Source organism: Salarias fasciatus, chromosome 7 (genome assembly GCF_902148845.1).
Source record: "Salarias fasciatus chromosome 7, fSalaFa1.1, whole genome shotgun sequence".
NCBI lineage: Eukaryota > Metazoa > Chordata > Actinopteri > Blenniiformes > Blenniidae > Salarias > Salarias fasciatus.
In genome coordinates, this window is record NC_043751.1 from 13,954,865 (window position 1) to 14,026,526 (window position 71,662).

Here is a 71,662-nt window from a genome sequence, read left to right on the forward strand (position 1 = left end):
TCCAGGTCAGCATCACTCTGGACGGACTGTTAAATGAGGAATATTGTTAGTTCAAAGCATCATGCATTGATTTCATTCCTCCTCAGTGCTGGCACACTGCCTGTCACTTTCCGCTGCCTGGAGGAGAATCTGGGGATTGACAAGAGAGTCACTCGCTTTGTGCTGCCGGTCGGCGCCACAATCAACATGGACGGAACCGCTCTGTATGAGGCTGTCGCCGCTATTTTCATTGCCCAGATGAATGGCGTCCACCTTGACCCCGGCCAGATCGTCACCGTCAGGTCAGCACAGTTTTAATGTCCATGATGTGACTGTAATCTGTTAAATTCACTGAATGTTACCAGACAGACTCTTTTCTTTTTATACTATCTTTAGTTTGAGTGCAGATAGTGACAACAAAACTTATGCTAGTTGTAAAAGATGTTAATCAATAGCCAATGTTTGCTGGTTGCTCCCCTCAAAAACAGATTTGAGGATGGATGACCTTCACTCTGACATTTTTATGTCTTGTAAAGTCCTGACTCCTCAAATTAAAATATCTAACCTCTTGAACTTCAGCCTGTCCTCACAGCCGATGGAGGACCCTCTCTTAGATCCCTGCTCTTTACACGAGCACCATAAAGGCTGAATGTCCTCATCGGTTTGCTGTGAAGAGCATTAGGTCGTGCTCATGGCTGTCTGAGGAGTCGGTGCTGAAGTGTTGAGAAGTGTTTTGGTGCAACAACGTGAGAAGTGTTGTTTTCCTGTGTCTTCGTCCAGTCTGACTGCCACTCTGGCCAGTGTTGGTGCTGCCAGTATTCCCAGCGCCGGCTTGGTGACGATGCTTTTGATCCTGACTGCTGTCGGCCTGCCAACCCAAGACATCAGTTTGCTGGTTGCTGTCGACTGGCTGCTGTGAGTTTGACAAACGGGGAAGACATAAAAATGTGTATTGAGGTAACATATCGACGCTGACGCTGTCTTCCTCCTCAGGGATCGATTCAGAACCTCAGTGAACGTGGTGGGTGACTCCTACGGTGCAGGCATCGTGTACCACATGTCGAAGGCTGAGCTGGAAGAGCTGGACGCGCACGCGGCCAAATCCGACGACATCGAGATGATGACAAAGACCCAGTCCTACTACGACGACATGAAGAACCACCACGAAAACAATTCCAACCAGTGCGTCCTAACCGCTACCGCAACCACAACTGCTAGCGCCACTGCTAACAATTCTGTCGTAGTAGATGAATGCAAGGTACAATTAATGCTTCCGGACATAGAGACTTGTATATAACCCACCTCGCTGTTGCATGCTCACCTCCGCACCGCCGCTTGACTGCTTGTTGACTGCCGCATCACGCCGCCGGTGCACGGCCATGCTCATAGAGCCAGCTGTCAGTCAGTGGGACTACAGATGCATGTTGTGCACATGTGTATTTATTTGTTTGTAATAGCAGCTTTTGTGTTGGATGAACATTTAGAATATTGTGCAAGGCGAGTGCTGATGAAGGGGGACTCCGCTCTGAGTCTGGTGAATGTAACCTGTTGAGATTTGGCTCTCACTCCAAAGGTAGCAGCAGATCATCCCCATAATGACCCTGAGAAATTATTTAGTAGCGCTTCATCGATCAAAAGTTCACAATATGCTGAAGTAATAATATCATATTATTTACTATATTTTTAAAGATTATTGTTCGTATTTTACTTTTCTTTAACTTTATGTCAAGTGTTATTCAAGATGATGATTTCAGTTGTTTAACAGCAAAGGGTCAACATCTGCAGTGCAGTTTAAGGTACCAATTTAAGACGCAGAGAGAAGTGTTATAACTAATTAACAGTTCATAAACACGCAACACGCAGCCATCCACCACGCTGTCAATGAGTCATTCGTTGCTAGAGATTTTGCATTTTGACACCATCTATTTCTGCCCATCTTCAACACACACATACATACACACACACACACACACACACACACACACATTCACCCACGGGGAAAGGTCTACTGATGAGCCTATTCATTTATTAAAGGATGAAGGGTGTTGCCTAGCAACGTCGGTAACCTGTCACACACTCCATCCATGGTAAAAACTTATATTCTTCCCTTCCAATAATAGCTATTTACATATTAATGTGACACAAAGAGCTGCTATTTCCAGTATCTGCAATAACTTTTTTTTAATATATTTTAGTTTCCTTATTTTTTTCTGTTTTGTCCTGTTTGAAATTCTGTGGCACACTTTTCTAACCCCATTCCAAAGATGCAAACCACAGTAGACTGCTTGCAAAGTAGCGCTAACCTGTCAATGCATTCATTCTTTAGTGTGTGTACCTCTTTATTTGTTGTTGTTGTGGATTTTTTTTTTTAAAGTTGTTGTTATTGCATGTTGAGTCTGACTCAAGTCATCATAAATGTGTGGTCTGTTCCCCGGTCAGTAAAAGAGACTGCCCCGTTCGGACACAGGCCATAAGCATGATCATCAGTGGTTTGTCTAGAAGTTAAACTCTTCCTCCAAAGTTTCTGCATGTTGCAAAATATCAGTAAATATCAGTGCCACCCGAGAGGCTAAAAAAAAAAGAAAGAAGACGTAATTGAATCACGTGTAAACACAGTGTGCGATTTGCTTTTATTTAGTTTTAATGCAATGAATTGGCAGAATGAAATCTAATCCTTCTAATATTGATTAGTGATACCAAAAAAATACCAAAAAAATTGATTGGACATAACACCTAAGATTAAAGTTTTTTGAATTCTAAGTAATTTTTCACATATATTAGGTAAATTGTGGCTGTAATTTCTCTCAAACATGTTTTTTTCTCCCAGCAAGCACTACATGTTTCATTGACTGCAGACCTTTTATACCTTTTCTAATTTTTCGCTCATATTACGTTTACAATTTATTTTTTTTTTTTACTGAATCGTTTATTTTTCTGCATTATAGATTCCTAGCATTGCTTAGACTATAATTTATTGCTGAAACCCCTGCTGCTTTTATCACAAATCGCACCCTGTGGGTATTTATGTGCCAGCATATGGCCTGCAGAAACACATTTTCACAGCATGGATCGCTAAACTTGCCTCTCATCGTGGCAGAGGATGAAACTATGATACATTTGGCAGATGAATGGCTTTGCTTGGCTGAAACCTCATGACATTTCATATTTGGGAGCACTCAGTCATTAATCCATTGTCTTGTACATTTGAAGTGATTTGAGTGTTTGTTTTGATGTGTGCCTTTTGGTCCGCTGTTTAGATCTCCCCGCTAACTGCTTGCAGGTAACCTCAGCCACAAACGGCTCTGCTGCGGAGTGCACGCTTGTTGAGGAGGAACCATGGAAACATGAATAATGGCAGCACAGAGATCCCCTGCTCCTGGGCTCCACAAGCTTTCTTATCTGGTGATAAAAAAAAAAAGAGTGAATGAAAAGTCACATGAACAGAACTACTAATTGTATTTTTATGTAGTTTGGTTTTTCCTTTGTTTTTTTTTTTTTTTTTTTTTATTAGTCCCTTTAAAGGTTTTTGTAACTGTCTATCTGACTGATTTATATTACTAATTCACTTAACCGTGAAATAATAACATAGGTATACCTCATCTGCTAGAGCACGGTTGTGTCCTGTATAGCAGATACTTGCACAATATACTTCAAGGCTTGGAGAGGGAAGGAAGTGAGAAAACAAGTCAGATAAGCCATTCTGAGCAATACATCCTGGTTCTACCACATTTTATGAAGAGAGAAGATGAACGGCGTGAGGGCGCACTGAGGCCATCTTCCACGGTTCATAAAGGTGATTCGCTATTCTAATGTCAGGGGAGGAGAGGGAGTCGGAGCATTAGTCGTGACGACCAGTGTAATGTACTGGATTTCTTTGCATTCCTGTCAGTCGGCGCCGTCACGGCACGTGTGCACGAGGCCGCTGCTTTTTCTAAACAAAGCTGAACACGACAAGAGTCCTTAAAGTGCATTTGACTAAAGTTACATTTGGCCTTTACACTCACTGCCCCTGGAAGAAGAGCATTCGACAGGTAAAAACCATGCTGAGATCTTAACAAATGAGTATTATCGAAGTAAACGCTGAATTGAAAAAGCACAAATTTCACCATGGAGCACTTTGTTTTCAAAAATCCACCTTTTGATTTTCTTTTTGGGTCTGTGAAGAAAAGGGACTTTTTTTTTCTTTTTCCTTATTCTTTTTCTAATGTTTGTGTGTGATTGATAGAGAGAAAAAGAGCGTTTGTGTGTGTGTGTGTGTGTGTGTGTGTGTGTGTGTGTGTGTGTGTGCGTGTGTGTGAGCTAGGGTTAAAAACATGACCAAGTCAGTTTTCGGGACCAAACAGGCAGAAAATCAATCAGCTGGCAGAGGCCTTTGAACTGCCTCCTCGACGTCGCTCCCGCCACATTCACTAGGCTTTTCTTAAGTTGCCTATTTACAACCGGGCTGGCACAGCAGTTGATGTTATGTCTTTTCTGATGAGGCCTAAAACTGAATGCAATTGAAATCCCTAACCCAAATCTTTAACAGCACTTTCCTTTTCGCCCTAATATGAATTTGACTCAAGCCAATGAAATTTAAATCAATTAGCTTCTAAATCAAACTGCCATGCAGGAGTGAGTGAACCACAGCACAAACGAGAAATTATATAAAGCACAGATTAAATGAAACGGCACAAATAAATACCCACTTTCTTTCATTTTTAGTCATTGACGCGATCAGATTCACAGATATTATTGATCAATGTCAATGATGATTACATTCTAATTTAAAGAAAAAAAAGATTTTTAAAATTTAAAAAGCATGAGAGAAAGACACTCAGGCTGGTTTGTTTACACCTTTGCAGGGAAATCTAAAAATGTTTACGTTCTCAGCAAAGATTTTCACTCAATAAAACGACTTGTAAAACAGCACGACGAAAGTATTCACAGTTTTTTAAAAGAATCAACCGTTTACAGAGAAGGTCTCTTTTGAGAGATCGTTATATTTATAATACAGGAAGCAAAGCTTCCCAGCACATGCAGTAGGCCCTCGTATTTGAGAAGACATTCCAGTGGTTGAACCATCTGAAAGCACAGACAGATATAACTGAGCACTGACAGAGCACAAGAGGTGAACCTCCAGAAATCACTTGGAAAGGAGATGCGGAGAGAAGCGAGCAGCTCTCAGCTGTCAGATGGACTCTTGGCTCGCGCAAACAAAGACAGATCATCGGGAAGGCTTGCCAGCGTCTTGTTTAGCCAGACCTTAAAAAAGGTAAACAATAATATACTTTTTTTGTTTTGCCACCAGTGCTCACGACTGTTTCTACAAACCCTAGATGCTGCAGCTGTGCGTCCGCGTTAGCCAGGAGACGTTTACAAGGAAACTCAGAACACAACAATGGACGTTCACAGCAATACGCATTATGCCAGAATGTTGACAGCTATCAGGTAATAAAAAAAAAAAAAAAAAAAAAAAAAACTGAAAAAAATGATCCTCTCATAGAACCAAATGGTGATGGCAAACACATAAACAAAGCAGGACTACTGGTTGCTAGTCTTTTTCTAGTCTGTGTGAGCGAGACGTGACACTCCTGTGATGTGGATGTGAATCTGATTTCTCCGAAAGCATCGTGTTATTTTTCTCTTCTTTTGTTTCTCTCTTTGCCTGCGCTGAATGACAACCTCGCCTTGAAGGTGTTCGCTTCAAACATCTGCCGAATAAAGTTAACAGTAGGAAGCTTAACACGACACTTAGTGCAGCACTCTTTCCTTTAGATCCCGAAACACCGTCGCAGAAGACATCTTTCGCTTTGCTTTTTAAAAAAAGAATTTAAAAAAAAAGATCAGCTGACGTGAGTGTGCTTTGATACATCGTAGTGCACACTCAGCTGACACACACATATGCACACACACTTACATGCACACAAAGCAAACATGCATGCGCAACCTGCACACACAGAGGCTTTGATTTCTATTCTTATTTTTCATTTTACTTATGCACAAAGGAATAAAGGAAAAAATAAATAAATGCAAACACTCTAAAACCTCGAAGGTCACCACATTTATAATTGTAATCAGTGAGCTGCAGGGCATAGCACTGACACCCTAACTGGCTCCTGGAGCCTTATTGACCTTTTGACCTTGTGACCTTCACGCGGGAAAAGTCCCTCCTGCACGGTGACCGCAGCGTCATCGGTGGGGATTGAGTGTTGGACCACTATCATGTTCAAACTCACTGTTTTAGAAGCATGAATAAAATGAAATTATAATTATTTTTTTGCACCACTATCTTAAAAGCATGATATTTTGAAGTGCCTCCTTGCACTTTGTGTATATATTGTAGGTAACATGTTTTTTTTTTTTCTCCCTTTTTTGCTTTTTTTTTGGGAGGGGGGCATTGAAAATGGTTTGTAGTAATATAGTTTCATTGCTGTGACCTTTTTAATGTAATCCTCTAGAAAAAAATATATATATATCATCTATGTCCTGAATAAAATTAGATTAGAAAAAAATGTATAGAGAGGAAATCGTGTCATAAATTGCTTGTTTTTTTTATTCGCTAATAGCTGTTAACTAGTTGTTTTACTTACCTGTCACACACAAATATATAAATATCTCTTTTTTTTTTGTATCTAATGTAAGCGTTTTGAATGTTTGTTCCATGAAGATATAAGCAGTGTGAATTCATTTTCATTGTACATACATAAATATATAATTGTTCTGTTCAGTGGCAATGCGGAAGTCTCCAGAATTTGCAGTGATCCTGAAACAAACACTGTTTGCATGAAAATGAGAAAGACAGAGATTGAGAAAGAACGGAAATTAAAAGCGAGGAGATGTTTATGGTTTAATATGAGGGGGGGGGGGGGGGGGGGGAATAAAGGGAGGGGCGCCAACATGAGCTGTTATTTGAGAAACGACTGTGATAAAGGGTCTTGGAAAGATAGACGCAAAAAGGTTAAAGGTCATATTTGCCCTGTATGTAGGATAGAGCGAGGAATCAAACTCGGTCCGGTAGTTGATTTGAGCGGAGTAATAAAACTACGTCAGCCGTCTCCACACGCCCGCAGCAGCATAAATCAACATTCCTCAGGTTGACTCATCTGAAACATTTTTGTCTGTTCCAAGGAGAAAACTGGCTTTAGTCTCAGGCGCCTCTGTTTACCTGCCGCACGCGCATTCAGAGCCGCAGGGGCGCGGACGTCCACATCCCACAGCTTCTGTGTTCGCGTAACGCCATCCGCTCACGTTCGACCTCGGTTGTGTGACCAACATCAAGGAGGTGTAGAGAAATCCAACTCGGTGAACTGCCTTTACTCGTCTTGCCTTTTCGCTTCTACAGAGAAACTACATCCAAGAGCTCGGAAGAGCAAAATAGTGCTTAAAACGAAGCCAGAATATCTTCAAACTTGTCCTTTTCTACTGAAAACGTGTCGTTTGAAGAAGCTCCTGAACCTGTCTCACTCCTGCCTACAATGTGCTTTCCTGATCTTACTTTTCGAGGCCTTCCCTCCTTGTAAAGCTGTCGTAATCTTGATGTAAAGGCAGAGAGTCCATGTGCGGGAAATACTCTATCAAGAAAAACAAACAAAAACAAAAAAAGGACAAAAGTAGTGCGAAAAAAAAATAAATGAATTCTATCCTCGGTCTATGGTATACATAAAAATCTGTTTCTACATATCAATGAGTGTTGTACCTTTGGTGTACATATACAAATATAACTAATAAATGTTGATTCATAACTACATCAGAGTTTTTGTGCTTGATTTCTCATAGAAACCAGATCATACATCCTCTAGTTCAGTCAATCAGTAGGAAAAGACACCAGAAAATCCACACTAACACAACTTTTTCAAGATGATATATTCAGATGTAATGGGAGTAATTTAGAGGGGAAAAATATTTTGGTTAAATATATATGAAGTAATATGTGGGGATTGACAACTTCTGATTGGAATAAATGTCTTCTGCAGTACCCATAAAACAAACCCATTCATTTCAGTCATATATGCCAGAGCAGACAGACACCTGCGACATAAGAAAAGTGGAATGACAGAAATAGAAATCGAGACATATTCCATCCATCCACCCATCAATCTTATTTCCAGAAATCCCCGCAGCTTCCTCCAGTTCCTCTGGGGGGACCCTAAGCTGCTGTTACACTTTCACCAACAGCTTCAAGGCTGAAAATTCAAACTACAAAAGCCACAGAGAGTCCAGCAGTGCAATATTTCCTCAGATCTTAATGTCTTCACTACAGAGCCGTATTTATCACAATAAAACTTCAGAAAAGTTTGAAACTTTTGGGATTTATAAGTAAAGCCATGTTTGTTCTCTCTTTGCTCAGCGTTCAGTCACTCCCAGATAAACATATTTTACAACTTTTTAAAACTTTCTATACGTCCAAACCAAATTCATCAGTTCTGTATGTGTTCAACTGGCAGACTGTCGTGCTGTTGTGTTTAGCATACAAATTCTCAAAAAGTGAGTGAAGCATGTAGAACTTGTCAAAGTCACTATTTTACACCTAGAATGCACTCTAAGTAGACTATTATGTGAAATACATGGCCAAAGGTGTAGTTTTGTGGCATCATAATTAGACAAAACACTGCAAGGAATGGAGAATGATTAACAAAATAGGATCAAAACTGCAGCAAGCACATAGAAATTAAAAGTGAAGGGAGAACATTACCGTCATATGTGAGTCCTAATAGTATATGAATTACAGAAGTTGCATTGATGAGCTTAAAAATAAATGGTGTTGAATCATTAACTTCCATTCACATTGTTAGTTTATGAATGGATGGTAAAACCAATGACTTCAATTTTCTTCTCATGTTATATATACTGAATGCACATAATGAAGCAAAGATGCTTTCTCTCTCATTCAGTCTGACAGAATCATTCTTGATTTCCACATGTTCTGCCCTGGCGCCATGGAAACCTCACTTCCTCTCATGCTGGAGAAATGGTTTCACTTGTGTTTCCTGTCATGGTGTGGAAATGCTCACTTCTGTGTGTTCAGGGGTGATCAGCGAGAACACAAGAGTCAATGCGGACTCCTATTTCTATACACATTTATTTCATTCATGACTTTACAAATCTTTCAGCAACATACTTTGTTAATTTGACCAAAGGGAAAAAAAAACCCTGCCTACTCTAACCACGTTTTCTACCTTTCCTCAAAACAAATTGGAACATTGAAATGAATGAATAAAGAGTCTGTTTGCAGGTGATTCAGCTTCATACTGAACAGCAGGCAGAAAGAAAACGAGCTGTCACACAGAATATATTATTAATATGACAAAGTGTGTGTTTTTTTTTTGTTTTTTTTTTACCAAGAGAAGGTCAGTAGAAAAAAAAAGCATTTTGTTTACATGTCTGAACGCACACAAGGCTTGAGCGAGCACACGAGCTGAATTCATCGCAGGCCCCTCCCTCAGGAGAACATCAACAATGTTGTCACAGTCTCGTTCCTATGCAGAAACCTCCTACACTGCATGTGTTTACGACCCCCCCCCCCCCCACCCCCATTATCATATGCACGGTTTGTTCTAGGATCCACAGTCAAGCCAAAACTGAGCGTAAACCTGCTCTAAAAAAGTGATTCATGTGCTTCAGATCGAGTCCAATTCTCAGTTCTGTTTTTCCTCCTCATGATTGATATACACACTGTGTATGAAGTATGTATGCTTAATAATAATTATTAATATTCTTATCCTCAGGATAACATCCAAATATGATTTTCAAGCACTCAATATAAATTTATATTAAATGAACTGACGTCAGCGTTGCATAAAATGCACAGTTTTGGCTGCGGTACAGTGGGTTGGTTCTGACAGTACCCACTTCCCCCTCCCCCCCGCACACTGTAAAATCCATCCACAATCGTGTACCTCTGAGGTACAGACTCTAATTAAATAACTCTTGGACACATTCCTTTAATGAAAGATGGTTACACATTCCTCCTCCTACCAAAGCACTGGAAGCTATGCTAAGTCACAGATAGTTTTTATATACACAGACCAAGAAATTAGTCCAGGATGCATAAATTAAGGAAGCGACATCCCCACTTTTCTTGATAACGGGAAGAAGAAGAAGAAGGAAAAAAAAAAGGGTTCGATCCATCGGGCAATGTCAGAAATATACACATGGCAAACACATTAAGCCAATTAAACAAAAATTAAATATATTGAAAACATCAACAACTGTTTGCTTATCTTTTTTGTCTATTATGTTAAACAAAATCAGATATCAAGATTAATTTATTATTCCCCATTTCGGCCCCGTCTATAATAAAGCAATGTCACAAACACAACGGCTGACAGAGGAAACATTCCCACACACAGCTTCACGCCGTCCGCCAGACCGCCGACCGGCCGGCTTCAAACCCGCGGTCTGACTGAGAGGCAGCAGATCCAGATCCAGATCCAGTAACGGAGAGGCCACGCCCCTCTCAATAGCACACACACACACACACACACACACACACATACATACAACACACAGAGTCCGTTCAGTGCTGGCAGAAGCGCTTCATAACACCAGTGTTTGGAGCATCTGGTCTGAACATCCCTCTCCTCCTCCTCCTCCTCCTCCTCCTCCCCCCCGTCACCCACTCCTCCCCCCTCTCGGCGCTCCTCCCTTAAGCCAGCTGCTCCTTATCTGGCGACTCCTCTAACGTGATGACGGTGAACTCCTCCGTGTTGCCGTTCTCCTGGATCTTCTCCTTGTTCATGAGGGTCACCATCTCCTGCTCCCGGTCCGGGTTGCGGGAGCCGGAGGCGGACGCCGCCGCGCCGTTGCCCTCGCCGCCGTCTTTAGACGTGATCATGAGGGTCTGTTGCCTGCCGCACCAGCTGCAGAAAACACAGCGACACACTTACATGAAACTCGGCCCGCTGTGTGACGGAGAGAAAAGAATTTGCTGAAATGAACCTTGACCTTTTTCGTTTGGCGACGGCAGCGCAGACGAGGAGAATGGCGGCGACGGCCACAATCACTCCAATAACCACCAGCCAGTCTGGAGAGAGGACACGGCACGCAGGGGTTTAATTGTCTTATAACTGAGTCTGATAGAAGAATTAGCAATCAGGAAGCTGCTCCACTCCTGGGTCACCGCAGGCAAACATGTCATCTCAGTGTTTTAATCAGTTCATTTTGAAACAGATCAACTTCCTGGGCAGTTGTGGCCGAAACACTAGAGAAGCAGATTGAGCCTCACACAGCTGGAGGTCAGACAGAAATTCCCTGGCTGTCAAGCTGCCACTCCATCAAAAATGAGAAATACCAACATTGATTTGGAAAGATTCAATAGGAAGGGGCCTTTTGTGACCTTGTTTGACTTTAAACAGCTGTAGTTCCAGAGGGGAGGAGATACGGTAAGATCAATATGCTCACTTGACGAGTCGGAAGCCTCCTTCTGACCAGTCTGAGGCCCATCAGGACTCACGATTCGTTCTTTGTCGTTCGGGTTTTGTTGTGGAGCTGCGTGACAAAGAAAACCAGTTAAGTTAGGTGGGGTGATGTATTGCCTTGGAGGTGCAGTTTTTACCCAGGCCGCCCTTTTTTAAGCTGTACTCTCCACAGACTGCGTGCTCTGTACACCTACAAACATCCAGCACTGTGACAAAACACTTCACCCTTTCCCTCCGTCTGAAGCACTTGTTCATCCTTCAAGTACTTTCATGCCAGGTTCACTTGTAAATGCATTTGATGCATAGATATACTTCATTTCCTTTGACTTTATTAAATATTTGCTGTGCTTGTTGTGAAATAAACAGGCAGCTCCAGCTCAACCATAGCTCAAGCGGACACAAGGGGGCGTCCTGTGTTCTGAAAGTTATTTCAGTTCTAAAACCTGTTGCCTCTGCTTTCAGGATGAGGATCCTCTCATACAAATCACATACAAATGAGTCTGGCTGTTTCTTCTACGCAGAGATAGCGCAATCCAACCTAAATATAGCTGAAAGGCTTTTTCAGGCTTTTTTTTTTTTTGCACAGTTTATAAAAAACATTAAGTGGATGTGTAAAATACCATTATATTGTCAAGTTATAGATACTCTAGCAAGTTTTTACACAACTCTTCAAGAAATTTGATTTGTATTTTAACTATCCTTCACTCTCACCCTCTGCTTTGGGAGCGTCGCCTCCCTCAGGCTCTCCTTTCTCATGGTGAGGTTCAGTTACAGGAGGAGCCTGTGTTTCCTCTGGAGCTCCGCCGGAGGCCGTGGGAGAGGCCTCCTCCTCCTCAGACTGCGGCGGCAGCATCCCGGACCCAGCGGTCTGATCGAACTCCGCTGCAGTGAAGGTCGGCCCCACAGTGAACGGGTTTCCTCTCGTGGTGGGGCCCTCAGACGGGGCCTCGGGCTCCCCCGGACGCTGCGTCATGGCGGCGGTGGTGGGAGCCGGGGTCAGATCCAGCTCCGCCATGTGGCCGTCTTCCCCCGGGACAGCAGTGGGGTGTCGACCCTCATCGGCAGCGCCGCCCTCCGGTTGAGGGTTTGGAGTTGTTGGCTCAGTGTTATTGTCATCTGAATAAGTTGAACAAAGAATGAAAAAAAACCCATCATGCATGCATCCTTATAAAGTATTACCATGTTATATAATACAGTTGCAAACGCTGTGGTTTGGGTTGTGGAAGTCAACATTTTACTCGCACTTGCGGCTCGAAAAATTAACCTCAGCCAAACATTTGCACTAGAGATGGTTTGGGTTAACCACACGTTGGGTAACGTAGGCGGGAGCTGCGTGCTGAAGTGCAGAGATGAATGAGATCATTTGGTAACCAGGCCGGATGCTCAAGGTGGTTTCATGTTCTGCTCTTTCGTCGCTGTTGCTTGGATATATAACTGTGAGATCTGATCTTCGTGATTTATTCTCAAAACGTACATAACAGTCCAACTTGCACTACTTGTTTTATTTCTTTGTAATCTTGCCTGATCCGAGACAGTAAGAGGATTTGAATGTATAAACTTACCGGACTCGTCAGATGGGAAGAGTCCATTCAATGAAAATAAGTTGTCACAGTTTCTTCCCGGCCCCTCTGACACGAGGAGGAACAGGAAGGAGGAAGGAGTCATTACCAAAACAGAGAAACATATACAAAAAAAATATCTAATAAAAGAAGCAATGCAGACTGTTTATGCATCAATAACTGACAGAACAACACAGGTAAAATGCAGTTGATTATGTCCTCCTAATAAATGTACCTTTTTCGTCGTAGCAGTAAGCATCAAATTGATCTGCTGCATCGACATGAGAGTTGAAGATCAGCCCGGTCATGTTCCTCGAACAGTTCTCATGCGGACTGTGTCTGAGGATGGCGACTCTCATGTCGCTGATCCAGCCATTTCTGTAAGGAACATCACAGCAGCGCTCGTATGAAACACAAATCTTTCTGTGAGACGCAACGCAGTCTGTCTCCAGGCTGCAGGAGCTGATCGAGTCAAAACACGGCCGCTCGGAGCCGTCAGGTGAAAACAGGCGAGAGGCGGACGCTGCGTCGCTGTGTTGAAGGTGGCATGGTGTTGTCTCACATGTTAACTTGGTTTAAGTCATTTTCAGTGACATTTCCAGACTGAAGGTAAAAGTTAAGCACTCCTGATGCCAATGAAATCAATTTGGAGTTTATATTTTCAGGAGAGCCAATTAAAAACTGTGGATTAATGAACATACATTATACAAATGTCTGAGTGAGTAATGTAAGATTTTTTTATTTAGTTTTTTCTTATTTCGAGGGTTGTTTTCGTGGCCATAGAGAGCAAAATAAGTAGAAAGCTGTTGTATTTATGTGGTATTGTGGAGGTCAAAGCAGCATAAAGATAATCATGTCTTTTCACTGTAGAGTCGTCTTTCGACAGTTTTAACTTTTCATTTTGACGGATGTGAGTTCTGTGCATGATTTTGTACTGTATCATTTGTAAATTGACATTGCCGATCATGCAGAAGTTCTTGTCTTGATTTGGATCTGTTCCCAGAGATCGAGGCAGGGCAACAAGTCACTTTCTCACTTTACCTCGGTACTGTCATGGATGTTTGTGTGTCTAAGCTGTAAAAGAAAACCTATGTTTTTTTTTGTTTGTTTGTTGTATGAGATGAAGTTCAGAAGCTTTACCTGCATGTTTCCATTGTCTCGTTGTAGGCGGCCTGCAGTTGTTCTGGGGTTGCCAGAGCGCTGTTCAGCCACTCACACGCCTTCTGAGCGAGGCTGAAGCTCAAGGAGTGACGGCTCACTCCTTCCACATGAAATACACCGGCGAAGCTGCAGCCACGGAAATTTACTGCAGGGAAACAAGGAAAAGGAATGCAATACATTAAGCAATGTCCATTATATTTTAGACAAAAGTACATCAGCATAATGAACTATGGTATGGTTGCGTGTGTGGTGCTTCTTGATGCGGCGTTCAAGAGGGAGCCTTGGGATATATGTGTTCCGATGAAATTTCAGAGAAAGAAACGTCAACAGACCAGCAGCATTCACATCAACAGTATTCCACCCTCAGGCATTTCAAATAAAGAGCCCATTTCAGTATATTTTGCTCCAAACAAAGAGGGAAGAGAGTGTCTCAGACGGCTAAACAAGGGCATCCCTTCATACACAAATACAATCATATTCACACAAACACACATTCTGCCTGATTAGCTCATCCAATTTCAGTCGGGACACGATGAAAGCAGCAGGATGTCAGCATCCCAACACACAGAGAGTGTGAAAATGGAAATGGAAGAAACACAATTAGTGAAAAGAAATCAAGATTACAGCAGTCAATAAATCAGATTTCATATCAGTCTTTTCTATATCTATTACTGTATATTTTCCATCAAAACTACAATTATGCATCACAAAAGGTGGGTGGGGATTTTTTATTTTTTATTATGGAACCCTGAATGATTGCATAAAATCTCCTTGTTAGGCCATGAGATCAATAAAAACTTTTTTTTTTTTCCACAATATGTGACAAGTAGTTGCGGGTTGTGGGTGCCGTTTCCCAGCATGCCTCATCACACAAAATGAGTTAAGTTGGAAACTAATGTTATCTTTTTAAAAATCCAGTTTCGTAACTGAATCAAATGTAGATGTTATTGCAAGCACAAGAGAAATGCATTAACCCTAATAAAATAAAATAAAGGATTAAACCATACAATAAAATCATGCAAAGCATCACAGTTGCTACAGTTGGACGTCATAAAGAATGACTTCCCAGGCTTTTCCAGCAAACGCTCACTGCTTTTCATAGTGAATACTTTACTTTTCTGCCTCTGGATCTAAACATTCCTCACCAATAACAGTTTTTATTAATAAACTGAATGTCTGTCACTCAGCCAAACTTTAATACTTTCAGTAAAAAACAAGTCCTCAGCAGTGCCATAATTAAGAGTTGTTGTCCTGCCTTTCACGTCCGACGCTTGATCGAAGGTAGTCTTGGTTGATAAAAGAAGCCCAGAATAAGGAGGACGAGAGAGCAAGAGAACATTATCTGGAAAAACATTCTGAAATCGTCTAACAGCCAGTTTCAGACTGTTCTCAGTGAAAGACGCCACAAACAGCTGATTTTATGTCGAGCTATCTCATGACGGTAATATTAGACCACATTGCGATGGGCTGTTGTTGAAATAAGACACAAAAACAAGTGTCCCACTGACTATCAGTAAGGTGTCAAAAGCCAATAAAGCAAACTTTACTTTCTGAAGGAAGTATAACACAATAAACACAAAAACAAAACGAAAAACTTATTACTTTGAAACAGTTTTAAATTGTTCCCAAGTTGTCAGTAATAAATGTATCACCTGGATCATGACTTCATTGTCATTGTTCTTATCGGAACATTAGACATGTTTAAGTTGAACCTAATAAAAAAAAAGGATGAAACTTTTTGAGTCAAATAAATCCAACTTTTCCCAGAATCATCAATTTGTGAAGTTTGAATACGAACTGAAGCACAGCAACACGCCGGTGTGTTTAATGAACCTGCTCTCAGGAATCAGTTTCTGACACTGAAATGTAAACAAAAAAAAACGCGAAGTAGGTCGAGCAAACAAGAGCAAGAGTTTGTGTACACATGGTGACCACACCTTTAGAGAGCCACACAGAAAGCCCTCACAAAAGGCTGCTGACAACGGCCAGGAGATCATTTATAAGAAGCAGACACCTCGGGGGGTTTCCTGGTCATCGACAGGTCAACATTAGTATCAAGGAAAACCTTTGGAAACGTCCTGCAGTCGACCCGGGAACATAGAGCTCTTATTATGAATATGAAAGCTTGAATTCATCCTGATACCGAGCGTGATCTTGTTTTTTGTGAAAGTCTATAAAAAGTTAATTGGAAAAACATCTAATTTCCCATTTCTGATGGTTGCAAGTTTCATGGGAAATCATAGAGTGAAACCTAAAATTTCTTATTAACACTGCTGAAATTGGACAAGAGAATAAATGTGTTTTTCTCTGAAGAGAAAGACTGGATTAATGTGCCGTTTGTCAACAGTGTGTTTGTGCAGCATGACTAATACAAATCCACAATCTTGAACAACAAACATCACAGATGTCATGTGGATTTTTGTTTTTTGGTTTTGCAAAGACAAGAAAAGAAAAAAAAAAAAAATCAGCTTAATGTTTGTTAGATAGTGTTGCCATAGCGCACGGCTTGTGTGAGCCGTGAACACACAGCAACAGGAAAAGAACAAACATGTAGTGCAGTCATCTGTGGCCGAGCAGCACTGTCTGGTGTGAAGTGTGGAGAATTAAATCAAACGTGCAGCTCGAATCTTATCCATAAATTAATAATCACTGATCAGCTTTCTGCTGAAAGGCTCCCGGGCATACGTTACAGCAGATGTGGATTAAGAGGAGACATCAGTAAACTTACAGGAAAAACACTGTCTTTCAGTTTGTGTATGACTGAATAACTTTTTTTTTCTGGAGAGTCAAACATGAAATTATTGACAAATAAATAGTTATCCTATAATAAAGTTAACGTAGTGTCGATATGAATTTACATAAAGTTCATCTAAGTCAAAACAGGAACTGCAATCTTGAGTAACTGATTGCATAGACTTCTGTGGTTGCATCCTCAGTTGTACCACTTCAGGAAATGATCAAATAAACATGTAGTCAAAAAAGAACCTTTTGATTAAATAAAGAAAATGTTAAAAAAGGAGATCCTTTAATAAAAATTCCCCAGTTTCACCTAAGCTTTGTATGCCTCAGGTATTATAGAGTCATAAACACCCAAATTGTCTTTTGTTGTTATTATTATGCCGAGTTAATCTCCTTGTTTTAGAGAAAGCAGACTGATAAAATGCAAGATACGATAAGAAAACAGCCCACCCACTTTTCCACTGGCTGTTATGGGTAAACAGAGCAGCGGCAGCAGCAGGAAGCCGAGCTCTGCTCCATGTGGCAACCGGGCAAGAAGAGCCAGTTTCAACACTTTTATTGTGAAGAAGTCGCAGTTCGCCTCCCCCTCCGGCTTTAGACCCACATCTTGACCCCTTGAAAATAGCATTCGGCCGACCACATGGGGACTAGAAGGTATAGATCACATCACCAAACACTCTGAAGGTTCCTGACACCACCGAGTGAAACACAGAAACACACACATTTAGGAGAACCTCCAGTCTTTTCAGCTCACCCCATTGGGGGGAAAGACAGACCGCGGTCTTGGCCGTGCAAAACCTGCCCCGAGAGATCAAAGGGAGCGCAGCGTACCGTCAGCGAGCTGAAAGGCGGGCTGACATCAATCTGAGAAGTAATCATTAGTATGCAGAGGGACTGATCATGCGTGTCTTTATAAAGTCCAGAAGCCTGTTATGCCGAGGCGCTGACTCTCCCAAAGGCTCCATTGTCACCTAATGGAGTTGAAACCAAGGAGACAGCAAAGTCTGGGTGTGCAGAGCCAGAGAGAAAGGGGGCTTTAACTCAATGTCTTGCCAAAACCTCCAGCTGCTCTACAAGTAATTGACAAACCCAACTTTCTCCCTCTCTTCACTTTCTTTTTAGCCCTTCTCTCATTTTGTCTTGTTGTTTCTCATTACTCTCTGTTTGTCTTTTCTGTGCCAGCAATAAAGTACAATTTACCCCCTGCACACAGGTGCGCAAACAAAGAGGCAGACCGCGGATACACAACAACACACCTAAGAGTCGGCTGATTATTTCTGCGCGGCTTTTGCAGGAGTATGACGAGGCACGAAGGCACTCTGGGAGAACATGTGGATATTTATGATGGCCAGATCACGTCGATGAGAATGTTCCCAAGTTTTTCTGAACATTTCATGAGTAAATGAAGGACATGCTCGAACAGAGAGTGTACTGTACACGTCTCGGTGCTACTGTAAAATCCTCTTAGCTATAGGTCATCAGCTGGTTTGGAGGGAGACCTTGTTGCCACCGTCTCCCACAATGCTCCAGTGTCCTGCATTATCACACTTGAGTGAAGTTCCTCTGTCAGCAGACTTAGAGTTTCTCTCCAGTCCACACAACAAAACTCCACCAGGCCAGTGGGACAGGAGAAATACAGTCTAGTTAAAAAAAAAGAAAAAAAAAAAAAAAGAAAAAGAAAAAGTCTGACCATGCACACATACCCACACATTACCTGAAGGTCACAGGAAGGACTCTCACTATCTGATTTTCTCTGTAAAGTATGATTATGTCTCACAGTCCGACTCCTACAGCTCCAACCATGTTTAAGGACGGGTAAGTGTTTTTAAAGAGTGCCAGGCAATCCGATTCCCTCTCATTTGTGCTAACCGTAAAACCTAAAGAAGGCAACTTTGATCACTGCGAGGTGCAAAAAAAAAAAAAAAAAAAAAAAAAAAAATGCTAAAAATATTCCTGAGACTAATCAAAAATGAGAAATTTTATCTGTAACTTTAATCAAAATACAAATATTTAATATGTTTACGTCACCTTGAAAAGAAAACGCATACGTAACATGTTTTGTTGAGTCATTTCAGTTCCTTCAAAGGAGTTTAACCTTAACTGTGAAACAAAAGCGTCATTATTTTTGTAAATCGACTGGTGGGCGGAATGTGTTCAGCTTTAGACTCATCTAAATTGCCAACAAGGTTGTAATAATAAAATATGATATGCTATCACACAACAGTTAGTTAGGTCCATGTGTCCTCCAAAAATGAACAAACAGGACAATGATCTTGTGTATAGAAAGCCATTTGTCTATTTCAGCACTGAAAATCCTTCATTTTGTTTTAAAAAGGTGTGTTATAGACAAATTGGCATCCTTGTTCTCTTAATTTCAGCTTGTTATCTGTTGATAATTTGATGAAGAAAAGTTTTTTCACCCTTTTCTGTGACTTTCAGTGTTTGTTTTGTTTAATAGTCTGTTGCTCTGAGACTTTTCTAATGAAGTTTATCTTTTTCTGGAGCTAAGCTGACCGCATCCTCTGTTCACGTGTAAGAAAGACAGACACATATGTTGCATTATTTATGGCAGGGGCGCCTTGATCAGCTCACAGTGCATCACACAGGGAAGAAGCGAGACTTCATAAGAAACCTGAATTGAAGCGATGGATTTAGTAAAGTCCAATCTTCTGTGTGGAGAGAGTAAATTTGAAAATGAGCTCCTCAAACAAGAAAGTAATCTTCATCGTGGATTGTCCTGAGAAATAAACAAGGTCTTTGGTTGATGATTGTGAGGACGAATGAGGATGCTGAGGCTCAAAAAAGAGGAATTTACCGAGGAAATATGTTCATTTGGTATAAAATGAAGAGATTAAGGAGTACAGGAACTCTTGAACCATTTATGATCAAGATGAGTCAGTATTAAAGGGAAGCTCATGGTAGAGGTCAGATGGAAAAGAGCAGGGGAGTGTTTTGTATAAGACGTTGGTGCTGGGTCGTTCAGCTGGATTGTAGCAGAGGGCAGACGGGTAAAAGAGGCAAACACGTGTCTGGAAGAAGCCCGAGCCCATGCAGGCACAAGCCCTCTTTGTACAGACCCGGTCCACGGGGCCTCTGACCACCCCTCACCTTGAAACATGATACAGGCACAAGCAGGAGGCTCCACGAAACCAAGGAGGCAAACACGGCCATGTTTGCAAAAGCAGGTGGGCCTGAGTGTCCATGAGACGGTAACCAAGTTTTACTGCAGATGGGAAAGGAGCACTAAAATGATAATCCGCTTTCACACTAAGTGAACCACTCTGAACCGGTTCTCTGTCCAGGAAATGTTGTGATTACAGTGTGTGCATGTTAACGCCTTGCATATTGCTTCATTATCAGCAGTAGTTGCAACTTTTACAGAGACATGATGAAATTGAGAAAAAAAATGAAGTATTTCCAAATGGGTCTTTTACTGTAAATCTTTACAAACAGGTCAAATGAATTCAATCACGAGTGAAAGACAATACTGATTACCTTTGGGACTCTACCATATGATTTAAGACACTAGATAAAGCTTGATCTTTTGCTCCTAAACAGAACCTGGACTTCTGGTCAGGCCATATGTCGTCCTGTAAATGGTCTGCCTTGAGAGGCTCAATGCTTGAAGCTCCAAAACACCTGAACTAGAGAGACCAGTGACCACAGCGGGACAATTTAGATTAATCTCAACACTCAGAACATGGAGATAAATATAAAAAGACACAAACAGTTCTCAACTCTTCCACACACAAGGAGCCTCCAGGGGCAAGCACATGTCGAAGCACAAGGTAAGACGGTGGACCCACCCCCCTCCTTCCTTCATCCCCCAAACACTCCTCATGTGAGCGGTAGTCCCTTATTTGCCTTTAAATCCTGGTCAGTTTTATAGCTTGATGCTGATTGTTCTTTGGCGCGGAGCCAGAGGGAGTCTGTGAACAACCAGTTCCTCGGGGAACGAGCCAGACAATCCCAAGACCTGTTTGATTCAGCTCGAACTTCACCTCCAGAGATATACTGCCCCCCAAAGCAACAATCCAACCCAACCGTCACACACAGATCAAATGTGAGAGAGAGAAGAGAGAGCGAGAGCGGCAAAAAAAAAAAAAAAAAAAAAAAAAAGTGAAAAAAGGGGACATTAAAGGGGGAAATCTAAAGCGATACATAACATCCTTTGTGTCTGACAGTAAAGCATGAAGCGTAGACAAAAAAGCTTGAAAAGAAACCCCGGTTTCTACCTTAACCTTAAAAGAAGAGCCGTTTCGCAAAGTACCCTTTGAGATCCCAAAACCCTGATTAAAAAAATCAACTTGCAAGCATGCGTATGTGAAGGAGACAGAGAGGGAACCGGAGCGCCCGTCTCCTTTGTGTCTATCAGGAGTCTCAGACTGCCAGACGTAAGCCTGTCTGTGCTGGTGTACCACACGCTCTCTTGCCGGCATCCACTCATCCATTCAACAAGCAGCAGCAGCAGCAGCAGCAGCAGCAGCAGAGCACAGCCTCTTTCTTTCATAGGCTTCTCTTTGCATGAGCTCTTACATGCAAGGCTAAAAAAAATAAAAATAAAAATTACTGTCTGGTACCAAAAAAAAATCTGGTAACAAAGGAACACTGCCAGTGAGAAACACAAGAGAGAAAGGAAAGAATAATAATCCCCAAACAAAGAAGCATCCAGTGGGCAGAGGTACGGTGTCCTTACCTTGAAGTTGTTCCGACCTGGAGGAGGCCAGTAATCCAAAGATGACCCCTAAGAGAAGAGTCCACATCCTGGGCAAAGTGTCTGCTGGTGGCTGGGTGAGCTGCTTTGGAATAAAAGGTGTGTAACAGTTCTCCTGTGGTCCTGTCTTCCTTTTTTGCCAGGAGGGATGGCTGATATGTGTGTGCAAGTGTGTGTGTGTGTGTGTGTGTGAGAGAGAGAGAGTGAAAGAGAGTAAATGAGTGAGAGCAGTTGGAAAAAAAAAAGGAAAAAAGAGGGGGAGAGAAGAAACCCAGCACTGTGGAGAGAGTTGCTCTAAGTGTCTGCTAGCTGCTGTCGCTGACTCAGATTTTGCCCCCCAACTTTTCTATTCTCCGTCTGAGACACACACAAACACACACCGGGCGAGTGGCTCATACGTAGAAGGGGAAGAGCGGTTCATGTGAGCACACACCCTTCTGCCTCTCCCACACTTGCCCCACCTCCCCCTCCCGCCCCACCTCACAGAGACTCTCCTTCCCCTCTCTTGCTCATTCTCTCTCCATTTCCTGCCTCTGCAGTTTGTAATTTATATAAAGAAGGTGATCTCTCTCCCTCCGCCTGGCTGCTTGTCCTTGTCTCCTGCCACCCCCTCTTACTTCCTCTTTTCATGCTCCTGACAGCCACAGTTTCTGAGCCCATCTGGTCTTTTGTTCGGTCCTCACTCCATTGTCAATTCATCTGATTTTCTTGTCTCTGCTCCTTCGCGCTGTCGGTCATTCTCTTTATGCGTCTTCATGATCCTGTACCACCGGCTGAAAGGGATCACAGGATTTCACACAGACATGAGTATATTTAACTGTCGCACACACTCAACAGCGCTTTGCTTTTATTGGACCTTTACAGATTTTTCAAAATAAACACATTCTCAGGATTTCCAATAAAAACCGCCAGTAGTTAAAAATAAAGAATTGAAGTGGATAAAAAGTTAAGTTCAGTAACTTAACCTTAAAATGCGTATTAGAAGATTCTCCACGTCGAGAATTCCCACTCACACCACGTGGCAACCTCCAGTCTTAGTCTGGGTTTAACATTTCACTACATCAGGTGATGGAGGAAGTCATCTCAGGTTTCTGGAATCTCCCCACCGACAACAAATCTGGTGCTGTTTCCATCTGATTGTGTAACATAAAAATATACACGACGGAAACAGAAAGATAAGAAACATGCTGTAATGCAACATGACATGCTGTAATTCTGTGACTTCCCCACCGGCCAGCCTTAAAGAGTGTCTAATGGCTCAGCATGACCAGTAAGTTTGTCGTCATGGGAACAGCACTCAAACAATGAGTGACCTGGCTCTTCAGCTCCGAGCACTCTTTATTTCACTCAAGCATATGGCATTTTCATCAGTCGCCTGTTGGAGGTTTGTTTGCGTGAGGATCTGACATACAGGGATGTCTGAGGTAACGGGTTCGGAGTTCAATAAAGGATAAGACACAAAGCGGATCAATTTGCCCGGTGATTATTACTCGACTGCTCATTTACATTTTGGAGAGGAAAAGCTGCTCCCACTCACTCATGCTCATTTTCTGGCAGCGTTTAATTCAGCTACCTTCCACAGTTAGTTTATCACACTGATAAAAAGATTAGAGGTTTGGTATTGACTGCTATTTTCAGCTGCTTTGAAGGCCACATTATGAGTAATTGTGTGAGGAAAATTGTCAGTCATATGAAAGAGGAAAAACAGTTCTTGCATCTGTTAACTGACACGTCACATGGATAGATGGGATGACAATCCATGAAGTACGTCATTAATGACATTATCCAACACGCTCGTATTTGCACTTTTTTATGTTGCTCTCTGGCACGACACATTTTCCACGGGACTTTTCTACATTGCAGTACGACTACGTACATGTGGGGCCATTTCTGATCAACTGCTCACTTTGGATGTAGTTGGTGAGACAGTGATGTTGCAGACAGAAAACGATGTGTAGCAAATTATTTGGAATTTTAAATCTCAATTGGTTAGCTTTGCGATATGCCACACAAAGGTCAGTCCTCGGTCCCGTTCTCACCGGACAGGGAAGTCTGGGTCTCCCTGTTTAGACTGCTGCCCCCGTGATCCGGTCCTGGTTGCAGAAAATGAATGGATGAATGGATGGATGGACAAATTTTGGCCTTATTGCTCTATGAAGCCAAGACATCACACATGTCATCAAGCCCTAAGCTCTTTACCTTTTTATCGCAGTTCATAAAAAAGTTGTTGACAAGTTCTGATTTGAAACACTGGATTTTTGGATGGACTGGACTACACAGCTGCTAGAAAACAGAATACACGGACATCAAAAATATGTCAAAACATGCATCCATAGGCAAGAACATTGCTGGATTCTACTGCTTGGTGTGTTATTGCCTGTTTTCTTGGATAGCGTCTTCCTTTAGCTCTTGAACATGTTCTGTGAGTTTTGTGTTTCAGCACAGGCTGGTACCGTGGTCAGGTCTTCCTCCCAAAAAAACATCTGCATCTCTCAGCAACTTACAAGAAAAGCAAGATGAGGAACTGAACAAACAGCTTTCTTACTGGACTGGCATTCATGATTTGTTTATGAAAAAGCAAATTACGTATTCTAGCAGATGCATGCATCGTGATTTTACACACAACTTCCATGTGAGTTCACTTGAGAAACAAAGGTTAAGAACATGTGCATTCAAGTAATTCACACTTCCTGCTCAACGGATAGCAGTAGCTTCCTGTTTTAGCTGTTGCTATGGCGACACTTTTTCATCTGTAAAAATAACGGTAAACAACAGTTTGTGGTTGACTCACTTTTCCCCTTTGGTTGCCATGTCAACGCCCTTGACCTGTTCGCCTGTGTTACAAAAGTGTGACAGAAACACATTCTAACCCACCTTCACTGATGTGTTTGATAAAGTTTTTGAGAAGGGACACAATGATTCACTCATTTACTGAGCAGTCGGGTCAATGTGTAACGCCCTCCATGAGTGATGCTAGACCTATGCCTGTCGGGATCAGAAAAGAGCTGACTTGGTCAACACACTCCGGAGAACACAATGGAGAACTATCAGTCACTGTCAGTCCAGCAAAGTGAAGCAAACCCATTCACCCTCGTTAGATCTAATAACTTTTTGTGTGAGGTGGAGTGGGTTAGGAATATCATGGTCATAAAACAGCTTATGTTAGTCTGAATGATAAACTGAAAACTGTCAGTTGACTGGGTTCTTTTCTGTTATTACAACACTGAAGCAGTATGAAAAAGAAAAAAAAAAAGAAAAAATACTGGCGGTGAACACTCTACATGACTAAACCCTAAATTAAACAGCAGACTGCTGAGTCAGTCAATGCTCATCCAGCAAAGAAAAGAATATTCCATGATGGTTTTTCCGGGTTCCCACTGGATGGGAAGTCCTTGTGGGTGGGAGTACTTGTGGTAATGGTTGACTAATGGCGGCATTCCTGCAGGGGAACGTATCTTTTTCCCCCTCAGCCAGCATCGTCACTGGAATGTCAATAGAAGAAATGCAAGATGTCCATATACGCACACAGCAGCGAGATCAAATCTGTCACTAATGCTCCAAACATGCAGTGAGAGTGAGCGGTTGCACGGCTGTGGTGCAAAGCTGGTGACCACCTGGTGTACCGTGTGATGACCCCGGGGCCTGTTCTCGAGCACACCCACTGCCTGCAGTACTTCAGGCCTTGAGACTGACTTCCTTAAAGAAATAAGCTCTAATTGACCATTGTGACCAGGTTATATAAGGTCCACCTTATCTATGCAGTTTTAAAACTTCCTCTGACCCTTTGAGCATTGTCTGGAGCTCTCTTCATCCCAGAACCACAGCAGAGAGTCTATAATAAGGGTATAATCTTTGGAAACATAAGCATTCATTTCCTGCTTCAACATGGTCCACCTACATAAAAATAAGGAACAAGAACTCCCTACCAATGTTGATTCTCAAGACTTTCCATTATTCTGTACTTAATAAATTTGAATCCTAATTTGACCAATATGCTTCCAATTGGCTGAACTTACACTACTCTGAGGTGAGTATATCTGCTCTGGGCTGGAGGTCTTTGAGGAAGTGAGCAGGGTTGTTAGGTATTGTGTCTTTGTTGTGTTCCTACGAGCCAGGCTATGCCTCACGAGTTGAATGAGTTATCCCACCGTCATGGGAGCGTGACTGGACTGCTTCAAAAGGCCAGGCTTTACAACAACAACAAGGCAAGAGCCTCATTTCTGCCGGGTGCTGCGACGGCACAGACGGCATGTTTGGACAGCGGCACAGCATCACTGTATAGTCGACTGGAATGTCCAGCGTCATCCGCACCCGCGCTTCGAATGGGCCCGTGAGCTGAGGAGGTCCTACAGGTGCAGTGCTTTGCGGATGCCGCTTGGTTTCGTGCTCATTTACATGTTGCCACTTTTCAGAAGTGTCAAACAGGATGCATGACGTCGAGCAGGAAAGAAAACGCAAACTAAGCTGGAAGAACTGACAACTGGCTCTGAGAGTGGCGTGACTGAGACAGAAGAAGGAAATGGAAGTTTAAGGTAGCAATTTGCGGCAGGCGTGGGGAGCAGGAGTGAAGTTCGCATTCCAGCTAAAAGACGACTGAATGGGGATGTGCTGGTGGTAAGGGGAAAAGGGGCAGAGCAGAGGAAATCCTGTCAACAATGGTTGAACAAACTTGAGCGTGAGATAATGTGGATGAGAACAAGCCTCGCACCAACCCCGGCGATTATTCACAAAGCCTGTTCACACAGGGAAACGCTGTACAGTTGGTGTCTCTGTGTATGTGGGAAAAGTAGGGACTTCTGGGAGGCAAAACAGACAAATAGTTAATCACATAATTATATCACCACCAGGTTGTTTTTGAAAGTTGGCAGATGATTGGGGATTGGTCTTCATTTTGACTTTCAGTCTGCTGCCTTTCTTGAGAACGAGATGCAGAATGCCACATAGAATCTATTTCAATCTTTTTTTTTCTTGGTAGGAAGTTTAAAGACACATTTTAACCAGTTACCAAACGATAAACTTTATTTAGTGACTTTCATTCCTTCCCACAAGTCAGTGCAGAAATGGGCATCTGATTAATGTATTTGCTTGAAAAAAAAAAAAAAAAAAAAAAAAAAAAGCTTTAATCCAGATGGGGTTTGATGGGGCAAGTCTCTGACAATGGGATTATTATTTTACTTTTAGCTCTAGAAATTGTGATATTTTTGTTTTTCTGGGTTTAGATATTTTTCAGAATCCTGACATGGGTCAGTTCAACACATTTAAACATGTTTTGAATGATAGCAAAATCACATCTAATAGCTTTTATTCGTTGTTGTGATTTAGAAAAGTCTCCAAAAGGCCTTGAAACACCCTTCAGTAATTGAACTGAGTTGAATTTTTGATGTTCTTTTTTCCCCAATTCTGGTAGGATGTAGGTAACATACTGAAAAGAAGGCGGGGTGCAGACTGAGGTGGACGGCGCACGCCAAAACCCCTCGGATGTGAATTTCAGTCACCGGTGTCACTTTTGGTATTTACACCAACACATTCATCAGAATTTCAAGCGTCAGCACAACAGAGGTACCCACTCGTCCTCTTCGGTCTCCATGGCAACTGCCTCCACCGCTCCGCGCCACGCTGCGTGTCCCTGAGCCTGACCTACACAGCAGCGGGAGCCCCCACATTATCTTCAAGACCCCGCACACAGTCCATCAGAAGCTCGGTGAGAACACACCTCACACTTTCTGTCTGGCGGCCCTGTTGTCCAGCTGATGCATATAACAAGACTGGCGGGTGGAGACTGGCGGGTGGCCATCACAGAGGTAAATGTCAGGCTGTGACGGGAAAGCCGAGAAAATGTCAAAATCTGTTTTGCTGCATTGGCGGAGGAGCCGATTTTTTTTTTTTTTTTGGGTGGAGGGGGGGAGGCGGCATTGTTCAACAGCTCGATTTAACAGCTCCGGCAGTCGTACAGCTGATGGCAAAATGTGATAAAAGATAAAAAAGCCTCGGAGAGGAAAGTGATTTCACCAATTTGGCATGGGGCCAACAGAGTGCTCCTATTTACAGGCAACGGACAACACCGCTCCAAGAAAACCTTTTTCACATTCACAACGCTTTACAAACACTGGCCTTTATGGCGGGGGAAGAGCACAGGAGAAAAACAAACATTTCAAAGAACACAAACTGTTGCTGACGTAGCTGTCACTTTTTCACTGCATATCTGCAATCTATGGTTTAGTGGGGAAAGAAACATCCACATCTACACATGCACATTTCCTGTAAGTTTAGCAAGTGTTTTTTTTTTTCTTTTTTCTTTTTTGTGCTTTGCAGTCAGCTCCTACATTGGTTTCAACTTGTCATGCAGCGGTGTCATTTTCTGCATTCGAGCTGATCTCCGGCTGATCCGTAAAGGCACTCTATCTCATCTCAGCAGACGGTGGAGTTGTGCTCAGAGATAAATGCTCACGGTGGCAAGCGTTTGGATTATGAGCACGTCTCATAAGGCAATGACAAATTTATATTCAATGAGAAGGCGATAGCTGAAGATGAAGAAAGGGATCAGGTTGGATCTGGTGTCAGATACTTACCGCTTCTAATTCAACAGTGCAGAAAAATATGAATGAATAACTTATGCGGCATGGAAAAAGTTAAGTAGGTTTGCACATTGACTTTTTCCCTCTTTTTTTTTTTTTTAAACTGTGATTCTTGCTGAGAAGCTGGAAGGCACAGTTCCCGTCCTCTACTTCTCATTTGAGTGAGCCTGCGATTACCTTGGTAACTAGAACCGGGTCTGTTTGCAAATGCCTTGCCGGACAGTGGAGATACTGTAGAAAACAGCTGGGCCATGCCAATTCGCCCGCACCACCTCCACCACAACCCCCTGGCCCTATGTACACTTCCCCGTGCCTGCCTCGCCTCGTCAATCCTGTACCTAAATGTGCATCCGCAGCAACCACAGAACAAGATGTCCTTGCCTTACCGTTGCTGCAAAGTGGTTAAGTGCGTGAACAGCTGCAGAAAACACAAGTCAGTGGGGAAAAGATGGCTGTTACAGTTAATATCGGTATTTTTTTCCCCTCTACCAGCCCGGGCGAAACCACATTAAAAATGAATGCTGCTCTTGTACCTCTGCTCCAGTGCTACCTGCATAATCCACAACTCACCTCAGGTCATTTATATTCTGAATTTCAATGGAGAAAACCCATCTCGCAAATTGGGTGCAGCACACGGGAAAAATAGCCATGAATTTCACGATAAAGTGCTTCAAAGCAGGTTTTTTTTTTTTTTTATACTCCGTCAAAACGCATTACTGTATCCCACACCCATACGTTTGTCTAAGAAGCGGCCCTTTAGAGATAAGTAGTGTGAAAATCTGAAATCGCAACCTTTCACATGCGTGTGGATCCATCCACAGTCTGTTTAAGGCACAGCATCAGTCAGACGGCACTTTCTCATATCTGGGTTAAGCTCCGCCTGACCGGTGCTGATACATTTGTAAACAGCTGTTCTGCAAATGCTTACAGCAAAGATAACATCTGCAAGCTCTGTCTGACCTGTCCACCCAGCCCAGCAAATTACACTAATTAGCTTGTATGAAGTAATTCTTATGTAATCCCTTTAGATTCTAATTAAACACACAAATAAACACACAGAGGTTGCACCTAATGCCGTGATTTCCCTGCGAGCTGTAGATCGAGACACGTTTTTAATGAGGCACGCACACACACATCTGAAGGTCGAACAGTGTGTTTTATTGCCATTTGACAAAGACCAAAAGTTAAATGAATCCCGTGTACACATGGACTTGGAGGATTTGTTTTCCGTGACATGTTGTCTACATGTTATACAGCATAAATGCTTTAACAAATAATTATTACTGATCTAGATTCCGAACATTTGAACAACTGGGAAATGGTTTATTTGGGTTTACCCTGGTTGGAAATCGCACCGGTCAGTAATAAATATCTTTGACAAATGTACAGTAGGGGAGGGGTTGACAGCCCTATTTGCATGTGTATTATTAGTCACAGAGTCGATACAATGCAAATGGAGCTGGAGCCAGAACAGTCTTAAATATATATACACAATGCTAGCACGGTACACAAACCACCGATTTTGAAATATGTGGGGCACAGTTTGCTGCAGGAGTTCTGTGTTGGTGACATTTGGCACCACAGTCAGAACCCTTTTATTATTCTGGAAGAAGCTCTCCTCAGCTCCTTCATGACAAAGCCTGACGTCTATCAGCCTGAATCTCAGTTTTACACTATATACACAACACTACTTTGTGCGTTTTAGGCGTCTATTTAGTAGCTCTTCCCTTATAAAAGCACAATCCAAGCTTTGTCATGTAGGCGTTGGCTGCCTTATTATTTCCTCTTCAATCACTATCATCAATCTGTGCATGTCCTCTAGGCTAGGGCCATGCGTTGGGGCTGTTCTAGGTTGGCACGGAATTTATCGAGGAACTGCGAGGCCAGTTGGTCGTCCACGAGCCGCCCGTCGCTGGACAGCGTGACCGTCATCAGCTGCTGGGTGCGCAGGGTCTGCTGGTCCTCGCACAGCTGCAGCTCGGACCGGGAGGTGCCGACGGCCAGGATGCACGCCTGAGGAGGGTTGATGACGGCGCTGAAGCCGCTGATTCCAAACATGCCCAGGTTCGATATGCTGTCGTCGGGGGGAGGGGAGGTGCAGACGGGAGGAAGGGTTGATACGAGGAGAGTGAGAAGACGGGACGCACAATGCATTATTAATCTGTCTCAAATGAGGATAATGCATGAAGCGGAAATAACACTGGTTCTATAAGCGATTCCATTTAGCCAAAAAAGGACATTATCAATTACAACGAGAGGGAAAAAAAAAAAAAAAAAAAAAAAAAAAAAAAAAAAAACCCTTTCTGTGAATGTTAGATTTTATCAAACAGACACTGAACATGGAGGAAACACAGCAGCAACAGCCTCGGTTTAAATGTTGTATATGGTAAGTAAGACTGACCTGAGGGCGGTTTGATGCTTGCCTTAATGAGACTCTTTGCTCAGGGGGATGAAAGAAAAAAAACGAACAGGGGAAGGATGCACACATATATCCTCAGGAGGACAAAAGAGCTGCGTCTCCCTAGAAATTCATCGCTCCTGCCTGACACAGAAACCCCATTTATGTCTAAATGACACCATTAATTCTAATGAGTTAAAAAAGCCTCACTTCCACTTTTCCGCAATTGATGGCAGTGGAGCTGATGGGCTTCGTCTCCCAGAGACCACGGATAGTTCAGGCTCGCATCAAATGGAGGACATACATTATATATTTCCTGTCTGTGAAACTGAATTGAAATCTAATAGTGAAAATTCATGCCAACTATTACGTTAACAGATGAGATGAAATCATGACACATAATTAGAGTTACAAAACAACCGACTCTGGTGGGTCAGTGTTCAAACAATAAAGAGATCACTGCACACATTTCAAATGCTCCCACTGACGTAAGTCTTCATTTTACCTGAAAGAGCCTCCCTGGTACTCTTCTGGCAGAAGCTTCCCATCGCGAGCCTTTTGGGCCAGAGCCTGGAACGACATTAAAGCAGACTCTTAACTGTGAACTCTGTAAATACTACTTTCTTTCAAGTGTGTGCTGGGTCCTTTATGCGTGAAATGTGCATGTTCTTTCTGTGTGTTTATTTGAGAAGCAGTTCTAATTTATAATGGCCGAGAGGCAGCGGGGACACACAAAGAAAATTCCTAAACAACAATCAAATATATGCATACATTTAGTACTACAGTGTCATTGACTAAGATAAACAAAAACAATCCTATCTGAGACGCTCTTCATTCACTTTTATACCATTTCAACCTTATGGTGAAAAACTACAGGGAATAATTTTCAAGCATAATATTCCAGAAAAAAGATGAATGCCCAATAACAAGCAGTGATATAAATGGAAGCCATCAGACTGTGCACTGCTCCAAATGAAGAAAGGGAATTGACAACACCCAGAAGGGAAGGTCAGACATCTGGCAGGCAAAGTGAACGTATCGCTGCAGCCTCCTTGTCCTTCTACAGAATGAGTGAGACTGACAGGCTTGAGGAAACCACAATGAAACCGTCAGGGTGGAACTGAGAAAATATGATCAACGTATTATTTCTGGTGTCTGTCCTTTGTCCACTCAGCTTTTGATGAGAATGACTCTTGAGAGCCAATACAAGTCGAGTTTTAAAAGAAATCTCTTGTGAATGCAGATGTTCCTACAGCTCCTACAGAACCTTTTCCTGACCTATCACTGTGGGAAAACCTGAAAGAGCGATATGTCCATCCCCGCTTCATGCAAAAGGAATTGTACTTTTATGGAAATGCAGTTCCAGGTTAATACAGGGCCACCACTGGAGACCAAGTGGGCACATTTGAGATGAGAGCACTCAGAACTCCACTCCAACACACCAGCAGCCAGCAGGCAGCAGCAAGATCCCCGTTATTTTAATTTGAGACCAATAAATTCCAGCTAAATGTAGTTTACTTGAAGTAGAAGTGTCACTAATGTGAATGGAGGTAGGACTTAAGTGGAGTGAAATGTGGACTGAGTTTTTACTTCTCATGCATTAGAGACATTTTTACACCTGCAGGTTCATGTGAGTGATATAATACTGACTTGGATTCAAGAAGACAATCAGTTATTATGTTGTCTTGATGCTATTAAAATGTACAAAAAGCAATGTGGCACAATGAAAGGCCCTTTTTTGGGGCATAAAAAGGATCTACTGAAAGTATATACACTGCAGGTAAAGAGCCAGAGGAACTTCGGTTTTCTGAACAACCACAAGCTTTCTTTTTCTTTTAAATGAGAAGAGGAAATAGCAGGCAAAAAAAAGAAAAACTCCCAACGGTTGGTTTTGTCATTACAATTTCTTCATCAAGCAGGATGGAAGTTTTTTTTTTTTTTTTTTTTTTCTTAATAAGCTGAGTAAAACTAACTGTCAAAGAAACCGCACACTTGCTGATGAGGGTATAAGTGAACAGGGGCATCCTGTGTGCCACAATTCGTCCACTACTATGAGATCTCACTGGATGGCATTTTAATATTCTGCAGGACGGCAACCGCAAATCGGTTCCAAAAAGCCAGTGAAAAGCTTTTCAGGGTGAGGAGGTGGAACGTTCTCAAGTGGGGTTGAGTCCAGCCACCTGAGCTCTCCTCCAACTGAGCTGTATTCCTGCCCCTAAAGACCAAACTAACGGCTGAGGGATGATGCAGCAGACACAGAATTGAAAAGGCTAAAATCACTTATCAGTATTACTAATTATGAAAATTATAATTAATTATCAAAATTACATCAAAATCATGCCAGAAAAACCACAACCAGATACTTTCCACTGTCTGTGCCAGACCTGGGAAACTTCCAGGTGCTCTTATTCTGAAGGCTCCTGCTTTAATAGGTTGGCGTGATTTCTTCAATTTAGTTGTATTTTTTCATAAAATCAAACAATAAATGACTATATTCTCAACATAAAGCCAATTTTTACGATACCTTCTGGTGCAAAACACAGTTAACTGTCAAAAACACTTCCCCCATAGCTGTTGCGTCATGCATGTTTCTGCTAACTGACAGCACAGCTTTAGGATTTGGTGTTGTGTCATGTCCACCACTCTGCTGGTGGTTTAGTGCGCTGGATTGGAGCCTCTTGTGAACCGGTTTTCTCTCATGGGCCTTATGTTTGACACCCCTGCCTGAGATGGTTCCACCAAGGCCTGGGTGATATTGGCTTAGTGAATGCTGTGGGAATCAAGAGGAATTTCAAAATAGAAGCGTTGGGTCAGGTGGAATAACACTGTCCTTTAAAGCCACCACCTGTGGTTCAATATTCAGCTCCGCCTCTTGAAGTGTCCTTGAGAAGACTTTGAACCTCAGATGAGCGAGTTCGGGCATGAATGACAGAAGAGGTGAAAACAAGGTCGGCAATTCAAGCCAATTGATCATGTGCTATCTTATTATGCGTGATTGAATGCACACTGAATGTCTTCAAATTTTCTATACATGTTGCACTTAAATCTGTGAAAGTGTTCATTTCATGAAGCAGCCAGACATATTATTTGCCTATTTGGTGTTCATGATATGGGAAATTATAGAGATTGGATGCAATGATTTAACACATGGAACCCTGTATGGCGAGCAGATGCATGAAGTGAAATAAATACTTTGCATCGACTCCACTGTGGGTTTTAAAGGCAGCCAAATGATGTGTTCAACTGTATGAAAACGCGGCGACGCCATTAACCTTTACAGTGTTGGAGGAGCTGGTTGCTTCCCTTCGCAGTGAAGCACTTAATGTTGTTACCATCTGCAGCGTTCAGTACCGAAGCGTTTTGTCCCGACACGTCTGTCCAGACAGTCAACACTGGCTCAATTACATATGCGGCGGCCGCTGATGACACGAATTTAAACCATTGCAGATTAGTCATAAACGCTAGAATCTGAGTAAATACCATGTCGAAAACCTCATTATACACCCATTCACTTCCTCCCATCTCAACCATGGATGGCTCTCACTGACGCTCGCAGACGGACTGGGCGTTTTCCGCACAGCCTCTCAGCCCTGCACACTTTCAATTGGTACTGTCACCGGTGTTTGTTTATTCTGACTTCAGCCACTGTCACTGACTGCAAATACGACGACGGCTGCTCCTGCGACAGTCACTGCGACTATTACTGATAATGAAATACGATGCACAGGCTGGGTGTATTAAGACTTTTCTGCAAATTTGACACTCCTGCTTTATGTTAAACAGGCATTTCCTTTTGTAAAAGATTACGTTGTTCATCACCCTAACTTAAAAACATGTCTACTGAATTTTTGTCTCTTATGGATGCGGTTTAATGAGAATATGTTTGTTTGTGAATCGACCTCAGCTGCTGACTATCAGCAGGAGAAAGAATCCAACATTGTTGCCTGAGACTCCACCTGTGGCCCGTGAAAGAGCAAAGCGGCAACCCAACCAGCAAATTATCCTAAACCTACAGCCGTCCACAACCGCAAAGTCATACTCAAGGTACCTTGAAGCGTAATCAGAGACAGAACATTAAATGAAATAATATTCATCTAAATGGCATGCACACCTCTACAGATGCAGTGTTTGTTTTCCTTATGCTGCGTGACTGCAGTCAGGTTTCGATTGCTATGTTTACTCCCATGTGCAAATTACCAGAAAACTCCATGTCTCCACCTGTAATGATACGCTGAACACCCTCACAGATTAAAGCTACAACCTACCAACCGGCAAGGAAATCCAAACAAAAACTGTCCTTGAAGAAGGCTTAAGGAGATTCTCACTTCAGGGTTTATTTAATGCACATAGTGGTTTATCACTTTCTTTTTTTTTTAGGGCTTTATCTCATCTTTGTCTTGTGATCTTTACCTTGGCATTAGAGGAAATCTCCTGCACTCCCTTGTTTGCTGCATCTTTGATGATGGGTGTAATGAGTCCTTTGTCAGTCGCCACTGCGATGGATATGTGGATTGAATCCAGCGCCTGGGGCCCTTCGCCAGACCAGGTGACATTCACTTCTGGCATTTCCTTGATTAATAAAAGATAACAAGAAAAAAGAGGGAAAAAATACAATAAAATAATTATAAGGATTAAAGATACATGAAGAATGTTAAATTAAAGTGTGGTGCAATGAAGAACATTTCACTATGATTGCAGCAATGTGACAACCAATCATAAATAACAGCTTAAAATGTTAAAGAATACGGCGCCATGATCAGGAAAACAGACACAACATTAAAGACAAGATCTTTGCTGAATTTCTGGGATTTTAAAACATTAAATTAACCTCTTCCTGATGTTTATGTGCCAACCTGAGGAAAGTACAGCGACCACTGAGGTCACAGTGCAACTGATCTTTCTTTTAAAGGTATTTTTGCAACACATCATGTCTGGGTTCTATGTGAGAGCACTTCAGTGGCTCGGTAGTTTGTGCTCGCATTAAGTGGGAAATGCACATGTATGTTCCGCATTCCTTCCATTTACAGAACCACGTGTGCCAAACAGCCAGGTTCCGTGGCTCAGCCTCCATTTATCTGTGTTTCATAGATGCTGTCCATGTGCACAGCGTCAATCACATGCAAATTCTCAGGGCAGAGAAACATTCAATTTAGCAAACAATAGTTTTAGAGTAGTGTGAAAAGTATTATGCAATAGGAAATAGTGTTTCTATCAGACACAGCTGTGACAAATTCTTATCCTGAATAACTAAATTAGCAGAAGATATCATGCATTTTTTCAACCCTAAACACCTTCCACACATTCCTCTTCATGAACAACAGTACAGTATCAATGTTGTAAATGCACATACAGCAGTTTGGCTTTTGCTTCCTTTACATTTCAAGGACATCACTGTCAGTATGAAATCTATGACAGTGTGGTTTGCCGGACGTCTGTTCAGATCAGGGGTCTGCAGCCACATGTGGCTCTTTAGTCCTTCTACTGTGACTCCGTGAAGCTTTCACATCATGAAACCTCAATAAATATTTAAACAATTTAACCACAGTTACATATCACATTCGCATTCAAAATGATTTAGCACTCTTGGTTAAAAAGAGATTTAAAAAAAAAGTACAAGTAAAATTGGGAAAAATAGCTAAAACCTCAAAAAATGAGAGAAAAGATGATAGAATGGATTAAAAAACTGAAATGTCTGGATTTTCTAAATTAAGACAATTAAACAGGGTTGGGGAAAAGGCTTGCAAAAGTAGTAAAATGGTTAAAACAGCAAAAAAATTAAAATTGTCTACAAAACAGCTTGAAAAAAGCTTGAGCGAAACTGTTAAAATTAGCTTAAAAAATAGGTTAAATGTAATAAAATATTCACTATTATGAACTGTAGTTAAAACCTTATGAATGCATCGTAAGATATAGTTATTGTTTGTGCATCAAAACTATTTAATATGAAACTTCATAAGCTGCATTAGCCTCATTTTAATTTAAAGGTTAAATGTGATTTGTGGCTCCAGTTCAACTTCATTTGGCAGAAAGTCACAAAAATGACTGCAGACCTCTGGTCTAGATAATTCCATAAAAAACACATTGAATCTGACACCTGCAGGCAAATCACAAATTATATATATATATATATATATATATATATATATATATATATATATATATATATATATATATATATATATATATATATATATATGTATATATACATATATATATATATATATATATATAAATAAAAAAAAGCACTACAGATGATTTGGGAGAAAAATAATCTTAAAAAAAACTGCACAAACAAGTTCCACATGCACGACGACTGTGAAACAATACTTACTTTCAGTGTAACAGCAGCTGCTTTGATGATGAAGTCATTAACAGACACTTTGATTTGTTCTGAAAAGGTGAAAAAACAGCAATCAGCATGAGCATACTGCGGCTCTTTTCAAGATTATGCAAAGACACATTTAGAAAACCACAAAAAAGGAAATAAAAATATTCTTAATTCTATGACAGTTAAAAAACATATTGGGTAAAAAAAAATAACGCTCACTTCTCATAATGAGTGCTACTAATGGAATAATGATGAAATAACATAAGCAGTGACAGGTGGAGTGAATTGCATAAGTCTCCTTTTAACAGGTCAGTATGTACACACAATACAAAAAAAAATCAGGAATGGGTTGAGAAACAAAACCATGAATTTAAGATGCTGACTTGACTTCCTAATTCCGGGATATTCATTCAAACAAGCATCTGTGTAATGTAAAGGGCAAAAAAAAAAAAAAAAAAAAAAAAAGTTGCACATATTTTGCAGTTCAATGCATCATTCTGGGGTAAACTGGTGTGGAAGCGATTAAGCAAAAAGAACAGGACTACATCCACCCATCTTCTTTACCGTTTATACAGCTGAGGGTGGCAGGGAGCTGGAGCCAATCCCAGCTGGTTATGGGGTGAAGGCAGGACACACGCTTGACATGTGGACAGCCAATCACACACGCTCAGTGTCACAAATCAGCATCACACGCATAAAGCCCAGACAAAAACTGGAGTGATATTGCTATATAGATGTATTTGAGGTTGATAAGGAAAATCTGACAAATTAAAACATGATGAGCTCGGAGTTAGCTTGGCTGATATTCTGGAATTAAAGAGAATTGCAATTACACTGATACAAAAAGAAGTTGATAACATTTTGTTGACGTTCAGCTCTTGATCATCTCTCTGTATTTAGTTTAGTCTGCTTTGGTTCAGAGAGGGGAGCCTGTATGGCACTGAGCAGGTGGATCATGCAGTTTAACTGTACGTGCATACTGTGTACTGGAGACGAGCAGATTCAGCCGCGCTCGGTGAGCCACTGGCATTTATTCCAGTGACAGGAGTGAGCTGATGCAGGCTTTGACCATCATCGGTGCCAACTTTAACTAAAGTCCAATAGTGCCGTACCAGACGGTTATGAATGCTGTGAGCGGGGTGGTTAATGAGCTAACCGTGAAATCGCGTTGCTCCTGAACAATGAGAGTCCGCAAAAACAACCGGGCAGAGAATCCCTCAGAACACACACAACCTCGCTAATAGGTCTGGAATGGCCGGCCCATTTCCTCCGACACGGAGTCCGGACTGGGACAGATTTACCGTTTGTTACAGGAGGAGGCTAAATACGGATAATTTTTGCAATACTATGTTGAAGTAAATGTTTAAAAGTAGAAAAAAGTACAAGGAGTGTTGAATGTAATCATTACTGACATTTTGCCAAAAATGTGGAGGATATATTTGTATGTCCTGCTCATATTCTATTAGTTTCACTCTGTCTCCTGTGTTATTACACTGTGAACAGTTTGATCCACTTTCATTTGACATACAGTAGCCTCACACAAGGCACAACAACAGACTGAATACACCAAAAATCCTTTTTCTCCTCCAACATTCTGAACCACAGAAATGTTTTCTCAATATAAAAACCTCCAGTCTTGACAAACTCCATAAACAAACTTCTTAATTCTTTGTGTTTAGATTGGACTGGGCAATTTCAAGCCAAGACAGGCAGCTATGAGAGCAGAAGGACAAACTTGACATGAGGCTGATATGTGCACAAGACTGGCTGAGATGATCATATACAGTATAATCAAACCAGGGTGTGTCTCAGCCTTCTAGAGCCTATAGATCTGACTTCAGCCATGTGCATGTCATTTAAACTCCATTTCTGCCTTGTAAGAAATGGGAGTAGTTATGAAAACAGTACTACTGAAATATGTTGAGTACTATTGGTACAGCATAAGATCCCTCATATGAGCCAGTGTCTTCTTGCAGGCATAACATGGAACTTGTCACAGCTCTTATGTCTCAGCTGATTCTGCTTTTTTATGTAATACAGAGACTGACCCTGTGATGTTGAGAAGAGGGATCAGTTGGGGGGGGGGGGGGGGGGGGGGGGCTGCACTGTCCCAAGCATCCCTAACTGGAAAATCTAATGTAATGGACAACATCAATCACCCAAAACATTTGCAATGTGCTATCCATAAAGTCTCACTGCAGTGAAAGACAAGAGCCATAGGACGGAGAAGAGTGTGTTGATTCTAATCAGATGAACATGACTATCCTCATGGAGCACATGCGTTCTTCTTCACTGAATGCATGAATGAGCAGTCATGTGAAAACCCTGAAATCTGCATCTTCATGGAAAATTCGTCCTCGAACCTTCCTGTCAAACATTCACTGAAGGGCATGATGCTCACGTGTGTACGGAGAGAATTGTGCTCATGTTTGGACGCTCACTCCAACCCTTGTATTTTCTTTCTTCTTTGTTTACCTTTGGCCAGGTTCTTCCGGAGCTGCATGACAGCAGCCATGTCGCAGTCGATGGAGGCGTACGCGTGTGGGATGGTGGTCTTTGACTGGGTTAGTCTCTGAGCGATCACACGGCGTACATTCGAGGCGGGCAGCTCTGTGAAAGTTCCCTGAAGGGGGCGAACGGAGATAAATGAGTGAATTGAGAGCGGGGAGAGGCGTACTGAAAGAGGCAATGGTCTCATCTGCTAATAGACACTCATAACAGGAGGAGTCACGTTATATAAACTGGTTAATAACAGGAAAAAAAGAGCATTGATGAATAAACACAAAACTGATCAAAAACATACTGTTTGAGGTGTTTCACCGTTTAGGCAAAAACAAAATTGACGTGACTGACAGTCTATCAATCCCAAGAGGTGAAAATAATAAGAATAAGAAGCTGAAAGTTGATTTCTCTGATTAAATCTGTGACTAAACACACAACTCCAAACAGTAAACATTGTGTGAGAGAGAAGGTTACGTAGAGAAGCATGAGCGCTCACCGGTGCTCCTGGTTTCCCTGGAACAGAGAGGGGAGGTATGTTGGGCCTGCTGCCTGGGGGTGGGGGCGCAGCTGCCAGGGTGGGAGCAGGACTCGGGGCAGCTGGGGCAACCGGGGCCGGCGCTGCTGCTGGAGCAGGAGACGTCTTCAAAAGATTCAACGCGTCTCTGTTCAGAGTGAAAACAAACAAAGAAAGATTATGATGCATACAGTTGCAAAGCGTTAAAATGAAAATCAAACAAACAAACAAATAAATTACGATTGTAATTTGAAAGCTACACAATCACAGATATGTCAACAGTAAATTGACTCAACACAAATAGTCCCAATCCTGTCACACAATCAAATATTTTACAGGAGAACAAAGGTGTCCCAGCTTTGTGAAACATTCTGCGCGGTGCATGTGCCAATTATATTTGGGTCCGTCTCTGCTGAACTGCACTTGAGCGAACACTTGATGATTTCCAGCCTGAGTCAGTTGAAAAGCCAAACTAATTCACGCCTCCGGCAAACACATTCTTTTCATTGTCATTTTTCTTTATTTATGGAATGATGGCCTGATTTCAACTCTATAAACAAAACACAAAGTATTTCTATATCCTGCTTTCACCAAAATAAATTAAAATTTTAACTGCGACACCACACTTTCATGTCAAATGAAAGCGGAAAAATGTATTATTCACCCAGATGCTCCCACTTGACTGGGAAGAACTCCTCTGCTACTTTCACGGACTTTCTGTTTGTGTCAGCAGGCACGGCGGAAAGGTAACTTTCGGTTATCTGCCCGTGGATGGGTGTCATGAGAATCCTATGGTGGTTGCAAACAAAACAGGGCAGGCGGGATCAGGTGTCAGCTGCAGCACAGGGACGGGCTGATTCAAAACCGTGGCTTAATTATACTTCGCACTGGCATTGTGAGCCATTTACTGCTTTTCCTATGTCGGCGATGAGGCAAACGGCAGCGTTTGAGACACCCTATGTGCAGCTGTGTGAAGATTCTCCCAATGGCAGTCGTAGTAGAGAAAGTTCATAATCATTTCTCTTTAAATGGAAGAATATGAAATATTAAAGACTGTCTTTCTGCACATTTCTCTGTAATTGGCTATATTTTAAAAAGGGATGCAGAGAAAGTGGAGAGAGGCGTTGGCTCAGTGCTGAGGCCAGAAGGACGGTGTACTAAACAGTTTTCCCTGATTTTTTTTTTTTTTTTTTTTACATTTCTGTTTTTTTTTTTTTACCCATTAATTTTGGTCTTAGCAGTGAAAGGGCTGGGAGGGACAGGTATCAGGTGTGCCTGCTCGCAGCTCCCTCATTCCAGCTCAGTGCGCTGGGGTCCACCTACCCACACGCAGCCGGGCTTTTGTCTGGACCAGCTGCCACTGACCTTATCATGCTGCCAGAAACCGTCTGGGCCTTACAGCCATGTTCTCCTTGTCCCTCTGTGAGCTGTGCTTTTTTTTTTTTTTTTTCCTTCTACTTCCTTTTTTTTTTTTTTTTTTATTCCCTCCAGCACACAAGTTCCTCTTTTTCCCTCACTGATACGTGTATTTGTTCGCAGAGGAACTGGGGCAACTTGGAAATTCCCCAGCTAACCTGAGAGGAATACGATGAGAGGTTATTGATTGCCGAGAAGCATCAAGTCTGAAGCCAAAACGCACGCACAAACACAAATTGATAAAAAAAAAAAAAAAGTTACTGTTGTTACAAAGATATGAAGGAACATCAAAACAACGGGGACCACTTGAAGACGACACCAAGATGATAGCTATTGTGTGGCTGTCAGCCACGTGGTTCTCACACCAACCATTTACAACCCCGCTGACAGGCGAGGCAAAGGAGCTTCTGAAAGGCTGGCACGAGGTGACTGGAATATTAAAGAGGGAACTGGGCAACGCTCCCAAGCACACTAACGGAAAAGAAGACCCAACTGTTCGCAGAAATATTTTGTCTTCTACTGCCATCTAGGACAGGCTCGGAGAGGAGAAATACTCTGATGGATGTGCAAGGTAAAAGACAACACGACTCATGGAGGATTCTATATTTAGTTCGACGAGACTTCAGTCATTACAATGGAACACATCATGGGATTATGCTGTCTGAAAGCTCATTACTAATACTGAGCATAGATGCTGCATTAAGACTGAAGAAATTGTTTAAACAGCAAGTCTACTCAAAACAAAGCCAACCGAAATGAATAAGCTGTCTGATTTTGAAACAATCGACGACTCAACAATACAGTCGACAGCAGACGATGATTCATTACCACTCCTACATGAGGAACATTATTTTTAACAGCATACTGTGGAACACAAAGTAAATATAATCATATTATACAAGCTGATGAGACGTCCATATGGCATTTGATAAGGTCTTCAGAGGATATTGTGTGTTTTAATTAAAGGAAGAGCACAAAGTTCAGAATTTCAGCTCCAGACCAGGCGCTGTATGACTGAAACCCAGACAGCATGAAGGGAGAAATAAATGCATTCCTTTTCTTAACGCAACATGACATCCCTGAAACCATCTTAAACTGATCTCTTCCTTACAATTTCATAATCTGTTGCTGTTCATTGGTTTGATTAAAATAAATAGCTCAAGTGTGTAATCTTTAAATTGTAAGGATTTTAATTTGTGATCCACAACATAATAAATATACATACAGTCACAACGGTTAAGAACCACTTGCTATGTATGAATAATGGCTCTTAACCAGCATTTGAATACGATTTGCACTTCTATAAGGACTATGCCAACTCTGGTTTAATATTTAAATAATTATATTTAAATTAGTCATTAACAAGATGGTTAGGATACACAGAAAGACACTCATGCCCCTGTTTTAAACCCCCATTTTGATTATGTAACTTGTAATGATCTCATCTCTGTGTTGCGTGACCTGTTCTTCACGCCCGATATAGAAAGGGCCTGACTGAACAGAGGGTGGATGGGAGGAGTTCCTTCCACGGGTTTCAGGCTTATCTGATGTGCTATAGGATACGGCGAGAGAAAGTGGGCCTGTTATGCCCCCTAATGAAGCACCAAAGCCTGTGTGGGACTCTTGTCACAAGCAAAAGAAAACTGGATATTTCCATTACGCATGTGCAAATGTTTTGATTGGGCTGATTTATGATGTGGTTTTAGAGATTTTATTCAGTGAAATCGAACTAAAACAATACAAAAAGTGGAAAAAAAAAAAGTAGTTTACAGTTCCTGCAGTTTCATGGGTGTCCTCACTTCAACACACCTGATGGTAACGAGCAGCTCGTCATCAGGCGCTCGTTAAAACCAGGTGTGTTGGAACATTGAAAACATTCTGCACTGCGGCTCTCCAGGACCAGGAACTCCCAACTCCTGCTCTCGCCACAAGGAATAAACTAAAACAACAATTGAAGGAGAAAATCAACTGGAAATTCAATGAAAAGCAAACGCTCTCCAGCTTTGCCTGCATCTGGCTAATGCACTGGAGACCGTGCGAAGTTCAGGATCCCACCCGTCAGCTTTGTGGCCAAGCAAAAGGCGTCACCCAGAATATAACTGGTTTGTTCTGTTTTCTCCTAAAATCTTATTAATAAACCAAGAAACCACCATTTTAATCCAGAGCTACTAAATCCCTTAAAAGTCAAGCTTGGTATCACTGTTTCTCTAGGTGGTACATTTTCCAAAACAACACCTTTTTCCAGTTCATGGAAGTATTCTTGCAAGCAGAATGTGTTCTGCACAATTTCTTCCTTCCTTCAGTATCAGGCTTTTCTTTGTGAGAACTGAGTTAATTAGCAAGCCCAAGCGTCAGGAGGTGCACTGGCTGGCAAACCATTCATGCAAATCTAGAGTCCGACGGGGGGGCTTAAGTCACAGTGCCTGAGCAGACCTGTCACAATGTGGGAATATGATTAAAACGTCAATGTTAATTAAAGCCGCAAGCGGCATTGGTCGGGACCGAGCCTCCCGGCCGGCCCGCAACTGAGACGTCCACCCATGAACATGCAAGTTGTTAGTATCTCCCTTCGTCTAAGATGTAGCTGTTAGCATCTCCCATCCACTAACATGGAGTAGTTAGCATCTCCCATCCACTAACATGGAGTTGTTAGTATCTGTCATCCACTAATATGGAGTATTTAGCATCTCCCATCCACTAACATGGAGTTCTTAGCATTTCCCACCCACTAACATGGAGCTCTTAGCATCTGTCTTCCACTAACATGGAGTATTTAGCATCTCCCATCCACTAACATGGAGTAGTTTGCATCTCCCATCCACTAACATGGAGTTCTTAGCATTTCCCACCCACTAACATAAAGTTCTTAGCATCTGTCTTCCACTAACATGGAGAAGTTAGCATCTCCCATCTATTAACATGGAATTGTTAGCATCTCCCATCCACTAACATGGAACTGTTAGCATCTCCCATCCACTAACATGGAGTAGTTAGCATGTCCCATCCACTAACATGGAGTAGTTAGCATCTCCCATCCACTAACATGGAGTAGCTAGCATCTCCCATCCACTAACATGGAGTAGTTAGCATCTCCCATCCACTAACATGGAGTAGTTAGCATATCCCATCCACTAACATGGAGTAGTTAGCATCTCCCATCCACTAACATGGAGTAGCTAGCATCTCCCATCCACTAACATGGAGTTCTTAGCATCTCCCATCCACTAACATGGAGCAGTTAGCATCTCCCATCCACTAACATGGAGCTCTTAGCATCTCCCATTCACTAACAGTGAGTTGTTAGCATCTCCCATCTACTAACATGGAATTGTTAGCATCTCCCATCCACTAACATGGAGCTCTTAGCATCTGTCTTCCACTAACATGGAGTAGTTAGCATCTCCAATCCACTAACATGGAGTAGTTAGCATGTCTCATCCACTAACATGGAGTAGTGAGCATCTCCCATCCACTAACATGGAGTTCTCAGCATTTCCCACCCACTAACATGGAGCTCTTAGCATCTGTCTTCCACTAACATGGAGTAGTTAGCATCTCCCATCCACTAACAAGGAGTAGTTAGCTTTTGCCATCTGCTTTTGACAGTCACTGAATGAAGGCACTGAGTGTCAGAGTTTGATTGACAGCTGCTGTCAGCTGTGTAACTGCACTGTATGCCCATATATGGTAATTTCAGTTAGAGTGGAGAGAGGCGAAAATAAAAGTTTCTGTTTGGGAAACAACTGGTCCTTGTTCCTTTGCTGTTTGGCATAACTGAACAAAAAATATCTCGTTTGACAGGAAAATTTGTTGTCTTTCACTTGGTGAGGCTTTCAGAGCAGTCACACTTTTAGTTTGGACCCCAGAGGCCTCAGCTTGTGAGAAGCGCAAGATTTTTCCCCATCCGGCTCCATTATAACTGAGAGGCAAAAAATGCAGAGCGCACACCTTTTCTTACCTGTGAAAACATACATATAACATGGTATTTTCCCCACTTATGTTACATCATCTTGTTCGGGAGAACCTGCTGCAACTTTGCGTGTGCTCGGTTTGTTGATAGGAGTCACGGTTTAGCCGCAGTCGCCACTTGTTCGAGGTGCTGAAAAAAGGCGACCTTTTTCCTTTTTCCCCCATTATAATGGATGAGGGCCGGAGCAAGGCAGGATTTCAGACTTCCAAATTTGAACGCTAATAAAATCCACACCGTTAGACTTTTGACAAAGTTGTTCACAACTTTTGTAGAGAAAATTGTCCTCTTTCACGTCGCGTGACTCTTATGTTTGTACGACAAACGGTCTCGGAGGAGATAATTTTTTCGTGAGGAGTGATTTTGAGCAAAATTTTACTTTGAAAGGGAAATAACCGACTTCCTGTTGGATTTAGGTCAGGGGTGTCAGGGCGTGAAATGTAGATCTCAATGAGACGAACGCGTCAACGTTGGTTTGATCTCTCTACGACATTCCTGCGGGCCGTAGCGACTGTTTTAGACGTTTTTTGGGATCTAGGTGGCGCTAGAGAGCAGATGTTGGTTTTTTTTCCATTTTATAAAATTTTTCGCCGGTCATGATGTGCGTGCCAAATTTGGTGAGTTTTCGTGCATGTTTAGGGGGTCAAATTCGCGTTTACTTGGGCGTAAGTATAATAATAGAGGAGGAGAACGACAAACGAACGAATAACAATAGAGACCTTGCCCTACGGGCAAGGTGGCCTGCGGCCACCTTGCCCTCCGGGGCTCGGTCCCTAATTAAACAATTTCAACATCAAAACCAAAAGAGACCTTTGGCACACAATATGCTCAAATTCATGAATCCAGACGATCCTTCTTCACTGCGACATTCAGGCACTTCCAGAAAATGTAAACTTGTTACTTCCTGTTGCTGTAAACTGGTGAATCAGTAGTTATATGAGGCAGGCTTTTAGCAGTGAATTTTAATGAGCCTGATTAAGCGAGGCAATTTTTAAACACTTAAATGATGATCAGTGATGTGATAAATTGATTTACACTCCCGACAGGAAACCCCTCGGAGATGCTTTTCGGTATCGGTGCTAGGTTTTAAAAACTTCACGGGTGTTTCTCTTTTACTGTCTAACACTGCATTGAAAGCACATGGTCTGTGTTTCTATGGCCACCAGTGTGTCCTGGAGACTGGGTTGCTATGGTGACAGAAGTTTCTTAATGAGATTTCCCAGCAGGGTGTTTGGTGGAGTAACGAGAGCATTCAATCAGGTCTCTGCTGATGGCAGGTAGTCATTACAACCTGTGTGTCTTTGTGGATCCATGCTTGTGTGTTCACAGCTTTCTGTGGTGTGACTCACCCACTTGACGGGATTCAGGAACACCTGGAATGTAACCGCCGCTTTTTTCCACTTATGTCTCAACCACATTTTCGGCCACGCCGTCTAAGCTGTGACCATGACTGACTCTGAACGAAATCTTCTCCCTAAAGAGATGGTGGCGCTAACTACTGCGTTACGACCGTCTGCTTCAGCAACAAATAACTAGATGATAAGGACATAATTTACTGTGTAAACGTATGAACTAATTAAAGCCTTCTGGGAAAGAAACGCTTGTTTTCATGTTGATCTATAAAGGTTTATGCAAGTCTGTGGTGGACGAGAACAGTCTCAGTGCTAGTCACAGCATATGCCAGTATAACAGCATAAAATCAGGGTCAGATCAGGAAAATACACTTTTATTTGTCTTTACATCTGAGGAAAATGAGACTAATTCCATTCTTGTAGATCCTTGATGAATCGCGAATTTGAATAGTGAAGTAACAGTTCTATCTTTAAACTAATAAAGAAAATGTGTTACGCTCTATGAAACAATATGGCACCGATCACACTGTACACCATTCAACTACTCACTCCTTAGTAATGAGTCCTCTTGGTCCAGTGGCTGTGGCCAATTTGGGGTCAATACCATGGGTGTCCAAAATGTGCCTGGCTGCTGGACTCAGACGTAACCTGGACAAGAAGGAGATGCTGCCATTTAATACAAAGCAAAGGTTAAATCCTCCTTTTAATGATTAAAATGGACTTGGGAATATAACAATAAAAGGAAATGTTTGGTACAAAGAGGTCATATTCCAGAGTGACTCTTTATTCAGTTTTAAAGACCTGGAAGAGTTTAACATTACAGTATACTAAACTGTGTGGAAGCACAGTTTTAAGTTTATGTTATATTAACATTCACCCATGCTGGAATGATCTCAAAACAACTGAAACAGGTCAGCTGGACCTGGTCATATGTCTTGGAAGACGATGAGTAAACGTCCTCATGTTTGGACTATTTACATCTTTAGGAACCTTACGCTCCTTTCAAGAGAGCACTTTGAAGAGAAGGCAGATGCTTTGAAAGAAGGGTGGAAACGGTCATCGATATGAAAGTGGATAACCCCCTCAACAAAGGAGGAGGTTTTACACCACAATCTCTGCTCTATTTATAACATGTGCCTTTTTCTCTGCCAAAGCTTCAAACAACAATGGTCAATCACCAGTGACCTCCTGTGAATCCAACAATCACTTTGAAGGTCAATGAAACATGCTAGAGGATCAATGAGCACACCATAGGCACATATGGACTATCAACACAGAAACTATCAACACAGATGCACAAGATCATTAGCATATGACACCATGGCTGATATAACAAAAAAAAAAGTTTAAATACACATAAATTTCTTCCCCAAGTCAAGGGATCAGCATGAAGTGATGAAGCCACTCGAATAAGGGAGGGCATGTCTGCTAAGACATATGACTGAGTCCAGCTGACCTGATTCTGTGTGCTTCCAGGTGGTTAAGGTCACATCAATGTGATTTTACACCGTGTTTCACCAATCTTTAAAACCTAATTCTTCAACAGAATCACAATTTAAGTGGTTTTTGTACCTTGTTTAAATATTATCACTGTATAGGTGCAAAATTTACTTTTAGACAGAGACATTTGTAAACGGGTCTACATTCACAAAACGCCATTAGTAAACAAATGCATAAATTAGACGTTTTGACAACAGTTAACTTGTGACTGGATAAAAACAGAAAATATCAGTCCCTGTCTTTTTTAAGCAGAAGTAGCATCTCAAGCATTTAAGCTTGATGGCGATAATCTAAACAATAAAAACGAGGGCACTTACGGGCCTGACGTGACTGGTTTAGGTGGGGGCGGCGGAGCAGGAGCAGCAGGGGCCCCGACCGAGGCAGCGGCTGAATGCGTCGCAGGTGGAGCTGCAGCTGGAGGTGCAGCATCTGGAGCAGGGATCTCAACCTGCTTCCAGTCCTGCCCTTCCTCCACCATGAGGGCGATCAGAGTTCCAAGGCGCACGTTGCGACTGCCCTCCTCCATCTGCGGAGAGGAGGAAAGATCCATTTTCACTGTGAGCAGGGAAAACACTTTGCAAAAGTGGCGTAATTATTGCATAATTACAACCGAGGAGCGCTGGAGTAAAGGTGGGGAACTCTCGATGTACAATTTTGCAGTGCCTGACAAAAACAGATCAAATAAAATTGATATTGAAGTTGAGTAATTAACCAGCAGTGACTGAGCAGATAAACGGCTTGACAGCTTTTATTAAGGAGTCTGTTAAAAAACATGGCCGCCTTCTCAGTGCCATAGCCATTTCATTTTCCAGCTGTCTCCAAAACGCCGACTGTGCTGGAATACGTTCCCGGAGTATGCAGGGTGTCTTATCATACTGTTCAAAGCTGTCAACCATTGATTCACTATCTTGTTATGAAGTAATCCCAATCCACTGCAAACCTTCTGCTCCTCTCCTCCGAGCTCTGCGAGGTGCTGCGCCTCACATATTGATCACTTTAAAATGAAAGGCCTGGCACAATACAGCTGCTGCGCTTCATCACTTTTCAGAAGGAATCCCGCATCCACCCCCCCCCCCCCCAATCCCGCATCCACCCCCCCCCCCACCCCCCCCCCCCCCCCCCCCCCCCCCGCGAGTCGTCTCTTAAAACCACAACTCAATACGATGAGGAGGAGGAGGAGGAGGAGGAGAAGCAGGAGGGGGGGACAGATAGCCACCCCACATCATCCCTAATCAGTCCAAAGGGAATAATCTGCAATTCAAAGTGACTACACAAGTAGGAAAAACGCTTCTCCATTAAGTGACGCAATTTTGAAGGGATGACTGTAAAAGAGCAGTGAATACGCTCCCCCCACCCCCACACTCTCCTTCCAGCAGGCTGACAAAATCAAAAGCAGCAGTCCAATAATCACGTCCACCAGGCTGGAAAGAACAGCTGAATACATGAACACCTGCGCTCACTAGTAAATAGAGCTGAACTTCAATGAATTCTGTGCTGCTTCAGTTCAGTGTCCTCTCAGGCCAGGGGCAAGGTCACACACAAACACACACACACAGCATGGCGAGTCACCGACTGCCGCTGACATGCAAAGCACTGTCCGTGCTAACTTCTGATCTCTCCTGAGGTGGTTTAGGAAATACTGAATCTACGTCCCAATCATACCTGAAATTCACAGCTGGGATGTAAATCAGATGCATTAATAATCACTATTTATGTACCATCTCAGCTATGTTAATATAGTGGTCAAAATAATGTAGTAAATGTGAAAAGAAAGCTTTCCGATACAGTAAACCTCCAGTTTTCTGAGTGAATAATGAGGTCAATGGATCACTTAAAAAAAAAAAAAATCTAATTTCACTTTAACTTTTTCTCAGGCAGTGAAGCCAAGTTCTTTATATATGTATCTGCATCACTCAAAAGGAAGTGGTGAAGCAAACTGCATGGGACTTTGTAAAGATTTAGGGGCTCCGTGTGTTTTCTCAAGAATTAAAAGAAAACTAAATGGTAATTTAAGAACTGTTCATAGATTTTCAAGCATAATATTTCTATCATGTTATATCAAAAACCCTGCCAAACAACAAAAACCCATGATAAGCCCATTTTGTATGATTTAAAAAAGCCAAATGTCCATTTATCTGTTCTCTAAGGTGGTTTCTACTACTTGGTGTCATTTCTAACCACCCTGGCCATAGAATTAGCTGTAAAAGACAAATGAGAACACAGCTGCAGTTCTGCTTTTTACACGAACACGGAGATGCTATAAATGACAAGACGGATTGAACAGCACCATCATGGCTTCATGGTAAGGCTTACTATTTCAGAGACAGTCACACAAGTAACACCATTATAACACCTGACTGTTACAGAAACGTCATATGAACTAGATCCAGTGTGATCGCTGCATAAACAGATGGCTAATTCACTGGAGCGGTGTGGGGCTCAACACTGCCATCAAATGGCTCCAGAAAACAAACCTATAGGGAACGTAAACTATATTTATACCGTTGTTTGGGTTTGTTGAAACTAGACAATGTTTTTTGGGCAAAGATGGATTGGCCGCTGTCCAAACAAACGCCTGCTGTCGGGAGGAAAAAAACAAACAAACTATCAGCATGTTTTATTTTTACTGTGACCGTGTCAAACATTTAATAATTAATGCCTTTATGTCCATATTTACTGACGAACAGCAAAAAACGTCAGTGCTATCTTGAGCTGGCCCTATGTGTGTGTGTGTGTGTGTGTGTGTGTGTGTGTGTGTGTGTGTTTTTAAACATGAACTTTAGGTGGGGAAAAACAGAGACAGATATATATAAAAAGCATATATTTTTAAATTGTATGTTAATTTATACACTAAAGAGATTAAGCCTTTTTTTGTACATAAATGACTGAAATGTGACACTGCTGAGCTCCTGCAGCGGAGCAGGCTACTTCGATAGCAGCTTGCATCTGCACTGGGCGATCTTGCATGTGTCAACTTCCTGTTGATAACACACTCAAGATTATTAACAGGCTTTATCTCATGACAGCGATGAACCGCGTTTACTAGAGGAAAGTCAGGTTTCACAACACAAAGGCTAATATTGTAAAATATATGTATATACGTTTTTAAGTGTATTTGGAGACTTCACTCTGGTCAATTTACTGCTTTTCAACACATTTTAGTTGTTTTTTTTTTAACAGTTTTCAATCACACTTTAAAGACATGGCTCCTTTTATCACAATTTGGAAACGAGTTAAAGGGTTAATGAGGAACAGTTCTTACAAACCTTGCAGGGCGGGTTATAAGACTCTCTCCAGCTCGTCTGCAATGCTAACGATATAAAGCTGAACGGCGCTGTTCACAAAGTTTAACCTACATATCACCAAGCTGCTATTATACAGTGAAATATGCCCTCTGAGAGGAAATACCATTCAGTTACAACAAGATTAACCTTGACAGTCATTAACAGGTATTTAAATTAATTAACTTGTTGGAGCCTGAAGCTGTAAAGCTTATGATTTTAATTTCTGGAAATATAACTTCAGCTTAATCAGCCAGCTGCTGATTACATGTGCAGAACAGCACAGCCGCAACACATCGAGCTCAGATCACAATAACCTGTGATTGCAGAGAGTATGAACAGTTTGTTTGCAAAAGGAAGATGGATTTAGACAGGACATGCACAAGACATAAAAAAAGAAAAAAAAGCAAGGATCTTGTTTAGAGAGTCGGGTTTGCCTGTGATCAGTAGTGCACGGCAGCTACTGCTCAAACAAGATTGCAGCTACACCCTCAGTCTGCCTGCCAGTCCAAAGTCAGTTCTCATACATAAAATCACAAAGACATGCGAGTGAAGAAGAAGATCAGAACTCATTCCTTTTGGGCTTTGGAACCATATATAGCAGTTCTGTTCAAAGCATTGTGAAACCATATTCGAGAGAGTATGTTCCCTGTTATTTTATCATTGTGTGCGGCTTTCTGCTCTGCATTGCTTTTTCTTAATGGTTTAGTGAAACCTGTTAAATACCAGACAATTTCCTCACTATAATTAATTCACTTTAGCTCTTTGGCAACAGCTCAAATATAGGTCACAGAAAAATAATTTGGTGAGAAATTCTGGAGCAGACAGAAGACATCGGTCTCCGGGCAATTTCACCCTCAACGTTCCCCACAAGGTTAGAAAGTGATTTATACCGAAGATTGATTTGGAGGACACAGAGCTGGTGTTTAGTTCTTACAATAGATTGCTTGGTTGATGGTGTGTGGAGATGGAAAGAGCGGGAGGGGATAAGTGGAAAACTGACAGGCAAGTGCTGTAGAATGTGCTGGACAAATTCATCAATTTCTGTGTCTCCATTTACCTTTTCTGTCATTTACTAACGCTCTCAATCGCCACAACTAATTCACCTTCAACTGCTGTCTGAAACCTACCAATCAATATTAAGACTAGCGCTGTTCTTTCCCGTGCCTTATCAGAATTCATGTTTACATACATATGAACACACATGAGCCACGATGCATCTGTGTAACTATAAAAGCGTCATTTCTTACGGCCTGTGATTGATCGCACATGCTGTACATTTTCAAATTAAAGTCCTCGGGTCAGGGTGGAGCTATGCAGCAAGAGCATGATGAGATGCCGTAATCTGTGCTGATGTTTAATACGCTCCAGCACCTAACCGGCATACACAGTCCGAGCAGGCTCCATCCCCACTTCTCTCACTCGTGGTTGGGAATTGGTCAAGGGCCACAGCGGTACTTGACCCCTATAAATAACCCCTGCGGGGCACAAGTTCCGCGTCCGCCGCGACCTGTCCAGGCACTCGGCCACAGGCAGGTAATTATAGTCGCCTCTAAATTAGAAAACCTACTGGGTGCTTGGAGAGCCACAATTACACCACCGAGGGCTAATGTGCTCAGACGCTGACGGACGGGACGCCACATCTGCCCCACCATGCGCGCAAATCTGTGAAATACTGCCAATGTCTGCTGTTTTTCCTATTAACTAGACACACACACTCGCTATCACACACGGCGGACAGAGAAAGCGCTGGAGGGCTTATCTAATGCAGACCATCTTTCTCTGCCAGCTGAAGCCCCTACCCCCAATTCCTGGGTGGTTGCTATGGAAACTACCTCATCCCCAACAGTTGCCAAGAAAAGGATGGAGTGAGAGAACGTGAAGGAAAAGAAGCAAAAGAAGCAAAAGACGTTAAAAATGACACATAAGCCTGCGTTGGTCATCCTCTCAGTGTAACTGTGTGGTAGAACATTCCCTCTTTACAATGTGGGAAAAACATTTGTGTGATTGTATTAGTGCATAAAGTGCACTAATAAACTAGAAATATTAATCTGTCTAATTCCGCTTTACATGCTGTAATTGGCAAACAGTGGGCAAAAAAAAAAGACAAAGAAGATGGATAATTGTCATCCTTCTGTTCAGGATGACGAGCATGTGGCGGGGTACTGGTGAAAGACGACTCATCGCTTGGTCGTTTGCAGCCTATTAAAAATTCAAACAACAAACGGCACACTGGGGGATGGAAAACAGAAATATTTGTCAGTGAAGACACCTCGTCAAAGCTTTGCTGTCATTGTATTGGGGGAAGCAGATTTATCAAGCATAACCAATTAGCACGGGCAATGAAGACACCCTTAAGAGGACCTTATCCTCTGCAGATATAACTGGACTCAAGAGCATAACTCCGCTGAAAACCGCAATACAATTACACCGAAGTAAAACTGTTGCGTTGTTACGTTATGCGTCTCTTGGTTTGTGTGTTTATGCTCACTCACCAATATCTTTGCCAGGATGCCATCGTCATTAGATTCCATGGTAACCACAGCCTTGTCTGTCTCAATCTCACAGAGAGCATCACCTGCTGCCACAGGCTCACCTGAGGAAACACAGAACACTTCTGAGAACTTTTACACCAAACATTCTTCTCATTATTAGGTAGATTATTATCAGCTTCTAATCACCAGAAGCTTTGCAAAGACTTGGAACAAATTAGTATCCATAAAAATGAAAGAGCCCCACTGAAGGGACCAAAAGGCTGCACAGGAAGAAAATCTGCGCTGGCTTCGGCTCACATGCCAAATGAGGGGCCCTATCAATGTTTCATGGAAAAGGCTAAGATATGGAAATGTGACAAGTCTGATAGAAAGCAAGATCTTTTCCAATCTTGAGACTCCCAGTAGGATTCACAAGCTTCACTTCATAAAAGCTGTGGAATATATTATCATGTGATTAGAAAGAAGGAGGATAACAATTAGACGCTGGTGGTTCAGTTCATCTATTGGCATTAATCCATTTGGATATAAAACAGCTTGTAAAACAACTACAAAAGGTTCTTAAAAGTGAGAAACAAAGCGAATCACATGGATACTAACAGTTTCTTGGAAAGAGAGAAATAAGTAAGAACGGTAAAATAGATTATCAAAGAAAAGCCTCGTAATGAAAAACAAATATTAGATGATAACATTGAGGTCGCCTTTTGAGTCATGTGCGGTCCATAGATTTGAAAGCATCAGCAAAGATGTAACAGATGATGGTTTAATCCTCTTTGCGGGACAAGTCCAGGTGTTCAGATGTAAAAAGCGTAAATGAGGCTATGTGAGAAGAGGGTCAAGGGTTATCCAGACCCGACATCGAGAAAAACCTTCAAGAGGCACATCAGCTGGACATGCAGCACAGATGAGGGGAATCAAGGACAGCGGTGAGACAAAAACAGAAACAATTTACTGTGTGGGATTTGTTGAAAGGGTGAGGGTTGAGGGAAGAGCAGTTGTGGACAGGTGGGGGAGGTCTGGGTGTTGATGCTGGAAGCCACTGCGAGGAGGAGGAGATTGGATTCATGAGGTTTTAACACTGTGTGACCTCAGGGGTTAGGTGTGATATTCAATATTACAGATTAAACCAATGACCCCTCCGATGTACTCTCTTATATTCAGCTATTAAAAGGCAATATACATAACAAAAATAAAAAGAAAAGTACTTCTCCAATACAAAAAAAGGTTTACATATTTTACAGCTGAAGTTGTGAAAATTCTGTGTGTGTTTTTCTTGCCACGGTGAATTCATTTGTCCTTTTCTCGCCAGCACACATGTACACATCTCACTCGGAGTCACAGGAGCACATGGCAACACAGCGGCACAGCCAATCGGAATTCAGAGTGTGGCTCCTGATAAATGAGCATGCAGCTGAGGCGTGGGGCTGAGCAGAGTTGCTAAGCAGTGACAAATAGTGACTGCTGTGAACCCAGAGACAATTAGCCACCAGAGACCCTCAGGTGCTTCACTTCTCAGACCTTTACCTGGCATACCAAAGGGATGTCATTAAGCCAATGATTAGTGCTGCTGCTGATATGAGATTGTGGGGGAAAAAAAAAAAAAAAAAATGAAGTCCTGAAGTGTTAATTTTGCTACATGTGAACTGTAAATGGGCAGTTGGGTGCAAGGAGGAGAAAAATTACAAGTAAAATGAGCCATTAGCTCCTGTGGGAAGGACATAAGAAGTATTATAGCAGATTAGATAAAAGGCATCAGGGTGAAAATGTGACAATATGACCTATCTGTGGGACCAGATGTGATGTTTGTTTTTTTTTTCTATTTACCTTCCTTTACCAGCCATTTGACTATGTTTCCCTCCTCCATGGTGGGGGACAAAGCCGGCATTTGCACTTTGAGTGGGCTGACACCTAGAGGACACAAAGAGAACAACATATACATCACAGAGGCAGCAGCACAAGGAGTAACCAAGCTTAAAGGTAGAGTATTTCCAGAAATATCACATTCAGAAGCCAGGCCATTCAACTCGGACTGAGATAGCTGGATGCCATAAGTCAGCAATAAGTTTGGGAGTAGCAATGTTTGGCCTCAGGGTGTCAGCACCATCAACTCACACAAAAAGACAGTGTCACGATGACAGAGGAGCTCGTACAGGTCTCTTATGTAATCATAATCCCAGCTGACACCACACCAGAGGCTGCACAGGCACTTATATTCTTACGGGGCATTGAGCCACCATCAAAGCCCCCTGCTGTCACTTCCGAGGCCAGAGTTCAACTCGCTCACGGCAGCATGTTGGACCCCGGGTCTCCAGAATGCCAGGAAAAAGCACAAATCTAACCTGTGGAGACATTGTTTCCTACACTAGCCTGCAGCCCTGCAGAAAAAAAAGGTGTATACATTGCACCGATATGACACATTTCAGAGGGAATACCCCTGAGTTTGTGTATTCTTCATGAGCAGTGAACTGCACATACAGAGTGCTACAGTCATGTGTAATACTTTGTGCACAAATAGTATATGTGATATATGAAGTGCAGGCAGAAAAAGTAAAAATATAAAGGATGGGTATGAGGGACAGGTATTCAATATGTTTCAGATATGACCACAAGAGTGCCATCAGAACTGATGCGATCCTACTTGCACATATATTTACCAAAGAAAAGAGTGAACAGTAAAAGCAACAGATAATTAAAGAATCATGATAAATATTAGCAGGAGCTCATGGGCAGGCATGCAGTCTTTCCAAAATGTTCACATATTCTCTGGTTTAACTATATGTTGCTGCCATCTGCTGGATATTGGATATGTTGCAAAATGTGCATATACACAGCAGTTCAAAGTTTAACTTTTCATTTTTCAGATTTCAGGCGTTTTAACAGTTTTCTTTCCCCTCCTATACATTGTCATCTCTGACTGCGTTTTTCTGTTCAGCAGCACTTATTTATTTTTATAACTATGTTCCTCTACTATGACTTCCAGACATTTTAGAGTTACTCTTGGTAAAGTACACTCCACACAGTGGGTCACTGCCAGGCCTTTGCAGAGCTTGATAATGAACTGTCAAGCTCTGGAGGACAGTCACTGAAAATGGACTTTCACTGACACCAAGAGATCTGTCCATTTGCTGCATTACTTTAAATAAAAGGTTTTGTCCAAATGTCACATTGCAGAGACAAAGAGACCGCTGGTTAATATGTTTCGATATGTCTCTCAAACGTCTCTCAATCAAAAAGTTGCAGGTTTGATTCCCCATGTTGACGTGCCCTTGAGCATAAGCCTGAAAGTCCAAAACACCTAGTGTGGCAGCCGTGTGTGAAAGTGATTAACAGTGTACAGTGCTTTGGGGACTGCTAAAGTAGTGGAAAAGCGCTACATTTAATGAAACCCATTTACCATATAATCAAATCTAATGCTTTGCTTAAATCATTGTCGTGACTCGTGTGTGTGTGTGTGTGTGTGTGTGTGTGTGTGTGTCTCACTTCTTTCGTTTCTTGCTTACAGTGCATCTGGAAAGCATTGAACTCCCTACATTTTTTCCACATTTTGTTATAATACAGCCTAAGTCCAAACTGGATTAAATGCTTTTTTTCCCCTCATCAATCTACACACAATACCTCATAAAGGAAAAGCGATAAAATAGATTTTTGCAAATTTATAGAACTTTAATTTCAGAACCATCAGGATGCTTTCTAGAGCTTGACACCCATCCAAACAGAGCAATTGGGGAAAGAGCCTTTCCCAGGGAGGTGACCAGGAACCTGATAGTCACCCTGAAAGAGCTCCAGTGATCCTCTGGGGAAATGGGAGAACCTTCCAGGACAACCATCTCTGCAGCACCAATCAGGCTTTTATGGTAGAATGACCTCTCCTCAGTAAAAGGCTCATGAAAGCTCACTTGGAGTTTGACAAAAGGCACCTGGAGGACTCTCAGTCCATGAGGAACAGGATTCTCTGCTCTGATGATGAAACCAAGATTGAACTATTTGGCCTGAATGCCAAGAGTCGCATCTGAAGAAAACCAGGCACTGCTTATGACCATCCCTACAATGAAGCACGGTGGTGGCAGCATCATGCTGTGGGGATTTTTTTCAGTGCAGGGACCAGGAGACTAGTCAGAATAGAGGGAAAGATGAATACAGCAATGTACAGAGACATTCTGGATAAAACCTGCTCAGACTGGGGTGATGGTTGACCTTCCAACAACGACCCAAAGCAAACAGCCCCTCGGGACAAGTCTGCGATTGTCTGAATGGCCCCACCAGAGCCCAGACTTAAATCTGATCGAACATCTCTGGAAAGACCTCAAAATAGCGGTGCAGCAACGCTCCCCATCTAACCTGACAGAGCTAGAGAGGATCTACAGAGAAAAATTGGAAAAATACCCTAAATGCAAGTGCAACAAGCTTGTAGCATTATAACTAAGAAGACCCGAGGCTGTAATCACTGACAAAGGTGACGCAACAAAGTACTGAATAAAGGAAGTGAATATTTATGTAAGTGTGAAATTTCATCTGCATGCTGGACTGATGGACTGCTTCCTGGTGTGACATATTTAAATAAATGGTAATGCCAGCAAGTTTTGTGGCAATATAGAAAACTTCACACTATAGAAAACAGCTTCATATGTGTTGTATTAGTTCATGATTTGATGACCGAGGAACTACTTCCAAGAAAGATACAAAGCCAAACAAACAAAAAAAAAAGATCAGAATCTTGGCATCATGAGCATGGCATTTCACATAATGGACCTGTAAAACATAATCAAAAATGTTGAGTAATCAAATGCCTTTGACTACTTCTGATCATTTCTGTTTAGCTAGCAACATGGACAGAATTTTTCCAAACAACATCTCCTTATTACGTTTCTGACACAGTCTCTTGCTTTCTTTTTTCTGAAGATGAGAGTGGAAAGTCTTTAATGGGAGACTTGAACTGTCATAGGAAATAATGTACTTTTTCACGACCACACCCACTGTGTACCATAACAGCAATTGTGCCATGATAAAAAAGCACAAATATTAAATAGTCAAACTGGATATGCTCACACATTTGGAATCAGTAGGACATTTAGATGGTGTGTGTGTGTGTGTGTGTGTGTGTGTGTGTGTGTGTGTGTGTGTGTGTGTGCGCGCGTTTTTTAATTCCAGATCGTGGAAAGTTGGGTCTTAATGTGATTATGCAGAGCACATCATGTATGATTCTCACAATATGGACTTTCTTCAAGGTTATCAGTGACCCCTTGTCAGTTTGATAGGAGACCACAGTGGTTTGGGTTTGCACTCTTGCCTCACAAGAAGGTCATTAGTTCCATTACCAGCCAAACCTTTCTGTGTGGAGTTTGCATGTTCTCTCCCATATGTGTGTGTAAGTTTTTTTCTGTGTACATGTGTACACCAGTTTTCCTCCAGGACAAAAACATGCATGTGATGTTGACTGGTGACCCAAAACGGCCCCTAGGAGTGAATCTGAGTGTGTGAGATTGTCTCTCTGTTTGCTCTGTGTTGGTGACCTGTCCAGTGTGTACGCTACGACCTCAGTGAGCTGGGAACCTGCACAGGATAAAGCCGTGTAGAAGATGGATGGATTCGATTAAAGTGCTTAATCAAAATACAATTACATAGTTTTGAATACCAGAGGACGAAAGGGCATTTGTAACAACGTCAAACTTCGCTCTAAATATGGTAGACAGGAGATATTCTGACATCAACGACGCTTCAAAGGTGTATGCACACTGATTGATCTGATAGAGTTTAGAATTGTTTTATCTACTTTTTTGAAACCTCAACTTTTAACTAACCAGCATTATATGCGTTTACTATAAACACAGACGCCCCAGCTTTGAAGCTCCATCTCTCTGAGACAAAATTAAGCTGTCAGTGGAAAATATCAGACGCTCTAACATTCCCTAAATTGTTCACAAGGTTGAATCGGGAAGCAAGTTGTTTTCTTGAATTCAAATTTGAGTCAAATGAGTATTTACTGGTACAGTGATTAAAAAAAGGCGAATAGCGATAGCGAATGTCAGTTGGTCGCTGCACAGAACGGACATCGTGTCGGACTGTCAGTACTCACCGAGTATCCACGGCGACTGAAAGAAGTGCCTGACATGTTCCTGCCATGGATGAGCAGCCGATAAACATTTATTTAAATGGGACAACCTGAGCCCAAATAAAATTCCCTGACGACCGAGAAGCAAGGAGGCCGCCATGTTGTCGTCCTCCGTCGGTCGGACGTGTCTTCATGACTGCCTGTCCAGAAAACAAAACCGATGGAGAAAAATGAATAGAATTTATAACACATTTATATATGTAGCACATTTTACAAATAATGCATGACAAGTAATTTCATAGATTGTTTTAACGTATATATCATGATATTATTTTTTTAAGATATTAACAAGCAGGCAAAAAGCGTCGACCTTTTTAACCTGTTGTAGTCTACTGCCCCCTGCTGGACACTGTGGTAAATTATGTTTCTAGGTTCATGTGAGGGTGCAGCAATATTTAGAAAGGAATTGGTGAGTATTGTCCAGCGCAATCAAGATGCTTCACCATCCATTCGGGGTTTTTAAGGTAATATGTTGTTTATTAAATGCTGACTTGTTTGACAATAATGGAATGATATGGATATTTTACAAAATGGAAGTAAAAGTCGTTCATATTTTGGGGGTGCTTATAGTTTTCTAAGAATAGTTTAAGAATTACATTACATTTTACTAATATGAAAACACAAGTCACACCATATAATTTACTTGGCTGTGTTTAAAATGTAGCTCACTTGTGAGTACAGCCTCAATTTTTATTTGTATTGGCAAGGCAAATGCACTTGCAAGGAAATAAAGGAAAGACCTTACAAGTAGGTTATACATAAAATGAGAAAAAAATCAAGTGACGTTTTATGAAGATAAAGGTAATCGAATAAGTAAAATCTATTGCTAAATGGATATCTTGAGCAAGTATTTTTTTAAGATCTGAAATGCTGCTTCACCTTGTTTCTCCTACTGATAACACTGAGTAAACCTCTGAGGGCCTCAGGTGTCTGGAGGTTTCATTTTCTCAAAGTATATCAGAGATGTATTTAGGTCAAAGTTTTATAGACAAAAAAAGTAATTTTTTTTTTCAGTCAATCCTTTGACACACAGACATCCAGTGCAGAAACTGAAGCTCAGATGTGCTCTACCCTCTTTGTGTTATTGAGGACTCTGGATGAGGCCCTGTAGTCTAACAGAGTTTAATATACTATGTACATTTTCCAGTGTGGAAGTAAGAATCATTAGTATTTTGGGGATGCTAATAATTTTATTAGAATTGTTTTTAAAAATAACATTTTACTAATATACAAATACAAGACACACCATGTAATCTACTTTACAAATGTTAAAATTGTGGGTCAATTCTGAATACAGACATAATTCAAATTTTCATATAAATGTTTCATCTGAATTTGTGTATCAAAAAAAGTTTTTTCCACCACTCACTTTTTGACTTTACATCTTCATTTGTTTTACGAAGTGTAATTTCTCTATATAGTAATGTTTTTTTTAATGAGGGATATGATTTCAGCACAAATAATTAAAATTGGTTAAAATGATGATGTATTGAAACATCCAATGATGAAAAGTGACAAAATATTTAACTATTATTATTACAAATAGTGACACCAAACATCTGACAGCTAAAACACATAGAGCAAACTCTCTTTTAAGTGCCCTGTTGTCAAAACCAAATATATTTCAACAGTGATTTGTGTAATGATAATAATTCAGCGAAAGTAAGTAAGAAACACTACAGATTATATGTTTGGTGTAAAAAACAAATCTCAGTTCTACTTCTGTCATCTGTCCAGCACTATAAATGCTGTAACATGATTAAAGGCCTAACAGTGCTTCTTTTTAGGAAAAATGTTCATCAGATCATTAGAGGAAAAGTATGTTTGTAATAATATGAGGGGGAAAATAGATTGATGCCTTTACAGTCCAAGCTGTGATTGAGTAATGCTCAAATGTTCCTTTGAGTGAAGCAGTGATGACAGCAAGAGGAAAGTCCCATGTGGATGACACAACCGTACAAGAAGCAGGTTTTCTTCTAGTTGTCTGTGAGGAATGTTTCACGTCATGACTCTGGTGATCATTTAAAGAAAAGAAATCTAGTCTCATCACATGACGTAACATAACATAACATCACGTTTCTCAGGGCAGAGTTTGATATTGAGATTTCTGACATTAATCTCTTGAACGATTATAAAAGGAGTCTCGTGTTTTCAGCTGTTTTCCTGACTAGTGTAAAAGTAAAAGGAGAAATACAAAAGGGCTGTTGAGTTTTTTTTCTAAAATAAAGACTCCCTTTGGGGCTAGAAGTATTTTTACTATTTTGAAAATACAGTATCATTCTGACGTTTTTTTTGCCCATCCCGCTGTGTGTGTGTGTGTGTGTGTGTGTGTGTTTGAGTTGAAAATATGCCAAAAAAAAGAAAAACTATTGCTTGGAAATTCACAAACCTGAGCAGGAAATTGCCTGCAGAAGATTTTAGCGTAACAAAACATCTCTACATTGTTAAGAACATTTCCTCTTGTTGTGGTTATCACAGAAAAATGCACCAAATACCTCGCAATAAATCACACTTTGCTATCAGTTGTTTATGTAGTCGTCAGGAAAGTGATTTTGCTTTACATAAACTCAGAATGGGGCGACGGATTCTTGACTGCTCTTTCTCCAGCGTTGCACTTTTTCTGTCCTAAAAATTATTAAGTATTGTGACGTCTTATAGAAATGAACTGAAACTGAGCCCTGTCCTCCTAAAACCCTCTAAAAAAAAAAAAAAGTCAAACTGCATCAGTGACACAGCTCTAATCTGTCCAGCTCACAGTTTGGGCTGAATGCCTCACAGGTCCATTTGAGTGTGAAGAGAGAATGATAAGGGGCCCTGATAAGCCGGGACAGTGTCTCTGCTGAGAGAACACAATAGCCCCACTGAGCAAATGTGGGCACAGACACAAAATCCCATCTGGCTCTTCTTTTATCACTTCCCTGTTTTTCCTCCAGCATCTATCTGATTGAATTAATGTTCTCCCTTTTTTAAATAATAAAATAGCCCCGGCGTGGCTTATTCAAATTTGAAAATAATTTTCGGACAATGAGAGATAAAGCCACTCGTGAGCAGGTATGGCGTATTGTTTTCTTCCCCCCGAGAAAGGCAGGCTTTGTTGTTTCATCGGAGCAATCTAGTGTAGCGACAAAGTCAAGAGATACAGATTTTTTTTGTTGTCAGACAGTCGTCTGCTCAATTCTTTCTTTTTTTTTTTTGTCTTATAGATAGTTTGCAATGAAAGGAGTCACTGTCAACCCGAGACAGGAGGACAGAGAATCTGTTTTCAGGTGTACATGAGCGTTCCTGTTTCTCCCCAGATCTATTACAACTGGTTTGGGCACATGCTTGTGAGCGTGCCACCAGCGCCGGCTGGCGAAGCTCGTTCGTTCAGAGACTTGTTGAATACGTGTTTTGCTGGTCTAACGTCGATTTCGAGTAAAGCACAATCTCCAGCTCCGCAACTGCTCGGCTGTCGCGGGCCTCACGTGCAGGATGAGGCGTGTTGAAGCGTAACGATTTCTCTCTCGCCCCCGCCGTGTGGAGGGTTCGTGTGAAAAAGTCGGAGTGGTCTGTTAGGAAAATGAAGCTCTCGTCTGCGGAGGTTAGATCAGATGAGATCATTTGCCTAACCGTTCATTCATCCTCAGCCAGTCACATCAGTATTTCTGTGTACCGCAGCGCACGGCGGCGTTCGCATTACTCCGGAGTGAAGGTCAGAATTGAGATCTTCGCGTCTCTCTACGCCTCTAGTAATTAGATGGAAACTGTCTGTAATTTTTCACCCTCTCCTTTTTGTCCTTCATAACTTTACTGTTCCCATGCTTGAAGAATAAGTTGTGAACCAATCAAATACAATAAAACATCTATGATTTACTGTAAATATCTTTTGAAAAAAATTCCTCTCTATATTATTTTTGCGCTTTTCGGCTGGACCTTGCTTGAAAATCACATTTGTTTCTATAGTTAAGTCATCCATCTTCCTAGCCTCAAATGCACGTCTATGGACTGTGGGCAGAAAGCAGAGAGTCTCATAGTGAGCTGAGAGCACTCACCACTTCACTGTGTGGCCCCAGTGAAGACATGCGAAACTTCACATCTATGATTACGTTGAAGGATCCGTCACAGCTGTATTTGATGTGCGCATATGGATAATGACACGAAGCTCGAGAGAAAACTACAAGAGTAATTGCCGCACATAACAACACAGAATCAACACAATGAAGTGTGATGGATCCTTCAGTTTGAATTGCATGGCTTGCTCATTTCATGTAATATAACAATATGGTAATCAGCGACTATTATTTCAATCTAATCAGGCGCAGTCACTGTCCCTGTCATTTATCTGATGCAATTTTCTTTATTTCATCTGATCATGAATGAATACTTATCAAATACAATGGAAAATTATAGCAGACTCATTGAAGTAAAAAAAAAAAAAAAAAAAAAAAAAGTATCCTTCCGCAGTTCCATCTTTCAGAAACTCTCTCAAGTCTGATGATGGAAGATTCAGGAATAAGTTCCTAATCACAACATGGCGTGCAATTTCCCATGGTTCACATCAGTATCATTATTGGCTTATGACACTGATGCATGAGTGACAAAAGTGAAAGAGATGAAATCCCGGGCCCCGTCGAGAGAGGAGATAACGACAGAAAGTGATGTCAATCAATGTCACGCCGCGTAAAGAGGAGTTTGAAACGGCAGATTAATCAGAGGGGAGATTAGGCATAGATTTGCGTGTGAACGCAGGCCAAAGAAAGGAGACTTTTTATCGACGGCGCTTTTATCTGGCGAGCCATCGAGGCCCAGCCGTTCGTCAGCTGCCTGCAGGAAGCGTCTTGGCAGCTTCGCCACGCGCTTGCAAACAATTAACTGCGGGGCATGTCGGTACCGTCACGTTCCTAGGAAAACTACACGCTCCGGCTCTTTAAAGAGACGTCGGCCTGCGTTTCAGTGAGACCAGCTCTCCGAGTTAGAGATTGAACTCAAATTTTCAACTCGGAAAGAAAAGAGTCAAATTTTGTGTTCTGACTCAAGCCAAATTTATGCTATCTTCCATCGAAAACACTGAAAAAAAAAAGCACGTAGATAGAAAATAAAACAATCGCAAGCTTTATTTGCATTAAAAATGAACAAACATATACATACTTTCTACTGTCGACAGGCGAATATTTGAAGTCTTGTAGATATTTATGGTTTGTTACTTCTGTAAGTATTGAAATACTTCATTTCTTTTATTATATAGTGATCAAGCATCCTTCCCGAGGGCCAATTCACAGCATCAGTGTCAAAACAGTCAACATATATATATATGCTTTTCACATACGCTCTGGATGCTACATCATCAAGGGCTCCTTTGGGACTGAAAGAAAACATGTCATCGTCTGAAAAAATAAAATAAAATTATGGCAGAGTCTCCTTTCCTGTTCTTCATCAAGAATTCATGTAAACACACATGCGAGCTTTAAATCCTAATAAGGCACCATAAAGAGGATCTCAGTGCAGCGTCAAAACAAAGGAATCATTTAAAAGAAAAAGACTGACAGAGAGAAAAAAAAAAACACGTGTAAACAGTTCAAACATATCAAAAACAGTCAACGAGAGGAGTTATAACTTTACATTTGCATAAGAGATGGAGGAAAACAAAAGTTAGGGAGACGGTCATTTTTCAGACTCTCTCCATCCTCTTGCGTTTCTGCCAAACTTGTAAACCAGCCTGCGTCCGTCCACCCGTTCAAGGATTTCTCTTTTGTAGTAATATCTGCAACAGAGAAAGTTTTTATTGATTTATATTAAAGCTGGTTGGATGAGTGGCTGGTTTTGCTTACGCCACCATATTTGCCCGACGGTCCAGTGAAATCTGTCTGTCTTCCCTTGACCGTTGAGCCGTGTCGGTTCCTGACAGCAACTTTCACTCACGTACACATCACCTCCCGTTAATCAGCAGCTCGCCATCACTCTTAGCTATTTGCTCATCTTATTTCCTGTTTACATACACACCGGTAAATCAACTGCTGACTGCTTTATCTGATGATAATCGTAACACGATAAATTGTTTTTTCGGTTGCTCAAACACTGATGTCGTGTGCTTACGCCCAGATACTGTCATGTTGACACCTTATAGTGCTGCAGTTGAACCTGGGGAGGAGGTAAATCAGCATTTGGGCCATAATTCAGCACCGTTGTGGGTTTGGGCGCCTTGCTCAAGGGCTCACGGTGGCAGTGATGATGGAAGAGACACGTTATTTCTTTCAATTTACAAATCTGAATCCTTCCTGCCAGAAGCTGTTATATTATCATGTAATTAAAGGATACATTAAGTAGATTGCTTTCATGTTACTTTAAATATTTCAAGTCAACAACACATAATTCCTAAACTTCACGAAAAAAAAAAAAAAAATCTATGAAACTGATTCATCAGGGAGGAATATGAAATACAGATTTTTAATTTGATCAAAGTGAGGGTGACTGCTGAGGCAGTTATTTGGTTGCCTTTGCTGTTGTTTTGCATTACTGAGAACACCAATTTGTGTGGTGATGCCATGAAGTTGCGAATCCTTCTATGTTTTCACAGCAAAAACAAAAAACAAAAAAAACAACAAAAAAAGAAAATCGGCTTTGCTGTCACAGTAGCAATACCTGCAGGCACATTTCATAGGTCCCAGCGGTTTGCACTACAATGAAATTAAGCTCATTAGATTAGCTCATTTGAATATAAAGCTGTGACTGCTGCAGCAGAAGACTTTCCGAGGCCAATTATGTTCATTTGAGAGAAACGTGGAACCATGAAGCAATTTCAAAATAACCCCTTTTTACATAATCAGCAAAGGGAAATGGTAAAAACGTCTCCTAAAGTGTTTAGGTCACAGAACTGAAGTGTTAAGTCTTGATGTTGTCACTTATAACCAGGCGAAGTTTCAAAATGAATGCATGTTAAGGTTACAGTTTCCTGTTTTAAGCGTCCTCAGCTTTTAACTTAATGGGATTAGGAACAATACGGTGCGAAATGCTTTCCTCATCGCATATACTGTAAACTGTCTGCAGCTGAGTTCATCTGATGCTACGATCCAACTCTTTTGGACAAATTCCAAGCCGCCTTCTCTTGTTCATTCTCCTGAAGGTGAACTCAGGACAGCTCTGAGAAGTCAAAGTTCAGCAGCGCTCAACATGGTCTTTTAAAGAGCTTTTTTAATGTTTTTCTTTATAGCACACGAAAGATTTCCTGCAGTCTTAACGGCTCGTCCGTGTGTTTATGTGGGTGGTTAAATAATGTTCTTCAAGCGCAGCAGCATTGCTGTGTTTTTCCATGTTCAGTGTCAGTGATGTGACTCTGCAAAAGTAATTACCGAGTCTGAAACAGCTGAAAAGTCACACATGAGTCACAAACGGAAAGCTTCTTATTTACTGTACGTGTTGGACATTGACTCAGCTAAAAATAAACCCAGGTTGTTATTTGTCTTCAGTGATTGTGCAATTTGTGCAGTTTTGAGGCTTCGCATTTGTAAAACTATGTGGATTTACCTCATTGCACGACTTAGTTTCTCATAAGTCATGCTGCTGTTATTCTTCTTTTTTCCCCACAACTGAGCCACCGCCTCTGACTTGAGGAAGCGGAAAACCCCCTCCGTGCGATCCTCCCACTTGATCAGCCCTGGGTTTCGCTCTGGGTTCAGTAGAATATCCCTGATGAACTCCCACAAGTGGGTCCCCCTCGGATCTTTGGGTAAAGGAAGAGGTACACAGAAATGAAGCGATTAACATATCAGAGCATCAGCAAGTAAAACATGTTGATGTGTTCCTGATACATACTGTGTTTTTTGACCTGGTGAGGACGACTGAAGGACCGTTTGATATCTGAAGAAAACACTTCAAAGGATTAATTATGCAGTTTTTCTTTTACTTGCAGCTCAATCACAAACTATTTATTCATGTACAGCACATCTATGTTTCACATATCATGTGAATTTCTCACCAGGGCTGGATGGTGTGGGTGAGGCGTCGGGTGCCATGTTGTGAACAGAGGTCATATCATAGATATCTAGAAAAAAACAACATTTCAGAAATTTCAAGAATGAAATGTGAACAAAATCATATTTTATTTGCTGACTGATAACTGCAGTACCTCCTAATGGATCGCTGACGTCTGGAAACACACAGGGGAAGTCTACTGTAAAAGACATCAGATGTGAGTGGAAGCAGACATCAGACGTGTTTAATTTGAGTATTTCGAACTCGCACAGGAGAGCCTTACACTCAGGTTTGAATTCCAGTTGTCCAATGTCCATGTGGTAATTCCCTGTGAGAGGCAGCAAAGAAAGAACAAATAAGCTGCTAGTGTAATGCCTGAAGATTCAATTTATCCCATGTTCATGGTTAAATAAGCTACTTCCCTTATTATGTTTTTAATGATTTTCTTGTTCAAAATGAAAATACTTAAAGAATCAATTTTCAGCCAGTTGCAACTCAGATCCCACTGCTGCTTTTAGTTGTTTCCCTTTTTTCTTGTCTTTTTTGATTTTTCATACAATTCAATCATAATTCTCTCTAAATTATTAAAACGTTGCCGTTTCTTATGTCAGAACTGGATCTGGTGTCTGACAGTTTGAGACAACAATAGCTAGATTGTGCTTTTGGTTCAGTCTCAGAGGCTTGGTTTACCTTGAATTTCTGGTAATGTGTCAGCAAAACCTGTTGTGCTGGGTTTCCTGGAACAACACTGGTTGTGAAATGCTATTAACTGTGATGTTTGATTTAATTTGATGCGCTGACGTAAGCTCAAAAAGTCCGGCTTCCATATAACCTTTGATTAGGAGCGGAGGATGAGCCAATTCTCGCCTTGTTTCTCGGCGATGCGCTCCTCCTTGCTTTGTTAAGAGATCTGCTCTCGCAACGGCAAACAACAAATCCATCATCTCCCTCTCGTTAACTCCTCCCCCGGCCCTATCCGCCGCGCCACGCAGTGCGACCCCTGACCGGCTCTGTGCTCCCTTCTCAGCAACACTTCATCAAGACGGTGCTCCAGATACACCCGGCTCCTCTGTTTTTCAGACTAATCATCTGCTTTTGTCGCCCCGTTCAGCCCCTGCCTCAGGTTTTTTTTTTTTTCACACGCACCGCTCCACTTGAGCTCGGTGATGCTGTGGAAGAGGATGTGTCCCGCGCTGCCGGCGGCGTGGATGAAGTCCTGGTAGTTCAGGCTGCAGAGCTGCTGGCCGTCCATGTCGAAATTCTGGAAGGGGATGCTGGAGGCGTCGATCTGGTGTATGTCCATGACCTGCTGCAGCCACTCCCACACCTGGTACTTGCTCCAGAACTGAGGCTGCGAGTCGTGAGGCCAGAGGCGGCTCGAGTAGCCGGACATCGCCAGCGAACCTGGCCAAAAGCAGCAGTCATTTAAGCATTAATGAGTGTGTTTGTTTGTGTCGGTGTGCTTTGTTTTAATCCGAAGAGGTACCCAGTGAGGGAAACATGAATTCACTACTCAAGGTATTTGTCAATAATTAATCTGCGAAGCAGTTTTCTGAAATGGCTCTTGAGCAATTTCTCTGTCGGGAATCCTTAATTTGTGTCTGGCGTTTCGGAGCTCTGGGCTCACCAGGTAAGCAATACATCAATTGCTAATTGTTGAGTGATTTTCACTTCGCATGGTGGCGTCATAACCGACGGGCCGGATTGCCCGACTGTTTAATAAGGAGCAATCAAAATCCCGCTGCAGAAAATTCCAGCATATTTTCTCGAGGCGTTTTGTGATATTAGTCAGACAATTTAATTAACTGATTTGATCAGTGAGGAGCGAGCGCGCGCGGAAAGCAAGGGAGAAGTCTGCATTTTAATTGTGTTGGGTCGGGTGTTAATCCTCACCATCGGCGTAGGAGTTCATAAGCCCCCAGGAAGTGGTCAGCTGGCTGTCCAGAGGCGTGGAAGGAATGACACTCATATTGCAGCCTCGGTTGGCTGATGTACCATCGCCCAGACGGAGAGCGGCGATCGGAGCGGTTTACCCTGTGAATCAAATAAAGATCAGGCAATTTCACATTAGCGATGCAATGTAAATGCTGCATACGAGATAAGACGCTAATACCGCTTACAACCTTGAATTTAAAAGCAAACAGATATGTATTTGTTGAGTTTTTTTTTATTTTAATGTTTCTTGCTGTCGTTGCAGTAATAGCATCAGATATCTGATGCTGAAGCCATAATATTTCTTGAGCTAAAAATTGAACGCATTAACTGTTTTAATTACTCAAAGACAGTGACACAAAGCATCTCTTCATTAACGACAGTTTGTGGTTTGTAGAAATTGTGCCGTGGGCAAGTTACAAATAAACAGGTGTGGTGAGTCGTACGTCGAAATAAAGGTTCAATTGTTCCAGCACAGAATAAATTTAATTAGTTTGATTGCGATAAGGACATTTATGTTGTTCACTGTTGTGAAAGTAACAGGAACTTTGCTGAAAACATGGCATCAACACAGGAGGCTCCTGAGTACCTGTCCTTCACTGCTGCAGTTATTTTTAACCTAGAACTGGATACATGCAAAAAAAAAAAAAACCAAAAAAAACAAAACAAAGAAAGGGATACTTCATACAACTAGATTTGCATCCTATGTAAATAAAGCAGAACCAAACTGCAGCACCTTCACTGTATTCAGAGCAAAAGTGCAGCCTGTCTGGCTGTTGGAGCTGAGTCATATCTCACAGGGCTTCCTGCCAGCTCCTGGTTTATATTACAGCTGCTATAGAACTGCAGTCTGCATGCCTGGAACAGGAGACGTGAAATACCAGACAATTTGTTTAGTTAATGGGACTGCTGTTTGGATAAAAGACTGTTCAACTTTCATCTGTTTGCGTAGTTATTTCTCAAGTTTTACAAAAAAAAAAGAAAAAAAAGCGGCCTGGTATCTTATGGGCACTAAAAACCTGTGTAAAGATGCCATCAAGATTGACCTATTTTCCATGCACAATAAAACAATTTTTCTTCTTCACCCAGTGACCCATACTTCACCAGTTCCCTCGGCACTCCTGGCCATTCTTTTATGGCGAGCTATAAACAATATTATACCTCGGCCTGTCGTGCATTTCAACAGTAAACACAGTGCCTCCAAGTTAACACAGCTGTGACATGCAAACAGACGAACTAATCTCCTCAGAACTGGCAAAAAAAACAAAAAAAAAAACACCTTCAGAACACTTTCCAGTCAAGACATCTGATTGAGATTTCCCCACAGAGATATAGGTGACACATGTCGCCATGCCAAGGCAGATCAGCCCCCTCAGTTGACAATCTGCCAAATGTAGTCAAACGCCTTCTGCTGTGTGTCAACCCAAAGTGTCTACTGCTGCCAAGCACGTATCATATCGAAAGTACGTTCTGCCAATACAGCAGTACAAAGGAAAAGAGGTATAGTTATGGATCAATGGCATATAAAGGAAAAACGAAACACTCCTCTGTCGTTATCAGAGTATTCAAGGAGCATTTCAACCTTCACTTTCTTCATTTTAGTTTTGACATCGCCTGAGGTAACACTGTAACACACTCAGTTGCTATTTTCTTTTTTTTTTTTTTTTTTTAGCATTCTGTTAAACTGAAATTAGACATGCGGGCTGTGTCATATAATTGAGGTTTCTGGAACATCGAGATTTAAAACGGTGTGACGAGGTGACGCGATAACTGTGTGAAAGTGTACTGGACAAAGAAC

At 41.8% G+C, this 71,662-nt stretch overlaps 4 protein-coding genes across 6 annotated transcripts in view; 1 reads left to right on the top strand and 3 right to left on the bottom strand.

Annotated features, from left to right (window-relative positions):
* Nucleotides 1–3,331, top strand: part of slc1a2b (solute carrier family 1 member 2b) — a 9,664-nt gene extending 6,333 nt beyond the window's left edge. The window contains exons 6-10 of one of the 2 annotated variants that reach the window (XM_030097294.1): nt 1–5; nt 87–281; nt 760–894; nt 973–1,237; nt 3,260–3,331. The exon at nt 1–5 is cut by the window's left edge and continues 229 nt beyond it. In XM_030097294.1, coding sequence (XP_029953154.1) covers nt 1–5; nt 87–281; nt 760–894; nt 973–1,237; nt 3,260–3,331 — 672 coding nt within the window. Of the gene's footprint in view, nt 6–86; nt 282–759; nt 899–972; nt 1,238–3,259 lie in introns of those variants that run through there. The other variant, XM_030097295.1, reaches the window with a different exon arrangement.
* Nucleotides 3,332–9,021: 5,690 nt separating this feature from the next.
* On the bottom strand, nt 9,022–21,973 carry cd44b (CD44 molecule (IN blood group) b). Its single transcript, XM_030097296.1, has 8 exons — nt 21,534–21,973; nt 14,078–14,243; nt 13,173–13,315; nt 12,941–13,006; nt 12,090–12,494; nt 11,362–11,448; nt 10,906–10,984; nt 9,022–10,820 (listed from the first exon to the last, which is right to left on the bottom strand). The coding sequence occupies exons 1-8, from the start codon at nt 21,598–21,600 to the stop codon at nt 10,607–10,609; spliced, it is 1,227 nt and encodes a 408-aa protein (XP_029953156.1). The 5' UTR covers nt 21,601–21,973; the 3' UTR covers nt 9,022–10,606.
* A 7,290-nt stretch (nt 21,974–29,263) lies between these two features.
* On the bottom strand, nt 29,264–60,106 carry pdhx (pyruvate dehydrogenase complex component X). Its single transcript, XM_030096831.1, has 11 exons — nt 59,950–60,106; nt 55,701–55,784; nt 53,880–53,980; nt 48,421–48,629; nt 47,153–47,251; nt 39,851–40,016; nt 39,328–39,475; nt 36,856–36,914; nt 34,935–35,093; nt 31,030–31,094; nt 29,264–30,200 (listed from the first exon to the last, which is right to left on the bottom strand). Exons 1-11 carry the CDS (start codon nt 60,083–60,085, stop codon nt 29,945–29,947), a joined length of 1,482 nt encoding a protein of 493 aa, XP_029952691.1. The 5' UTR covers nt 60,086–60,106; the 3' UTR covers nt 29,264–29,944.
* A 4,947-nt stretch (nt 60,107–65,053) lies between these two features.
* The window catches only part of ehf (ets homologous factor), a 7,026-nt gene continuing 417 nt past the window's right edge, over nt 65,054–71,662 (bottom strand). The window contains exons 2-9 of one of the 2 annotated variants that reach the window (XM_030097307.1): nt 69,826–69,966; nt 69,079–69,336; nt 68,216–68,260; nt 68,087–68,131; nt 67,937–68,002; nt 67,774–67,818; nt 67,486–67,681; nt 65,054–65,725 (exon numbers count right to left, since the gene is read on the bottom strand). In XM_030097307.1, coding sequence (XP_029953167.1) covers nt 65,626–65,725; nt 67,486–67,681; nt 67,774–67,818; nt 67,937–68,002; nt 68,087–68,131; nt 68,216–68,260; nt 69,079–69,336; nt 69,826–69,901 — 831 coding nt within the window. In that variant the 5' untranslated portion in view covers nt 69,902–69,966 and the 3' untranslated portion in view covers nt 65,054–65,625. Of the gene's footprint in view, nt 65,726–67,485; nt 67,682–67,773; nt 67,831–67,936; nt 68,003–68,086; nt 68,132–68,215; nt 68,261–69,078; nt 69,337–69,825; nt 69,967–71,662 lie in introns of both variants that reach the window. The other variant, XM_030097306.1, reaches the window with a different exon arrangement.

Coding starts and splice junctions, on each gene's coding strand:
- cd44b (XM_030097296.1), bottom strand. CDS start 21,600: ATGTGGACTCTTCTCTTAGGGGTCATCTTTGGATTACTGGCCTCCTCC. Junction 11,449..12,089: donor CGACGCTCCCAAAGCAGAGG/GTGAGAGTGAAG, acceptor TTTGTCACGCAG/CTCCACAACAAAACCCGAAC. Junction 10,985..11,361: donor GGAGGCTTCCGACTCGTCAA/GTGAGCATATTG, acceptor TCCTCTCTCCAG/ACTGGCTGGTGGTTATTGGA.
- pdhx (XM_030096831.1), bottom strand. CDS start 60,085: ATGGCGGCCTCCTTGCTTCTCGGTCGTCAGGGAATTTTATTTGGGCTC. Junction 40,017..47,152: donor AGAGGACTCATTACTAAGGA/GTGAGTAGTTGA, acceptor CACTCTGAACAG/AGACGCGTTGAATCTTTTGA. Junction 31,095..34,934: donor AGATTTCCTCTAATGCCAAG/GTAAAGATCACA, acceptor ATGTCGTTCCAG/GCTCTGGCCCAAAAGGCTCG.